This window comes from Muntiacus reevesi, chromosome 18 (assembly GCF_963930625.1).
Source record: "Muntiacus reevesi chromosome 18, mMunRee1.1, whole genome shotgun sequence".
Taxonomy (NCBI): Eukaryota; Metazoa; Chordata; class Mammalia; order Artiodactyla; family Cervidae; genus Muntiacus; species Muntiacus reevesi.
The window spans coordinates 29,953,696-30,025,241 of record NC_089266.1 but is presented as its reverse complement, the minus strand read 5'-3'; the positions used below and the strand labels follow the sequence as shown (position 1 = coordinate 30,025,241).

Here is a 71,546-nt window from a genome sequence, read left to right as displayed (position 1 = left end):
GCCTCCTAAAGGGACCTCAGTCTTCCACGCACCCCACCTCCTCCTCAAATCTCTACTGCGCGTTTAGTGCTTCATATTTCTGTTCTCGTCTTTCAAGGCTGAGCACGTGCAGTTCACAGTGTCCAACGGCATCCGCTACAGAACATGTTTACAGTGTGGAATCCTCGTCTCTCCACCCCCTGCTTCCCTTTCCTCTACACGAGCCACCAAGTCCTCCAGGCCCCTTCCTCCTGAATGAGCCATGACTTACGGCCAAACCAGCCTTGTGTATTCAGTCACTTCAGTCGTGTCCAACTCTTTGAGACCCTGTGACCGGAGCCCCCTGGGCTCTTCTGTCCACGGGATTCTCCAGGGAAGAATACTGGAGCGGGTTGCCATGCCCTCCTTCAGGGGATCTTCCCAACCCAGGGATTGAAGCTGTATATCCTGCATTGCAGGCAGATTCTTTTCCACTAGCGCCACCTGGGAAACTAACCCTTACCTCCTCCCCACGTGTATGAGATTCCTAGGGCTGCTGTAACCAATGATCACAAACGGAGGGGCTTAAAAATGACAGAAATGTGTTCTCTCACAGTTCTGAAGGTCCAAAGTCTGAAGTCACTGAGCTGAAATCGAGGTGTTGACAGGAGTAACCACCCTCCGCAGCCTCTAGGGGAGGCTCCTTCCTCACCTCCTCCAGCCTCTACCTCTCCTTATGACCATCACATTCTCTCTGCCTCCTCGGTCACATTGCCATCTCGTGTGTGTGTGTGTGTGTGTGTGTGTGTGTGTGTGTGTGTGTGTGTGTGTGTGTGTGAATCTCCCTGACCGCCAACCTCTCTCATAGAAGGACATGTACATCCTAAGCCAGAACCCACCCAGACAACGTAGGTCAGCCTCCCTGTCTCAACACCCTTACCTTAATCACACCTTTTGCTGTCTAAGATATTAGTCACAGTTTCTGGGGGTTGGGTCCTGATATCTTTAGGACACATTTTTCAGTGTCATCATCAGCCCCTAAAGCTCCAGCCATTCATTCATCTGCTCAGTTCTTGCCAGATAATCCCCGTCAACAGTCCCCTCCCACCCTCCTTGGGTCATCTCAACCCTGTATTTATGTCTTTTTTTCTCTCCCCATTCTGCCACCATCTGCATGGACAACAGCCTCCATTTTTAATGAGCCAGTGACGCCTTCGATCTCACAGCCCCCAGCCTCCACCCACTTTTCTTCCAACCTCACTTTCCACCTGGCGCTTGCACGCAGACCTGCTCCTTAGGTGTCCTGCCCCCTCCACGCAAGTCTGCAGGAGGAGCTGGGACACACGCTTGCTTACCTGCTGTCTCCTCAGCTGCCTCTTCCTTTCCCGGTCTTTGTGTGGACAGCCCCGTGGGTGTATTCATTCATATGCGGTTCCTAGAGCCACTGTCACAAATGACCACACGCGTGGTGGCTTAAACCAGTGAAATTTACTCACTCGCATCCTGGCACTCATGGCGTAGGTGACCTCACTGGTTCTGGAGCCACTGGTGGAGGACGGGTCCCTGGCTCCTCTAGCTTCTGGGGGCCGCTAGGCTCCTGGCTGCAAATTCTAGACTCAGCCTCCAGCTTCATGTGGCCTTTTCTCTGTCCTCCTCTTTCCTCTGAGGACACTTGTCATCAGATGTAGGGTTCACCCTGATCCAGAATGATCTCAACTCAGGATCCTTACCTTCATGACATCCGTAGAGACCCTTTATCCAAACAGAGCTGCATTCTTCAAGCTGTGGGTGGGCATTCCTTCTGGGAGACTGCCACGCAGACCTCTGCACCTGTCCAACTTCAAATCTGCAAAATACAGCACACAGCAGTGCTGCAGCCAATGAAGAGCCAAGTGATGCAGGCTGGAAGGCTGAGGAAGTCACTCCCAACTGATGAACCTTGACCAGTGTGGGGCAAGAGAAAGAAGAACCCCCCTCCAGTGGTAGACAAACCTCCATCCCATCCCATGAACCTCTTTCCACTCTTCTGAAGATGGCTAGTGGGAAATAAATTAAATTTAAAATGAAGAAATCAAAGGAGCCAGTCTGCCTGTCTCTTTCAGCTCTCCTCTAAGTCGCCACCCACAAAATACTGGCTCTCCTCTCCTTCCCTGGTCTCACTTCTCGTGACCACTTGTAAGAAGGACATCTGCATTTGCTATTTGGATTCTGTACATCATATAGATTTTTTTGGTCCCTCATTTCCTCCATTACTACCATCTTTACATTTAGTTGATTTTTTTGTAGTGAAATACTTCGATTTTCTTCTCACTTCCTTTTGAGTATCTTCTATATATCTTTTCCTTTTTAAAAAAGAAAACTTTTTATGCTGTACTGGGGTATAGCCTATTAACAATGATGTGATAGTTTCAGGTGAATGGCAAAAGGACTCAGTCATACATACACATGTATCCATTCTCCTCCAAACTCACCTCCCATCCAGGCTGCCATATAACATTGAGCAGTGTTCCATGTACCTATAGATCTTTTCTTGATGGTTACTATGACACATTTAAAGTCTCAAAGATATAACAATCTAATTGCAATTGCTATCAACTTAACTTCAGCAGCACATTCTCTGATCTCATACAATTCCTTATCCACCTTTTTTTTTTTTAAATATAACAAAGGTTTATTTCTTATTTTTTTTTTAAGTTTTTTTTTTTTTTTAATTTTTCAGTGGGTTTTGTCATACATTGATATGAATCAGCCATAGAGTTACACGAATTCCCCATCCCGGTCTCCCATCCCACCTCCCTCTCCACCCGATTCCTCTGGATCTTCCCAGCCCAACAGGCCCGAGCACTTGACTCATGCCTCCCACCTGGGCTGGTGGTCTGTTTCACCACAGATAATATACATACTGTTCTTTCGAAACATCCCACCCTCCCCTTCTCCCACAGAGTTCAAAAGTCTGTTCTGTACTTCTGCGTCTCTTCTTCTGCCCTGCATATAGGGCCATCGTTACCATCTTTCTAAATTCCGTATATATGTGTTAGTATACTGTAATGTTCTTTATCTTTCTGGCTCACCTCACTCTGTATAATGGGCTCCAGTTTCATCCATCTCATTAGAACTGATTCAAATGAATTCTTTTTAACGGCTGAGTAATATTCCATGGTGTATATGTACCACAGCTTCCTTATCCATTCATCTGCTGATGGGCATCTAGGTTGCTTCCATGTCCTGGCTATTATAAACAGTGCTGCGATGAACATTGGGGTGCACGTGTCTCTTTCAGATCTGGATTCCTCAGTGTGTATGCCCAGAAGTGGTATTGCTGGGTCATATGGCAGTTCTATTTCCAGTTTTTTAAGAAATCTCCACACTGTTCTCCATAGTGGCTGTACTAGTTTGCATTCCCACCAACAGTGTAAGAGGGTTCCCTTTTCTCCACACCCTCTCCAGCATTTATTGCTTGTAGACTTTTGGATAGCAGCCATCCTGACTGGCGTGTAATGGTACCTCATTGTGGTTTTGATTTGCATTTCTCTGCTTATCCACCTTTTTAATGTTGCTATTGTTACAAAAGATTACATCTGTACACTGTGTCCAGCATCATATGATATTGATTTTTATGTGTCTGTCTTTTAAAACATATAGAAAATAAAAATAATACTGGCTTTTCTATTGGCCCATGTATTTACTTTTATTGAAGATCCTTATTTATCCAACTTTAAGTGGCTCTCCAGCATCCTTTCATTTCAGCATGAGGGATTCCCTTTATCATTGCTTATTGAGCAAGCCTGAATTCACCAAAACAAACTTTCTCTGGACTTCCCCAATGGGATCTAATTGCTTGAATCATTGCTAGGTAGTATCTGTGTTTATACTCAGGAGTCCTTGAGGCCAAAGACAGATGGAAGGTCATGAAATGCTACTTTCAAAGGTCATTAATTCCTTCCTGGATGGAGCCAAGGGCTCACCAAAGCCTCTTCCAGATCTTTGCTCCTATAATGCCAGCTTGCAGTACAGAAATCATTCAGGCTTCCTCAGTTCCTTTAGGGAAGAACTGCTTGTCTCTGAGCCACCAGTTAGGAGGGCCAGGAAGCAGGGAGAGATTCCACGTCTATGGCTATCTGTTTCCAAAGCAATTCACCCTTAGTGTCCATGTTCTAAGCTAATCTGTCTTCTTAATTTGTATAATGAATAGAAATCTTTGTTATATCTATATTTAAAACTATCAAGATGGTTCTGCAGATTGTGAGTTGTGTGAAGGCATGTACTGCATTTCTATGTATTTATTTTTGGAAAAGATTTATTTATTTATCTTTGGAAAAGACCCTGCTTCTGGGAAAGACAGAAGGCAGGAGGAAGGAGAAGGGGACAACAGAGGATGAGATGGTTGGATGGCATCACCGATTCAATGGAGATGAATCTGAGCAAACTCTGGGAGATAGTGGAGAGGCTAGGTGAGCCTGCTGTGCTGCAGTCCACGGGGTCAAAAGCGTCGGACACGACTTATCAACTAAATGACAAATTTTTATTTTTGCATTTTCTTGGCCTCACGATGCAGGATCTTAGTTACTTGATCAGGGATTGAAACCATGCCCTCTGCATTGGGAGCATGGAGTCTTAACCACAAACCACCAGAGAAATCCAATGGACTGCATTTCTGTTACTAACACAGGGACTAGCCAAAGAGGTAGCTCAGGAAAATACAAATACGTGAATGAATAAATGAATGAATCAAGACTTTGAGCTAGTGGAAGATCCAGAAACTCTCTCACTCTAAAATGCAGGAGCTCTAAAGCAAACCACAGACTGACATTAAAAAGTATTTAAGTGGGCCATTAAGTAAGTTATTACTCTCATGCAATAACCCAATGTGCTTAATTACTTTAATTACTTTGAGTAACAACAATTTGTTGGCCACTGACTGTCAGTCTAGGATGGTGCTGGGCGCCAGGGCAGGGCTGGAGGAGGGTTTTCACAAAGTGGGAGAGTTGGTCTGTGGATAATGATGAAATGTACCAACAGGAGAAAGTGAACCATCGACAACAGTGAGCCGTTCACAGTGAGGGAGGCTGGACTGGGAGTCTCTTGCATGGTGGAGTGGGGGCCGTGGGGGATGAAGCTCTGTCTAGTCCCTTTTGCTGCAGCTTAGATGACCTTCACTTTGTTGGAAATCAGTGTTCACTTCTGTTAACTAGAGTCAGAAGTCTTTTTGACGCAAACATTGTCATTTCCCGCTTGGGCTCAGGAACTCTCTGGAAGAAACAGAGGTTACCAGTTGGAGTTTCTCAGTCTGATCTACTTGTGTTTGGCTTGATGACCCCCAAGGCTCTTTTAAAGCTTTATTTCAAACATATAACTTTTTAAATCCCCTCCCATATAAAATGCAGGCAATTTCACATAAAAACCCAGTTTTCTATTTTAGCTTTGCTGGAAAAATTAGAAGATCTGGCAATACGGACCTACCAGCCCAGAGTGCACCTGCTGCTTTTCTGTTTCCTCAGCCTCCCCTCTTCAGCCTTCCTCTCTCACCCGGCCAGGCGTGGTCTACACTGTCAGCCAAGTTTCAGGAGGCATTCAAGTGATGCTCGTGGGGGATCGTCCGTGGGGGTGGAGGGTGGGAGGGTGCTCCCTGGGGGGTTAGATCAGAACATCTGAGTGTGTTTTCAGTTCCAGAGGTTCTGAAGGCACCCCCACTCTACTTGCTAATCTAAGAATCATGGGCCATCATGAATTACAGAACAGAGGAGGGCATTGTGGCAAGGGATAGTGAGGTGACAGTCATTTACTTCTGATGCGGAGAGCCAGCATATCCTAGATGCCAGGATGGGGCTGGGACTGCTCTAAGCCCTGATGGCATTACCACCCATTTTACAGAAGGAAACTGAGGCACAGAGAGATTACTAACTTTCCAAAGAGTTGTGGGAAAGCAGGTGACAGAACCAGATAGTCTTGTCCAGATGAAATCCGAACTGAGAGCCACACGTGCACACAACCAAGAACCACTCTTTGAGCAGGAGAGGGACAGGCAGAAATTAGTGATGATGAGTACAGTTAATTAGGATGAGCACAGCAGAGCCTGTGGGCTAAACGCCCATTGAATTAATGATAGAAGTGATTTCCTCAGAGAGAATTTTTCTCCAGGACAGTGTGCTACTTTCAACACATGAGTAACTTCCTCAGGACACAGAATTAGGGACACCAAGTAAGAAGCTGCTGTGGGTTTTATAAACTAAGCATTCTTAGGTAGATTCACTTTTGTACTTTTGTACCTTCCAGATGGAAATGGGGTTGAAAGTCTGATGCTGGGAATTTAAGAGGTGGGCAGACCACTAAGGGGATGAAGCCCACCTTTCAGGCTCAGAACTAATTGTCATGCATGGATGATGGAAGTCAGCATCACTACTTTATATTCACACTCTTACTTCACAAAAAGTACCAGGCGTTCCTATTTCAAGTGGGTTTCCCAAAAGTTCAAAATTCATCAAGTGCTAATGGAAGTCAACCGGAAATCCATCTTCGTTGGTTGTACAGCCAGTTTTTTCCATAATACACTTAGCAAAGCCAGGGAGACGGGGCAGGGCGGGGCAGGGAATGGCGTTTATGATGATGGGCAACTCACTTATCTGTTATGTCTGTCTGTTTGGTGACTGTTGGGAATTGGAAATGAGGAATAGGTTACGAAGGTGATTTCCAGAGGGAGAAGTGGAAAGCAGAAAAGAATGGTCAGAAACGAAAGAGGACAGAGCGTCCATCGTGAAGTGGGTGTGACACTGGCATGAGACTAAAGGGAGGGTGAAGCAGAGCTGGAAACCCCTGGAATCAGCAGCCTTTTGGACACAAAAGAGAACAAGAGGTAGTGTGCGTCTGCATTTATGAAAGGCAAGCTGGAGAAACTGGTGATGATATGCAAAAACAGGGTCACAAACGCCTGGCTCTGGGGACCATTCCAGGCTAAACATGTCTCAGGATTTAGAAGGGATTGCAAGTTATATTTCAGCAGCTTTGGTCTGAGAAAAATCTGTGTGTGATACAGCAAGTCTGTGGCTGTTGGTCCACATGACACCATGTCCAGTGACTTCCTGCCACTTTAAGGGGAATCAGTGGGAAATATCTGGAACCATATACAGACCTTTGGGAGATAAGTTATAGGAAGCACTGGTGCCCAGACACCACTGAAGATTCTCAGGGTTCCTCTTCAGCCAATAAGCAAGGAGAATCTGCTCAAAGGTTTTCAGGTGGCCACCCGCTACTTGAAAAGCTCTTTAAATTCCCTGAGCCGATGACTGTAGGGCATTTACACTCCTGGGTGTGCTGCTGCTGCTGCTGTCGCTTCAGTCGTGTCCGACTCTGTGCAACCCCATAGACAGCAGCCCACCAGGCTTCCCCGTCCCTGGGGTTCTCCAGGCAAGAACACTGGAGTGGGTTGCCATTTCCTTCTCCAATGCATGAAAGTGAAAAGTGAAAGTGAAGTCGCTCAGTCGTGTCTGACTCTTTGCGACCCCATGGACTGCAGCCCACCAGGCTCCTCCGTCCATGGGATTTTCCAGGCGAGAGTACTGGAGTGGGGTGCCATTGCCTTCTCGGCTCCTGGGTGTGGTTTCTACCATTCTCTCCATGTGCTCCTCTGCGTGCAGTGAGAAGCTGTGTCTCTGAAGGTGGGTTTCAGTACAGACCAGATGGGTATCTGAAAAAGGTCCCACTGTGATGGCTGAAAAATACAAGTAGGCCAGGATTTAAAGGGCATTGGTAAGGAATCTGGATTCATGTTCTATTTTTAAAATTAAATGCTGACATGATTGAAAATTCCCCATCTGTATTACATCAGATGCCCCCATCTGTTCTATAAGTGGGGCTTATAAACTATAAAAAGTTTATCCTATGAATGTGTAAAAATACTGCAAGGTGCACTAATTATTAAAGAAATGTAAATTAAAAAACACAGTGAGGTCTCACCCATTAGGATGGCTGCTATGAGAAAAAAATAAGATAACAATTGTTGGTGAGGGAGTGGAGAAAGTGAAACCTTTGTTTTCACATTGGTGAAAGTGAAACATTCCTGCCCTATTGGTAGGAATGTAAAACAGAGCAGATGCCTGGAAAACAGTATGGCTGTTGCTCAAAAAGTGAAACAGAATTACCACAGGATCTAGCAATTCCACTCCTGGGTAGATATTCAGAATAATTGAAAGGAAGGTCTTGAAGAAATACGGCTATACTCTTGGTTATAGCAACATCATTCATAATAGCCAAAAGTGGAAGGACCTCCACTGTCCATTGATGGATAAATGGATAAACAAAATGTGGCTTATACGATGGAATGTTGTTCCATCCCTAAGTCATGTCTAACCCTTTGCAATCCCTTGGACTGCAGCATGCCAGGCTTCCTTTTCCTTCACTATGTCCCGGAGAATGCTCAAATTCATGTCCATTGAGTCCATGATGCCATCCATGGTTTAAGGATGGAATATTATCCATTCTCAAAAAGGAAGGATATTCTGACCCATGGCACAGCAGAGAGAGGGAGGCTTGCTGGCTCGTGTGCTGGGTCATGTCCTACTCTTTGCAACCCCATGGACCTGCCAGGCTCCTTCTGCCCATGGGATTCTCCAGGCAAGAATATTGGAGTGGGGATGCCATTTCCTCCTCTAGCGGATCTTCCTGACCCAGAGATTGAACCCATATCTCTAATATCTCCTGCATTGGCAGGTGGGTTCTTTACCACTTGAGCCATTGGGGAAGAGCTAAAGAGGGAGGGAAATACATCAGGTCTGGCTCCTGGACAAGTGTGCAGGTTGCCCTGGGACCAACACCTGGAGGAAGAGGAGGCGAGGCAGGCTTGGGCAGAGGGAGACTCCAGGGGCAACTCGAGCCCCACATCCTCTGCCCACCCAGCAGGAGGCTCTCAGAGATGCCTGGAGCTGGCTAGGATGACCAGGCCTTATCCTCCTGCGTGGTCATTGGATATCCCCATCCCACCCCCTAACCCCCTGCCCCTGCCTGGGAAAGGGCATGACCTCCGGCCTCTGCAGGAACCCTCTGCGATCTGGAGGGACTGACAGCTGGAGGCTGTGTGCCACCAGCACACTAACAGCTGAGACAGCTCATCCTTCACTGACCGGGACTGGGTGGCCTGTCTGTGTCCACACAGGAGGGCTGATGATTCATGGGTGAGCAGATAGGAGGTGAGAGGGCTGAGGTTCAGAGTAGGCCTGGGGCTCACTCTGTGTCAGGCTAGCTAGCCGGCAGCTTCCTCCATTGTGATGAGAGGGAGGAAGGAGGGGTCGGGAGGAGTTAGGTGGGTGCTCGTCTGGTGTTGTTAAGGTGTGGACATCTATGTTCTCAAAGAGGTTTTGAGAAATGCCAGAGGGATCATAAGAAATGCTGTCTCAGGGGCTGAGGAAGTGGGCCTCCTGGGGACACTTAGGAGAGTCGCACCTTTACATGCCCATGGAAGTTTGTGGAGGAAAAGTTAAAGCTGGACCCATCATCTCTAAGACGTGACCTCCTCCAGCTCAGGTCCGGAAGACTGAAGGCAGGACCGGCCTAGGAGGATTTCCACAGCCAGGAGACCTTGATGGAGAAAGAAGGGGCTGACGGCATCTGGAGCAGAGGCGTGCAATGACAGCCAGTGGTACCGGGGCTCAGAAGGTGACTTATTCAAAGTCACACAGCTGGTAAGGGGCTGGGAACCAGATTAGGCAAAGTAATGCAACCCTAGTGACAAACTTCCCTGGTGGCTCAGATGGAAAAGAATCTGCCTGCAGTGCAGGAGACCAGGGTTCGATTCTCATGTGGGGAAGATCCCCTGGAGGAGGGCAGGGCAATCCACTCCAGTGTTTTTACCTGGAGAATGCCATGAATAGAGGAGCCCAGTGGGCTACAGTCCATGGGGTCGCAAAGACTGAGCAACTAACACTAACAGTGACAAAGTCAGGGTCCTGGCAGGAAAGCTGTGGGACATCACCTGAGTAACGCACAGGTTGTGTAACAGAAGGACCACTTACAAAGATGCTGGAGGGGAAGGAGAACCTGGGGAAGGCATGTGTTTGGCGCTGGAAAGGGGAGGTGTCATCACCACCCTAGATCTGCAGAGGTGGGCAGACAACCATTCCAGAACCTGGAAGCAACGCAGTGTAGGAGGACACAGGGGCTGTGTCTTGCAAAAGAGGGAAGCTGCCAGCCTCTGATGACCTGGCCCAGAGGGAGCCTGTGGACAACGGAAGCCTGAGGACAAGGGAAGCTGCAAACCCAGAGCACAGGGGACACGGGGAGGGAGCTGGAATCAGCACAAGACCTTGACTCCTCGGGACATCAACTACCAGAGTTCTTTTCTGGTGTTCTTGGGCACCAGAGTTCTTTTATCCTTAGGACAGGAGTAGTCATCTCTCTTCTGTGATGTACCGAGGGTCCTCCTGGGACCTCAAACTGCCAGAGCCCTGGCGCCGGGGTGATGGATTCAACTGAGGTCGCTAGACACACTGTCCCCCAGGTGCAGCTGGAGCGCAGCCTGGGAAGCCATTTCCACTTGGCCGTTTCCCTCCGGCCACTCTTTCAAGGGGTTTCTGATGGCCGGTCTGCTAGCCTGCCTCTAGCCCTTACCTCTGATCGGCGCTTTCCGCGAGGACAGGGGACTCCGAGGCGCGCCAGGGACAGCTCCCTGGGAGTTGGGGCGCCGCGACCCCCGCCCCCACCCCGCAGCTGTCGGAGCGCCCCCCTGCGGGCGGGCATCTGGGCGCAGCGGGGCATAGGGTGGAGGGAGCTTGCAGCTGCCAACTCCGGGGTCGTCTGGCTGGGGGGCAGGGAGGAGACACGGGTTCCGGTGACAGGAACCGGCCTCCGGGCCACCAGCTCAGGCAGCCCAGGAAGTGCGACCTTTGGGCCAAGCAGCTGGGGGCCGGCCGGGGAGCCGGAGGGTGGGCGGGATGAGCGGCAGGGGCCGGAGCCCAGAACCAGAGAACCTTCAGGCGGAAATGACCACGGGGATCCTTTGGCGCAGGTCCCCTTCTTTACAGATGGGGGATTTTAGCGCCAGAGGATGAGCCGACAGGGTAGTAGGCAGCAGGAGGTGAAGAGGGACAGGGGGTGGCCTCTGGGGCGGCCCGTGCGTTTCTAAGGGGAAGGGGCTGCCTGCCAAGTTAGACCGTCCGTGGTCCTAGGTGAGCACCCCATTAGGTAAGCGCAAAAAACCAACCCAGAGAAAACAGTCCTTCCACGTGTGCTGAAATCCCATTCGCTCCTCTCTGGGTTTCCCGGGGGTGGCAAAACTTAGGCATAAATGTATCCAAGGGCGGCCTTTCTCGCATCTGGGTGGCCGCGTGGCGTGGGGACCCAGGACTGCTGAGCACTGGTGAAGGGCAGCAGCTCCAATTGGGTTCACGGTCGGGCGCGCCGACAGATCCCTGCAGGTTGACCTCGGGTTACGCATCAGCTGATTGGGACGAAGTGGGGAGATGGCTTTGACCGAGGCAGCCGTGCCCGGGGATTTCGGGGAGCTCTTTGGGGCTGACCAGCCGAGTGGGAAGAAGGGTCAAAGAGCAGGGTCGCGGGGCAGGGCTGCTCCGCCCGGCTGAACTGCCCTCCGGGCCCTGCTCAGGCCAGGATCACCGCGGACATCAGCTCAGCGCGCGGCCCTTCGCTCAGCGGTGGGGATCGAACGCGGTCGGCTGGCTTCGGCGGCGACTTGGCCCGGGGTAGCTCGGCTCCGCTGCGCTCTCCTGACAATTTCCGATGCCCAAGTCTTTGCTTCTACCCCCTCTTTCTCTCCGCCCCCGGCAAAAAAAATCCTAAATATATTCGGTGAACTTTTTTTTTTTCTTCTTTTACACTGGACTTTTACACTGGTCCCTAGGGACAGGAACCATTTTTAATTAAAATTATCGATTTAGAAAACCAAAAACAAACTATAACATTCACACCCAACCACGCCCAAAGTTAGCCATGTGGTAGCTACAATTCGTGTGAACACGCACAAATCATAAACCACTATCACCCACCCCCAAATCCACAGACGTCCACAAACTCAAAGCCGCCTAGAATATACAGTGACTTCATTTCCCAAAATAATATGAATTTGAGGAAATGCTTCGGAGACACTAAGATTTTCCCTCTCGCTTAAAAAAAGAAAAAGAAAAAGTTGGCCTAAGCTAATGCTCAGAAATACACTCTCATGTTTCAGAACTTTAAAATAAATTAGTAATAAATTAATGTAATTAAAAACTAAGGGGAGATAAGTCACTTCCGAAGGAGAGGGGAAAGGAGCGCTGGGAATAAAATTTCCTTGAGAATATAAAAGGGGGGAGGAATCTTCTTCCTAAATTACTTCCCCCGCAGCCACTCTATTAGAAAATGTCTTGGGCTCCAGAGTTACCAGGAGGTCGCCCGGAGCACAACTGGGCGTGGGGGCCGGGTGGGGGCCGCAGGGTCCGGGGTCGCCGCTCCCGCTCTCCTGCAGACTTTCCAACTTCAGAAGCTCACGACCGAGGGACGTCCTCGGTGTGTTCCCGGCGGAGGGGAACAGGACCCGCGGCGAGACTGCGGGACTCGGGGAACTTCCTCGGGAGGGGACAGCGCGGCAGGGGGACCGGGGCTCGGCGATTCCGCCGCCCGCCCGCGCGCACTGGGAAGGCAGCGGGGGCCGCGCACAGCCTGGGGCCGCGTGGAGGTCGGGATCGGAAGGAAGGTTCTGTCCCGGAACCACGAGGGGCCAAGCGTGGGAGGCCCGCTGACCCCTCTGGGGCCGAGTCTTCTCATCCAGAACTTCCTGAGTGCCGCCGGGGTGAACCGAAGCTTCCAACCGGAACGCGGCGTATCAATGCAGCAGCGAGGCCGCCGCCAGGCCGGGACGGGTCACTCTACGAAGGAAACTCTTGGAAAGAGACTTGGAGCGGACTTTAAGTGCAACTCCGGGATCGATTTGCTCCGAGTTGACTTTTGGCATAGAAAAAACACCTAATACTTGGTGTAACAGGTCAGCAAATCAAACTGACTCCTGATGCAGGCGAATGTTGACTTTGATATTTATTCATGGGAAGGGAAGAGAACGTTTTCCAACGTCCCCAACAACTCATATCCGCACAAAACTTTCACACTCACTTTTCGGCGCCGGGAAAAATTCCCACAGCCTTTAACTCCATGTTAATTTCTCCCGACCTTTCTCCAGCACTTTGGGGAAGCGAGGGAAGAATTTTTCCTAAGGACAGTTCCTCAGGAACTATTTAACGATCCACCGATCGCGTTAACCTGCTGCCCGAGAGAGATCAACTCCCAGCAAAGAGTAAGAAGACTTAAAAAAAAAAAAGAAGAAAAGAAAAAAGAAAAAAAGAAAAAAGTTCGACAGCGTTTTCCACTTAAATTTCCTAAACCATGCCAGTTCCGGAAGGGCCCCCCTCCGAGTCTCGGCGTGGGGTGGGCTGGCATCTCCCGCCAGACTCTTGCGCTTCCACCCCTTCCCTACTTCTAACGCGCGCACACACCACGATCCCGCCCGCGAACCATCTGCATGGGGACGCATGTCCGCACACAGGGGCAAATGCAGCCGAGCCCGGCTCCTCCGGAGCGAGTGCGGAAGTGCGCGCGGGCGGCGGGGTGCAGGGATCGCAGGGTCGGTGCTTTCCCTGCGTGCGCGGTCTCTCCAGCATCCTTCTCCCAGCGGCGCCTGTCACCAGCCCCTGGTTCCGCCCCTCCAGGCCCGCCCCTTGTCTCTCATCCAATAGAATCCCCCGGTTGCTCTCCACCGCCCCCAAACCCTTTCCACACCCCCATGTTCCGGGAGCTGGTTGGCTGCCGAACCCTCAGCTAAGCGGCGGGATTTGCATGGCGCCTCGGGTTTCTGGTAGGTGGAGCGACCCATCACTCCCGGTGACCGGGCCCGCCCACTCTGCCTCGGTCTCCGGTGCTCTTCCTGCGCAGTCCTCCTTCGCAGCCTCCGCGGGGGAAGCGCCGGGGCTGCGCTCAGAGCTCGGTTCACAGGACCGCGACGAGGCAGCCCCGGCGAGCGGCCGTGCGGCGCGCACAGTCGAGAGGGACCGGGACGCCGGAGGGCGGAACTCTGTCGGCCCCGAGCGCGGCGTCGCAGCCCCAGGCCGGCAGTTGCCACCACCCGACCTTCGTTCCAGTTGTGGCTCCTCCCGGCAACATGTCAAAAGCCGCCGGCCGTGCAGCTGCCGCCACCACCTGGGGCAGAGCAACAGCGGCGACCGCGAGCGCGCGGGGCCAATAAGCCGAACCGCCCGGCGTCCAGGGAACTCTCGCCGCGCTCCCTGCTCCCGCGGGCCCGGCGCCATGTGCTGAACCATGCCCCTCGCCGCGCGCGCGGGCAGCGCATGGGGCAGCGCCTGAGCGGCGGCCGGTCCTGCCTCGATGTCCCCGGCCGGCTCCTGCCGCAGCCGCCGCCGCCCCCGCCGCCGGTGAGGAGGAGGCTCGCGCTGCTGTTCGCCATGCTCTGCGTCTGGCTCTACTTGCTCGTCTACTCTTGCGCCGGCTCCTGCGCCGCCGCGCCCGGGCTGCTGCTGCTGGGCTCCCGGTCCCGCGCCGCCCACGCCCCGCCGGCCCCGGGTCCCGACGGGCCTCCCCAGAGGCTCCCGTTCCCGGCGGCGCCAGCCACCCAGTCGGCTGCGGGCGGAGAGATGGCCGAAGGCGCCGCGAGCCAGGAGGAGCAGAACCCCGAGACGCCGGACTCCCCCAGCCCCATCTCTAGCTTCTTCAGCGGATCCGGGAGTAAGCAGCTGCCGCAGGCCATCATCATCGGCGTGAAGAAGGGCGGCACGCGGGCGCTGCTGGAGTTCCTGCGCGTGCACCCCGACGTGCGCGCCGTGGGCGCAGAGCCCCACTTTTTCGACCGCAGCTACGACAAGGGCCTCGCCTGGTACCGGTGAGTGTCCCGGGAAGGGCCAGGGGCTCCAGCTGCGATCCTGACGGGGAGAGGACGCGGACGTGACATGCACCAGGGAACTGACAGGGGTACAACTTCAGACCACCCGGGCGGGAAGGGGAGCCGAGCGACGACCGCGTGGTGCTTCCCCACAGCGCCGTACGGGGTGCGCTGGGCTCCGCTCTCGCCCCAGTCTGGAGACACTTCTCCAGAATATCTGGCGGCTCAGCGGCCCACAGTGCCCAGGGATTAATCCGCTGATCTTTCCTCAGGATGGAGGCCAGTCACTGGGAAGGTGCTCAGAAAAGCGCGCAACCCTCTAACGGTGGCCGCCTCCCAAACGAATCTCGTGTTTTACTTTTCCTCTCGGATCTGGGACGGTCTCCGTCCCAGACCAACTTCTAGAGCAGCTTCTGCTGTCCGGATGGGGATGGGGTGGGAGCGAGGTCGTGCTGAGCAGGCCGCGGGGAGTCCGTTCACTTTCCTAAGGGGGTCAGACCGCTCGCGGCGCGGCAGCCTGGGCTGCGGAGGGCGAGCGGGCAGGCGCGCGGCGCGTGGAACGGTGCTGGTCCCTGTCGGGCAAAGGCGCGCACTGCAGCCGACGAGAGGCGCGCAGCTTTGAAGGCTTCCCGGCGCCGGGGGCACGGCCCACCGGTTTCCGCCTCCCCGGCCCGGGTGCTGAGAGACCCGGGGGAGGGACGCGTGTCTCCGCGGACCCTTGACGCGCCGGGGTGCAAAGAATGTTCTGGGTGCATGGATTTGAGAAATGCGGGTTGCGTGGGCTTCCGTAAACTCGGTTCTCCGGTCGGGTTATGGGTGTGGTTCCAAAGGGACATTGTCCCCACCCCCACCCCCCCTCCGGGAGTCATAATCACGACCTCTTACCAAGGTCTCCCGCAGTCTTTGCGGGTGAGCTCTTGGGTTGGTTGAGTTTCCGGTGAGGCTCGGGTGAGCAAGGGGTCCAGACTCCAGCCTCGGGAAGTCTCGTCGCCAACCAGAGGTCCGGCCCTTCTCACCGGTCACTGCCTCAGACCCCCACAAACATAACTCCCTTGACTTGCCGGCACCCCTCCAGGCCCAATCAGCCTGCAAGAGGCTGGAGATTTCGGAAAACAAAAGAGAATCGAACCAAACCCCATCCCTGCCCCCATCCTCTCTTTGGGGACCGGGAGAGCTCGAAAGATAAAAGGGGGCTGGCCGAGTGGATTAAAACCGCTCTCTCCCCAGCCTCGTCCTCCCCCTCCCTTTTGTCCTAACATTTTTATTATTGTCAGGAGTTGCCCAAATCTCGAGGTTTAGCCAGCCGTGACCGTCACCCTTCCCACCGTCCCCAGGCCCTGGACACCGGTTGTTGCGAATGGTGGCTCTGGAGCCCGGCGCCTGGATGCTCGTCCCGACCCCGGCAGCTAGCAGGGGTCCTCGGCGCCCTCACCTGCGCTGCGGGCGGCGCGCGGAGGTGCCTGGCTGGCAGATGGGGGCCGCGCCAATTGCCGGCTATTGTCATCGACTGTATTGTTGTCATTATTCCAGCCACCACCGCGCCTCCTCCTGGGGGATAACGATTCCGGGAGCCCGGACTGGCAGGCTTATTACTAGCGCCCTCCAGGTAGAACCCATCGGAGGCCGGAGGCAGTCTGGCGTTTTCGGAGATCAGACGCGCTGGGGGCCGGGCTGGGAGGAACTGGCAGGAAAAGAATTGAATCCTTAATGTCGGGCGGTTCCAGCAGCACCTGGGCAGGCAGTGGAAATCCCCACAGGAAGACTCGCGCAGGCTCCTGGGCGGCCGCCCTCCACCTGCCACGTTCCTTTTGATTGACTCAAAATGCTGAATAAAGAACGAAGTCGCCCTGGAAAGGCTGGCCGCGCGCCTGCAGCCGCTCGTATCGTGGCCCCCGGGGCGGCTGGGCTTGGGGGGCGCGGGGGCTTCGCCGGGGCTCGGGGCGGGAGGAGTAGAGGGGGCGGGCGGGAAGTGCCTTCTCCCCCCCAGTCACCTCGCTACACTGATGGGCCGAACTGTCCGGCCCGGAGGCCCAGCGCTCGCGGCGATGACCCCGCGGAGCGCGGCGCGAGGAGCGAACTCTAAACGTCGCAGCTCACCCCTAAAGCTGGGTTCCGGGGCTGTCTCGATTCGCGGGGCGTGGCCACAGGGTTAGTGGATTAAGGAATCTTTGCAATGCCATCTGCTTACTTACAACTTTTTAAATTAACTTGGAATATCCTGAATGTCTGCGCAAATGTGTGGACTTAATTATTTTGAAGGCGGCCGTTTTAAGTTGAAAAACCGACCACACCGGGAGAAGCAGCCTAACCCAGAAGGCTTTTCCTAAAATCGGTGTCCAGGGAGTAAGACCCCCTTCTTGCCCTGCCTCTCGGAGTTCTGTCCGCGGGTCCCAGTCTGCTGCTCGCTAGAGGAGCTCTGTTCGGCTCCGTCTATGCCATCAGACACTGGATTGAAGAAGAGTATAAATAATAATTAGCCAGCGTTTCAGTTCAGAAACAAGTAGTTAAAACAAATCCTCAAAGCTGGAAAATAGGAAACAGGGGAGACATTCTGAAGGCAAGGATGGATGGTTGAATCCAAGGGTCAACATCGGTCATGGGTTGGAGAAGGAGATTCTGCCTGAGTCTGAGCTAGCGGTTAGTAAGTTTCAGGGATTGGTACACAGCCCAGGGGGGGTGCCGGCCTAACCGGTAACCCAAGGCCTAGACAGATTTGCTTGAAGGCTCCTAAGTTGATTGTAGTTCCTTTCACGTGGCAAAAGGAGACACCATGAGCCCCAACGGGCGGGATCGTGGTGGGATGGAGCCCACAGTGGTGGCGATGCGGAGCTGACCTGCCATCCACCAGAGATTGGGAAGTTTGCCACGTCGTTCGTGCGGTGCATGCTTAGTCACCGCTTTCTTCACTGCTGCCCTTCAACCTAAGAGTTTGTTTTAGTCGGGGATGCAGACTCTTCTGGGTTTACTTTTCCAGTTCATCACTCAACTTACTCTTGAATCTGCCCTCCCAAATTTAGCAGGTACTTATGAGGATCCCACAGGAGGAGCTTAGCAGGACTTCTGGTGAAACTGGCCCTTACCTTCTGTTGCAGGGCGTGATAGTGTTTGAAAAACAGAGACAGGTGGTTCAAGAGAACCTCATACTTGCCAAGATGGTACATTTAGGCTTTCAACATTGATTTAAACTGTGACCAGTCGGTCAGCCCTGTCTGGCTCTTTGCAACCCCATGGACTGTAACCCTCCAGGCTCCTCTGTCCATGGGATTTCCCAGGCAAGAATACTAGAGTAGGTAGCCATTTCCTTCTCTAGGGAATCTTCCTCACCCAGAGATAGAACCCAGGTCTCCAGTATTGCAGGCAGATTCTTTATCATCTGAGCCACCAGGGAAGCCCAAAATTAAGTATATACATTCTTTAATAAGTTTTTCTTTTTGATTTGGCTTAGGCTTCGTAGATTGTCACAAATTTGAATGACCTCAGTTTGGGATTTAAGTTAGCCAAATATGGTGTAACTATTTTTTTTAATATATAGAAATATTCCTTAGACTTTCCACCTTGACTCTTCTTTCCATGTTTGCTATAAAAACTAAACTGACACTTTATTGCTGTGGCCACATTAAAACAAAAGTGCAGTGTGTGTGTCTCTGTGTGTGTGTGTGTGTGTGTGTAGTTTAGTAAGGTTGGCAGCTAACACTTACTGAATATTTTCCCTATGTGCCAGGACCTGTTTCAGGTTTTACAGGATTAGCAAATTTAATCCTCATCATGATCCTGGGAAGTTTGTACTTCTGCAGATGAGGAAACACGGGCACAGAGAGGTTAAGACACTGGCCCGAGGTCTCACAGCTAGAAAGTGGCAAAGCTGATACACCAACCCAGGCAGTCCTGCTTCAGAGGTCACTCTGTGCCATTCTCCCTTGCTTAAGTGACAAAACGTGACATTGGTCATATATGATGAATTCATAACTGAGTTGCTGAGTTTTTTTTTTTTTTTTTTTTAAGGGTTTGAGTTTTCTGTTGTACCTCCAGTGACCTCAATGAGGGTTGCTCACTTTGTCATTCAGCGTAAAAGAAGACCAGCTCCAGAACAGGATAGTAATAGTAAGGACGTCCAAAGTTGGTTTATAACCAGAGTGAGGGTAATTACATTACCGGAGCAGTTTCCTTTCTCTGCCTGCACCAGACAGTGAGAATCAATGGAGTCATTAAAATGACAAAAATATCCCCAAGCATAAAGACTGAGAAAACATGGCAAGTGTCCCCACTGAGAGTAAATTTATTCTCCTCCATTTGTCCTCTTTTAAGGCTGGGAGACGTGGGAGAACACAGGGTTAAATGAGATGTTCCAGAAACTCCTGGAATGAATTTATTAATTTTAAAAAGTACAGTGCTTCAAATCAAGACTGAAAACATGGACTTCTTAACCAGAAGACCATTACAAAACTTACATTTTGAGTAGAGTGCTTTAGTTTTAGAATCTAAAACCCAGTAACTTCAGAAATCTCTGGTAAGTTTATACCTGAAAATAGCAACTTTCCCTACATTTTAAATTTAACAAATGCTGAGAAAACTAATTTCTCCCCTCTTTATCTAGTCTGTTTTCAGAAACTTGGTGGCAAAGACTGTTTCTGTCTTCCCTAAGGGAACTTTAAGATAAGACCTGATTGGGGATAATCTTTTTTGAAGTAATTGCATTTTTTCATTCCATGAGTTTAAATCAAATATGCAGCTCACTTCAAGCTGCTGAGTGAAGATCAAAAATCTACATTTATATGCAACAATTTGAAATACAAACCATCTTGTTACAAAGCTGTCAAGATTTATTAGCAAGACAGTGTAGCATGTGTTGGACTCTGTTTTCAATTAGGCACCTAAATTAGACCATAAAATGGTTGATTAATCTTTTACAAGTTGAGGGGAAAATATAACATAAATTAACCTAATCATAAGTGTTTTCCCAGATGCTCTGGGTTAATAAAATAGTCAATATTAAATAGCAGCCTATTTGTTTTAGGTAAATAAAATGCTGAAGTTCATGAATTAAATTACACTTATTATTTTCCAAATGATATGCTATTATTGAACTCATCTCTAAAAATCAGGTTGCAACCCACATCATTAAAAATATGTATCAGAATACTGCAATTTGACTAAGCTACTAAACTTGATTTTGCTTTTTTAATGGAGCCAGATTATTGAAAATTTTCAACTTAATGTAGACTAATATTTATAAATATTTATCTTTTATAAATATAAATATCTTTTATATATAAAAGATATTTTTCCCAGCTAAAGTTATATTTATTGCTAGATATTTTTTAAAGTAACCCATCACAAGCTTCTGGTTTTTTTTTTTTTTTTCTGCTTTGCTCTTTTTATTTTTGTCTGAAGGAAAACTTTTAGATCAAACTATCAAACATTTGAAAAATCAATATGCCACAAAAACCTCACTCCAGATATATATGCCGATGTACTGTTTTGTTGAAAATGTTGTAGGACATAAGGTTTTCTGATTATATGAGATGACTCTTTGAATCACCAAAATTATTTAGAATTAAAAGCACACCAAGAATTAAAAAAAAAAAAAAAAGGCATTTATGTAAAGCTTCAGGACTGAAATACATGACCAGGGCTGCCTGACCAGGGCTTTGGATGTCAGAGTTTTTGAATACTCTATGCTCTCAATTCTGTGAACATGGAAATTAAGTTGATTGACAGAAACACAAAATGTCCAGTCTGGAGGCACAGCATAATGAGCACTTCTTTTGCTGTGAATAGATTTAGTTCCCAAATAGGGTGCTACTTCCCTCTTTTAACAGTCAGTGATTCCAGAGAGTAAGGGAAATTTCAGTGCTAAGCTGTTGGGATAGTCAGGCATCTCAGCAAAATGAATTCCCCAAGTATGTGGCATATTTTCAAGGGTAATGAATACAATATGCTGCCTACCTCAAATGAAAACATTTACCATGACCAAAAAGAAATAAGATACTGATATCTTTGAAAACTCTTTGGGAATAGAACATAAAACTTAAAAAAAAAAAAAAAATATATATATATATATATATTTAAAAGATGACCTTGTTAGAACTCTCCTATTTCTCAAACTATACCAAAATAAAATTAACACCAAATAAAACTGATATTAGTGTATGTTGCTTTTTCTTTCAGATTTTAGATTTGGGGGAAAGTTTAGGATATGAGGAGCTATTACCAGCTTACTGATATGTTAATAAATAATTTTTGTTCCAGTCAAAAGACTGTGAAAATAGGTCTAATGCTTATAAAATCCCCCATTAATTTTCTCCGTATGGAGATGAGTGACATTGGTTTCCTTTATATCTGAATTTCTTCCCTTAAATACCAGATTTGTGACTTGAAAAATATTAAAAGTAGCCTAAGTTTACTGGGGCATTAAAAAATTGTGCTTCACTGTGTCAAGTATGAAGCATTTTTAAATTGCAAAGCTGAAATGCAGTTTGTTGCGTCCCAAAGAGAGCTGCTTTTAAAAATGAGTCCAGGTCTGGAGAGAAAGAGCTGTTATAAAGAGTACTGCCAGCAAGGCATTTATATTTTCTGTTGCATTTTAAAAGTGTGTGTGTGTGTATAGACAAGAATTTGCTGTGACTTTAAGTTGATAAATTTGTTACAGAACAGATGAACTCTTGGCACAAAATATTTTTGTCCTAACTATAGCAAATGTGTTAAGACTAATTTTTGTACACTGCATTTCAATCCAAGCTAGACTATTGCCAAGGGGTCACTTCTTTTAAACTACACTTTGAGTAGATGTGAATGATGCCATACGCGGTCATCAGGCAACTTGGGGGCACATGATCCAGAATTCCTGTTGTTTTTTTCCCCAGATCTTTGCCCCACAATACTTAACAGGATTATACTTGCTTAGAAACTCTCAAAATGTGGAAAGATAGTTATGGGCAACATGAAGCTTGGGGCTACAAATGGAGAGTGGGAGAAAAAAAGGTACATATACATTGGGAAGAGAAGATTTTTCAGGCACACTCGACATAATGAATGGGGGCGGGAGGGAGGGTCTGGTGACAGAAGTGGCCAACAAGTCCCAGCAGGCCCGACAGGCCACGTGTCTACTCTCTGGCAGCCACAGGGGCGTTTGCGCGGAGACCCCAGATCTAGAGGGGGTGGGCGATGCGCAGTCAAGGGCGCGAGACGCGGCTCCTCCGCCCGCTGGCCTCGGGGACTAGACCGCACGGCCCCTGGGTCGCGTGGGACCCCCGCATCTGGTCGGAGGAAGCAGATGGCGGCGCCGCCTCGTGTCGGGGGCGGGGCCCGCGGCCCGGCTGCCCCTCGGCCCAGCGGGTCGCCGGCCGCGGCCACGTGACCAGCCGAGACGCCGCGCTCTGGCCTCACCTGTTGGGCGCAGCTGGGTCAAGCATCCCGCGCTCGCAGGGGGTGGTGCCGGCGGGCCTGGCCCCACGCTGATTGGCCCGAGCGGGAGCCGGGAGGCCAATGGTAGCCCGTCTTAGGGATGGCCCCGCCCAGAGTGGGGCGGGCGGGGGCGCGGCCGGGCCGGGCTTCCTCGCTGCTGCGCATCCTTACTGCGAGCTTCGCGGATGCTGTGAGCCGCTTTACAAACTGGGCTTTTCTGCTGATCTGTGTCTCTTTGAACGTTTGCCTCTGTTGGGTGGAGCAGTTAGGACGCCGGAGTCTGAGTCTGCCTTTCCTGCGTCCGCGATGTCGGACGTGCGTCTGAATGAACGAATTCTGTAGATCTGGGTGTGGAGGAAGCTTTGTCTTTTTAGGGCCTTATTGTGGGTGGGGAAGAGAGTGGGACCGTTTTCAACCTGCATGGTTCTTTGCTTTCTCCTCCTCACTACCACTCCTCACTTTTCTCTTTTGGGAGTGGAATGAGCTAGGGTGGGGAAGAAATATGTAATCCTCAGTTCACTGACTTCTATAAGGGATTCTTAAAATGCAGTTCAGCACGTAGAAAGCCAAAAATAGGTTTATTTCTATAATGTGACCCTGTAAGTGACAGGATGAAGAGGAAAGGTGGAGAAGACTGCAACGGACAGGAGAGGAGGGCAAGGAAAAGCCAGTAATTCTCAGCCCCCCTTGCGAATCCTGAGTCTCTGCTGCACTGAGGTCAGGGCCCTTCCTCCCCAACCCATCCCCGCGGCGCCCTTGGGGTCCCTGGAGACACGCTGTCCCGGGCGCCCTCCGTCTTTCTGACCCATGCCCGCAGCCTGCAGCTGCCTCTGCCTTTAAGGGGAAGGAATGTCTTCACTGACAGTCTGAAAGCTGCCTGCTTGCTCCTCCAGCCACACCGGCGGGCATCGGGGGAGGTGGGGTGGCACTAATAAGCTGACCCTCACTTGTTCACGCAGAATCTGAGCTCCTCTCGGGATGAACTGTACACAGTGGCACTGAGAATTCTTGCTGTGGGTTTGGATGAGGGCAGCCTTGGCTTTCCCAGGTGGCGCGCTGTTGGTAAAGAATCCGCATGCCAATGCAGGAGATGTAAGAGATACGGGTCAGGAAGGTCCCTTGGAAAAGGAAATGGCAACCCACTCCAGTGTTCTTGCGTGGAAGATTCCATGGACAGAGGAGATAGTGGGCTACACCCCATGAGGTCGCAAAGAGTCAGACAGGACTGAGCACACACAGCTTTGTCCTGAAAGTTTTTTCCAAGGTGCAGGAGATGACCTGTCCTAAAAGGGCAGGAACTCATTTAGGACATTGCTTCCTGCCACAGGAGATGCTGGAAGAACATAGGACTTGGCCCACATGTCCATTAAAGTAATCTTCCCGAGGGAGACCACACACCCAGCTGACAGAGAAAGGTAACCTACAGATCACTCCTGGTGCCTCTCCCTCATCCCCAGCTAAAAGGTCTCTCCCTACCAGTCCTCCTTCTGGCTGGAACTCTGCCCCCTGACTGGAAAGACACCCTGGCTCAGCATGCCCAGCCATTTTACTCGCATGCTGGTCCTTGCTCTGACTGTTTCATTCTCCAGGCACTTGGCATGTGCTGATTCTGCAGTTAACACAGATCCACAAAGAAACAGACATCCTTTCCCAGCAAAGAGTGTTTATAGATGCCCAGGTATGTGTGTGAGATCCGGGGTAGGAGAGCAAGGTAAGGAGCTCTCCTCACATTGTCATGACTTGAAATGCTTATTGGAAGAAGGGAAAGGTGACCATTTTAAGTATTTTTCTGTCGTCACTGAGAGCTTCCCAGGTGGCACTTGTGGTAAAGATTTTGCCTGCCAATTCAGGAGACACAAGAAATGCGGGTTCAATCCCTGGGTTGGGAAGATCCCCTGGAAGAGGAAATGGCAATCCACTCCAGATTCTTGCCTAAATAATTACATGGAGAGAGGAGCCAGGTGGGCTTACAGTCCACAGGGTCGAAAAGAGTCGGACACGACTGAGCATGCACTTCTACCACGTGCACACTACTACATAGTCAATGAATAATACATTCTTATAAATCATGTGTACCTTTTAAAAAAACTTACCCAGCAAACACTTACGAAGTGTTGTTTAGTCGCTAAGTTGTATCTGACTCTTTTTGACCCCATGGACTGTGGCCAGCTAGGCTCCTCTGCCCAAGGCTTTTCTTAGGCAAGAATCCTGGAGTGGGTTGCTATTTCCTATTCCAGATGATATTCAAGATCGAACCTGCAGCTCCAGCCCCATTTCCTACATTGGCAGGAGGATTCTTTACCACTGAGCCACGGCACTTACTTTATATATATATAGAGAGAGAGCTTGCATTTATTTATTTATTTGCCACACTGTGCAGCATGTGAGATCTTAGTTCCCTGACTAGGGATTGAACCCATGCCCCTGCTGTGCAAGTGTAGGCTTAACTGCTGGACCACCAAGGAAGTCCTGGGTGAGTACTTCCTTTTAAAAATATATACATAGTCTTTATTTTTTAGAGCAGTTATAGATTCACAGTGAAATTGAGTGAAAACACTGTATACGCCCTGCCTTTCACAAGCACCACACACTCCACCCACCATCAACCTGCAGCCCCAGAGCTGCACTTTTGTTCCTGCTGATGAACCATCATCGTCCAAAATCCGTAGTTTGCATCAGGATTCACTTCTGATGTTACACATTTTATGGTTTTTGACAAGTATATAATGACACATTTCCATCTTACACAACAGCATCAATGGACATGAGTTTGAGCAAACTCCGGGAGAAAGTGAAGGACAGGGAAGCCTGGTGTGGTGCAATCTATGGGGTTGCAAAGAGTCGGACATGACTTAGTGACTCAACAACAGCAGAACTGTATCAGTGCCCTTAAAATGCCCTGTTTGAGCACTTTTATCAAGGGCTTTCCCAGGCAGCACTTGAGGCCCCAGGGAAGATCAAGAGACGTGAGCTTGTCCTTGAGGGGCCCATGTTCGTCGGTGAAGTAAAATCTACAGGTTCAAAGAGGTTTCAGAGCAAGTTCAGGGCAAAAACCATTAGTCCTGTTGAACCACTAATACATCTAAAAACTATTGGAAGGAGACAAAGGAGTGTGTAATAAAATAGTGAAAATTAAGAAATGTGATTTTGTATTTCACTTTTCTGGGATGTCCCAGAGAAAGCTGACAAGAAGGAAGGAGAGGGGATGTCCATTACGAGGTGACGCAGTAGGGAGGAAACAGCCCCTCCTTAGCGAGCAAGGTGCGCTGCATGCCGGCCAGTGGTTGGAGCCTGTTTCATCTTAGCAGCCTGTTTCCTGTGTGATTTCCCCCAGTCTGCAGAGGAGGAAAGGAGCACTCACAGAGATGGCCATGGTCATCCACCTCTGTCTGCAGGTGGCTCAGCCCCTTGAACCCAAGGCCTCCTTGAGGGCCCTTCAAACTCCACAACTCGGAGCTTCTCTCCCGGGCTGAAATGCAACAGGACACTCCTTCTGGAGCAGATTAAGCCCTGTCCTTTGTTGTTTCTTTCTACCCACCCCACCACAAACACAGGTTTTCTATATTAAAGTGTCCCCAAGATTATATTTTTTTTCCTCTTTTTCTGCCCCAATTTATGCTCAGTCTCAGCCTTGTCTCTGTTGCAAAGACATTTGCATGGGTGCTGGTGGATTTCATGCATGTCATCCCTGCACTGACCCCAGCCTCTGGCGTCATCCCCCGTGCCCTTCCTTCCGAGATAAGGTCTGTATCTCTGTGATGCCCCTTTTCTGACCTCAGCCCCCCTCCATGTCCTCATTCACCAGCCCATCTCTTTCTCTCACCTGTTCCTGGAAGCTGCCCACCACGAGCAGGACACTCAGGTTCTTAGTTCTCAAGATGGCACTGAAACTCTCTGCGATCTCCTGCTACCGCATCATCTGACACCTAACCACCCTTGCCCCTGCTCTGCACACTCCCTGTTGTGTATCATCCCCAGTAGCTGGCAGGAGAAGGTCCTCCCCCAGAGCGGCCCTGGCCCATGGAGTTCCTACCCTCCACAAAGAACTCGGACCTTACTCTTCAGGTCATTAGCCCTGCTGTCACCACCCCTGACCCATGCCAGGACTGCCACGTGCACTGATCCTTCTGAATGACATCCTCTGCCTGCAAGCATCTGTCAACACATCTCACCCCAGGCCCAACATTGGGAGAAACTGTATAGAAATTGAAGCACCTGAAGGAATTCTGCTGTTTCAGCCACCTCTCTGCATGGCCTTGTTTCCTGTATACTTTATCTAAAACATCCCTCCATTGTTTGCAGGAAGTGTACTCTCTTTTCTATATTATTTGAAGAAAATAATATTTAAAGAAAATAAATTTTATCTGTATATCTGACCTATATGTATGTGTATATATACATATACATACTTAGGCTTGCCAGGTGGCTCTAGTAGTAAGGAACTCACCTGCCAATGCAGGAACCACAGAAGGTGTGGGTTCGATCCCTGGGTGGAGAAGATCCCCTGGAGGAGGGCATGACAACTTACTCAAGTGTTCTTGTCTGGAGGATCCATCCCCATGGACAGAGGAGGCTGGGGGGCTATAGTCTATGGGGTCTCAAAGAGTCGGACATAACTGAAGCAACTTAGCACACACATGTATACATATATATGTATTTCTTTGGTAACTTTTGTTCACATGCCTATGAAAAAGTGTACTGATCATTAAGTGTGCACCCTAATGAATTTCACAAGCCACATCCCTGTGTAATGGTGGTTCCGGAGTCCCCAGGGCCACATCCATACTCCCTTCTGAACACTGTCCCTGTCCAGGGAGGACCACTGTCCCACCTCTCACCACTACTGATTGGTTCATCTGTTGATGGACTTAAATTAAATCCTTGAATGAATATTTATCAGTTCAGTTCAGTTGCTCAGTCATGTCCAACTCTTTGTGACCCCATGGACTGCAGTACGCTGGGCTTCCCTGTCCATAACAAACTCTTGGAGCTTACTCAGGCTCATGCCTATTGAGTCGGTGATGCCATCCAACCATCTCATCCTCTGCTGTCCCCTTCTCCTCTTGTCTTCAATCTTTCACAGCATTAATGAGTCAGTTCTTCACATCAGGTGGCCAAAGTATTGGAGTTTCAGCTTCAACATCAGTCCTTCCAATGAAAATTCAGGACTGATTAGGATAGACTGGTTTGATCTCCTTGCAGTCCAAGGGACTCTCAAGAGTCTTCTCTAACACCACAGTTCAAAAGCATCCATTCTTCGGTGCTCAGCCTTCTGTATAGTCCAACTCTCACATCCATACATGACTACCAGAGAAAGCATAACTTTGAATACAGACCTTTGTCGGCAATATTTATAGTGTTTTAAAAACCTGCAAATTCATTGCTGATGTTGACAGATTTGGGGGTTGCACTACAAATGCAGATTTTCTTTTCTTTTAATTTTTACTTTATATTGGAGCATAGTTGATTAACAATGCTGTGTTAGTTTTAGGTATACATAATGATTCAGTTATACATATACATGTACCTATTCTTTTTCAAATTCTTTTCCCATTTAGGTTATTACACAGTGTTGAACAGAGTTCCCTGTGATATATACTAGGTCTTTTGTTATCTATTTTAAATATAGCAGTGGGGGACTTCCCTAGTGGTCCAGTGGTTAAGAATCCACCTGCTAAATGCAGGGAACACGGGTTCAATCCCTGGTCCAGGAAGATCCCACATGCCGCAGGGTGGCTAAGCTGCTTAGAGCTGATGCTGCACAAGAGGAGGCACTGCAGTGAGAAGCCCGCGCACCCCAACTAGAGAGCAGCCCCCGCTCGCCACAACTAGAGAAAGCCCACACACAGCAATGAAGATCCAGCACAGCCAAAACAATGCCCCCCAAAAGCCCTTCCCTTTAGAAAAATAAATATAGCAGTGTGTACATATCAATTCCAAATTCCTAGTCTATCCTCCCATCCCGTTTTCTGTTTTTGATGAAGGATCTGACAGTTCTGGGCTTGCCTTCCTCACGGCAGCAGCTGGAGAACAGCTGAGTCTGTGAACTGGGGTGGGGCAGGCATCTGTCTCTCCGTTGAACACAGTCCACACTGTTCCTTATTGTCTCACAGTTGGGTCTGGCTACCAACTTCTTTCGCCAGCTTCCATCACTGTGCCCTCAGCAGGCTAATTGCCGGTTCAGCTTTCCAAGAAGCTTATGATGTCTGTTTTCAAAGGTAAGGGCTCGTCTCTGTGCTGTTTATACAGAGCAGGATGTCTGATGATGCTGGGCAAAGGGGCGAGGCTGTTTTGCATCCTGCCTGGTCCAGGATCGCCCCCGTGGTCTCCATCTCTGTTATCATCACTCCAGGCTGACTGCTCTCCCCGCACGGAAGCCTGAGAAGTAACTGCAGGGCCAAGTGGAAACACTGGCAGCCTTGAGCCGCAAACAAAGCCAATAGCCTTTTTTCCTTAACGTGCATTTTACCCTCTTTGTGTCTGGGCCAAGGGGGGAACACTTAGAAGTGTTCTTTGGTGTCACAGCACTGGAAATGAAGGAAACTTTCAGATTGGGTGTCGCTGGTAAGGGAGATGAGTGGGACCTCTTACGGAGTGAGATGGGGATTAGTTTCCCTATTGGTACAAACCTTGAGTTACAGGAGGGTGGATCTGCACTTCCCTCCATGCGCTCTGCTTGCTCCAATGACATTGTTATCTCCTGATGCACTTAGCAAGGACCCCTCCTCATCTTGGGTGAAATCCGAGTGCCTATGTGCGTGGCCTCCTCACCCCGCCTGGAGGTGGGGGACGAGTCTGGCTAGGGCATTTCCCACGGTCTGGAGGTGAATAGTTTCACACCATAGTGGGGTCCTCAATGGTGTATTCTTGACTAGCTTTTCACTCTTATCACACTTCCTTCCCTATAAAGTTACGTATCTTTTACCAGGACACTTAATACCCACCTTTTCTTTCTATGGAGCTGTGAGCATCAGGCAGTAGCGACACAGGCTTCTTGCCAAGTCGTGACCGAAGCATCTGGGTGGCCATCCTAATGGGACTTCCCTCGTGATTTGATTGCATTCACCAGACGGTTTGGAACAACTGGGATGGGCCAAGAGGTGTGAAAGTACTTGGAAAATCAGATGTTAAACTGTTGTCAGTCACTTCAGGGAGCTCATGGTCTTATGCAGTGGGTTGTAGTGATAGATAACATAGAACAAAATGAGAAATGCCAGAGGAGCAAAGAGGGCCCAGAGGAGAGGTCACCATTGAGCTGGGCTTTGATGTATGCATAGGAGTTTGCTGGCTGATTATCCCAGAAAGCATTCAGGGTAGAGCCGCTCTGTGAAAAGGCCCAGAATAAGGCCTGGTTGAATGCTATGGACATGTCGGGGATGGGGAGAGGGTGCAGGAAGCTGGCTCAGAGGCAGAGTGTTATGTTGAAGCTGGGCCTTCAACTCACTGGGAGATTTTGGGGCGAGCAGAGCCTCCCACACTGAAGAAATTCAGATTTTATACAAATTATGCATTTGAATCGTATTAATGTATTTTTAAGGAAAATGAAACGATTTGGTCTTTCCAAGGCAGAGAAAGCAAGAAATGTATATGGATGGTTTTCTGGGGTGGACAACACGCAACCCCACTGGATGGTTTGTGCGAGGCTCTTGGAATTCCAGGACGAGGCTGTGTCTCCATGGTGCTTAGGAGGAGGGACAGAACCCAGCATTCGTCTCTGGGGACTTGGATGACTGTCCCAAAGGGCTCTGGGGGAAAGACAGCCCTTCTTCCTAAGTCCCAACTGGGCTGCAGATGTGGGGAAGGAACAGATGGCTGCAGCCCACAGGCAGAGCTGGCCCCTCCTCTGGTCCCTGGTTCTGCAGCGGGGGCAGCCCTGTCATTCCTCTGGGGTGAGGTTCTGAGCAAGCAGAGGAAGCCAAGAGAGGATGCCACGTGGCCCCTGCTCCCTGGCCCTGCCGGGCAGGGCTGACCCTGGCCATTGTCTCAGAACCTGGGCAGATCCGAGAGAAGCACTCTGGGCTCCTGGTTGCCAGTGTCCCCAAAGTGATATAGTCCTGTTCCCACCACTTACTGTGGAGGAACTCAGTTAGACTTGGGAGTGGCCCATGTTGGCTTATAAAAGTGATGGGAATTATTGATCAAGCCTGGCTTAGAATTGCATTTCCCTGATCCAGAGGCTATTTCAGTTTGGAAGAACCAGAGCCAGAGGTCATGGGGTGGATCCAGGAGAGTGTGGCCAGGGGCTCTGGGTAAGGGGGCTGCCAACGTGACCAGTGTCGGGCCCTGTGCCCCGGCCCTGTCTGTCTCCATCCATCCCCTCTGGGGGGATGTTCTGTCACTTGTGGTTATTTTTAGGGTTGTTTTCTTCCAGTCCCAGCTGGAAACAGAAGTAGGGAACAGACTAGTGGCTTTTTTTGTGTTCTGTTATAGGAGCATTTGTGCAGGAGGGGGGATGAGTGCCAATTTCCCCGAGACTCAAGCTTGCATTTGTTTTGAGGACCCTGATCAAAGCCACCTCATCCTACCCCAGATGGTGTCTTTGAGGGACTCTTCATTGGGGGATGGGAAGTGCCAGGGCTTGGCACGTAGGGGCGTGTATCCTCCATGGTTGCTCACCCCCTAGCTGCGGCACATGGGAGGCAGGTCCCAAACGCTTGAGCTGTGGATCAGGCGCTAGTGGACAGTGGAGGTCTGGGCAGCAGGGAAAGATGCTCTTGGGGGACAGCACCATTCGTTTCAGCCCCACTCATTTATAGCACGTGACCTCCTTGAAGAATTTTCCAGCTGCTGGTTGCTTGTCGATTACATTCTAATTTAGATTTGGAGCTGTTCTGTCTTGACTCTAAAATCCTTTGACTTCTCTTTCCTCAGTGAAATCTCTTGAGAGGACAACCTGGGGGTGGCAGGCATAATGGGTATCCCCACAAACCTGATGCTGAAGCTGAAGCTCCAATGCTTTGGCCACCTGATGCGAAGAATTGACTCACTGGAAAAGACCCTGATGCTGGGGAAGGTTGAGGACAGGAGGAGAAGGGGGCAACGAGGATGAGATGGTTGGATGGCATCACTGACTCGATGGACATGAGTTTGAGCAAGCTTCGGGAGATAGTGAAGGACAGGAGTCTGTAGTGCTGCAGTCCACGGGGTTGCAGAGAGTCGGACATGACTTGGCAACTGAAGAACAATATCAGCACGAATCCTGTGGATTGTGTCCTTTGAAAACCAGCTATGGGGACAGAGAATTGCAGACAAATCCAGTTGGTTTCACTTAGCTCGTGGTGTCCCTGGTTTAGAATGGCCACAGATGTCAGCTTTGTTCCTTAGAGTTGCATATTGATTTTATTAATTTGCTGAGCAGCTATTCCGTGCCAGGCTCTGTGGATGCAGCCACTTATTGATCTCACAAATATTATTGAGTGCCTATTTTGTCAGCACTGATCCTGCCTTCCTGTTGCTTACATTCTACTAGGGAGATGGGCGAGAGACTGATATGCAAGCAAACTACTAGAAATAGAAGTTCCTCTGCAGTGATAGGAGCCATGAAGAGACGTAAAACAGAGAGGCGATGGAGAGTGGTGGGGAGAGGATGATGGGAGAGAAGGGCTATTTTAGGCCTTTTTAAAGGGGTGATGTTGGGCAGAGACCTGAAGGAAGAGAAAGGATATCTGGGGTCCCTGGCGATAAGAGCAGACCCCTGTGAGCAGCCGCTGTGATCAGAGACCAAAGAAAGAGGGCAGGTTGGGGGCAGAGAGGAAGCTCTCTGTGTTCTTAGCCTTGTTCTTAGTGTGAAGCGGTGCCTGTTGGGGGCTCTCTAAATGAGGGCAGGGACAAGGCTTAGCCTACGAAGTGGATATTGGGTATAGAGTGTGCAAGCAAAGGCAGGGGGTGAGGTGGCTAAATACAGTCATGTGTAATGCAGGCAAAAAGAGAAGGATGCTCAAGGCAAAGAAATATTGCAGAAGAAGGAGTGATTAAATCTAAGTGGGGAAAGATCTTCCCTGGAAAGGCTTCAGAGAGGAGGGTTTTGATGGGGGGTTTGATGGATGAATGGAGTTCATGTGCAGACCAAGTAAGGAAGGAGGGCTTCTTGGCAGAAGGAACACATGTGAAAACACAGTGAGGTTTGTGTGAAAAAGTGTTGTGGGTGAGGGAAGGACCAGCAGAGGAGAAAGGAAGGCGAGGAAAACAGCATCAAGGGGACTGAGGTCTTTGGTGAGCGAGTCTTTAACAATCAGGGGGCAAGTAGTACAGTTTATCGTGCATCTTTCTTTTCCTCTCTGTCAAGTATTTCAGCTTGGAAGAGGTACTTACAAGGTGCCGCTCAATAGTATGAAACAGAAATTGTTTTGCTGGCGATCAGAGAAGATGCCATCCAGAAAAAAAAAAAAAGGCAAGCGTTAGGAGCCTCTCAGGATGAGCTTGAAGACCTATATCCTCTTAGCTGCGTGCTTTTTGCCTGCCTGGATGGAGCCTGTCATTAGGGTAAAGCCCAAAGCCGTGTAATTAGAAATTCTACTTCTCGGCTCACGGACCCACGGCAGGAACAGCCCTGCAGAGGCTGGTTCCTGAAATCTTAGGATCTGCGCGGACCCGGCTGCCAGCGCCCAAATGCCAAACCCGGTAATTATGAGGTGGCTTTGCAAGCACACACCTGTTGTGAAGGTGCAGGCAGGACCTGCTGCCCCCTCACTGGGCAGACGGCTGTGCATGGAGCATCCCCGAGGATGCTAGTTGTGTGTGTGTGTTTATCCTCTCCCTCCTCACCCTCCCCTGCCTCTCTAATCTTTCTTTCTTTCTAATCTGCACACTTCTTACCCTGTCTCTTTCTGAATGCTACATTCCTGACCGTGTCGTCTCATGAAGCCACATCTTTGGTTATTTCCCTAGGAGCGGTCCAGGTGAACTGTGCTTTTCTCCAAAAACCAAAACCAAGAAAGTAGTCTTGCCCCTTTGGCTGCATTGTTTTCCTCATTGTTCAGAAAAGGCACAGCACCGAGGGGCCCAGCTGGGAGGGTGGGAGTAAGCTGCTTGGGGAGTGGTGTTGGGTGGTGGAGTTTTTTTTCCCCACGATGGCTCATCAGATACTTTCCACTCGACATTCCTGGTTTATAGCCAGGCTAATTTAATTTCCAGCCGAGAGGCGACTCCCCACACGATGGTAATCTCAAATAGTTAATGAACTAGAAGAGGAGGCAGCCTATTGAGTTGATTCTTGGGGGCTCCGCTCTGTGGCTTCCAGGACTAATTTATCAGCCTGTTTTCCTTGGTTGGAGAGACTTGTTCAGCCTGGCACAGCTTTGTGTATCTCCCGGCTTCTAAAGATGGATTGAGCCATGACTTCTGGCCTCTGGACGTTTAGAACCAGCTCGCTTTGCCTTCTGCACCTGGTTTGTTTAAAGAGGAGAAGGAGAGCAGACTGGATGCAGCCTCTGTCTGTGGTACCTGAAAACACCTTGTGAGAAATCCTAGCTCTTTCCTTGTCCCCAGCAGAGTGGGGAGCAGAGCCTTCTGGGCGAGCCGTATAGAACCATTTTGGTCCTTGAGGTTGATCTTAGCGTTTGGGGCAAGTATTTTTTCTCCTGCAGAATGCTGGAATTTTGAGAGATTTCTTTCTTTCTTGGCCTCGCTGTGTGGCGTGTGAGGTCTTAGAGATTCCAGAGAGCACAGCCCTTTCCCCAAATTCTCTGCAACCCCTAAAAGTGGGAGCACTCTGCTCTGAGGGCACGACTCTGAGATTTGCATGCCTGTCTTGCAGGCAGCAAGGGTAACATTCTTTAATGATAATTAATAAGTCCCATTTCTGTCCTGAGTGAGAGGAGAACCCTCTCTCTTCAGAGGAAGAGGGGCCTCAGGAAAAGGGGTCCTTCTCTGGATAGACACTGTATTTGTCTTGTAAAGAAATCTCTCAGAATTCCACATTCATGGAGACAGCTTAAGGAGGTGTGGTATGTGTATGTGGTATATACAATGGAATATTACTCAGCCATAAAGAAGAATGAAATTCTGCCGTTTGCAACAACTTGGATGACCCTGGAGGGTGTTATGTGAGTGAAATCGGTCAATCAGAGAAAGACAAATACTGTATGATATCACTTTTATGTGGAATCTAAAAAATAAAACAAACACATGAAATTAATAAAACAGAAACAGACTCACAGAGAACAAACCAGTGGTTACCATTGGGGAGAGGGTAGGGGAGGGGCAAGATAGGAGGAGGGGATTAAAAGGTACAAACTACTATGTATAAGATAAATAATCTATAGGATATATTGAACAGCACAGGAAATCTAGCCAATTTATAATAACTTTAAATGGAGTATATGTATGAAAATATAGAATCACTGTATTGTTTAACTTACATGACATATATCAACTATGCATGCTAAGTCACGTCAGTCGTATCCGATTCTTTGTGACCCCATGGACTGTAGGCCACCAGGCTCCTCTGTCCAAACGATTCTCCAGGTAGGAATACTGGAGTGGGTTGCTATGACCTTCTCCAGGGGATCTTCCAACCCAGGGATCGAATCCCCATCTCTGTCTCCTGCATTGGCAGGTGAGTTCTTTACCACTAGCACCACCCAGGAAGCCCAATACTTCAATTTTTTAAAAAAGGGAAAAGAAAAAAGGTGGTCAAGACTCCAGTTCTTGGCATCGTTACACAGTCAATTGATTGCATACCTGGCGGTCCTGCCTGCCTCCGTGTGACAGGTTAATTGATGTGTGTTCAGCCAACCCAGGGAAACAGTGTCCTTGGGGGGAGTGGGGGTGGGGGAGGTATATTAACTTCCCAAATGTGCTAATGGGGCAGCAGAGAGGAGTGTCTTGTTCTCTTCTTTAGGAGTGTTTGCTCACGGGCTTAGTGCTGTGTGTTCCCAGCCCTGGATTTGGAAGTGGATTCATTTGGGAAAGTAGCATCTTAAAGGTCTTTATTTGGTTTTGTCAGTGAATGGAGGGCAGCGCTGAGCCTTGCAGGGAGAGGCAGTCGTTGTTCACGACCCCGGCCTCTGGCTGGCCTGCCAGGGAGCCTCGCACCCCACCCAGGCTAATCTGTCTGGACCCAAAGCTAGCTTAGAATCTGGGGTCATGTTCACCTTACCTCCATTTCTGCTTTTTACATAGACACTGAATCCTAAACCCTTTTGTGTTTGTATCATTTCTGGGCTGAGCGCCTTCATTGTGTCCTGACTTCCATCCTGAAAACTGGGTTAGAAGCCGCAGTTTCTGTGGGTGAACTCAGAACCCATAAGCGTCCCACCCTCGATCCATCTTGCTTAAAAAACTGAACGTCTTTCCTCGTCTCTGACCTGCTTTCCTTTTCCCCTTCCTTCCGTGTGTTTTCCACCCAGCTGTCCCGTCCGTTTCACCCCCCCCCACCCCCTTACCGTTCAGATCTACGGAATTGCATGTATTCTGCGTCCGCCTTCTTGAACCCGTACTTCAGGGGTGGTTTTTGAAGGATACTTAAAGGGCCACGAACACATAAAATGTGAGAGTAAGAACGGAGAATCCATAGTGGGGGCCACAAAGTGGACATGACCTTCAGCTTCACGGCAGCCTTCACAGACAGACAGGCTTCAGTTACACAAGTCATTCAAACAAGCTGTTTGCTCAGCAGAAAGCATGACTGTTGTGGGCACTAAGATGGGAAGGTGGTTGGTATCAGGAGGATGCTATGGGGTAAAAGCCACTGGTGTGGATAGCGCTCTTTTTATATTTATTTTATTGAAGTATAGTTGATTTACAGTGCTATATTAATTTCTGCTCTATAGCAAAGTGTATATATATACGTATTCTTTTTCATTTTCCTTTCCATTATGACTTACCACAGGATACTGAATATCGTTCCCTATGCTATACAGTCAGACCTTCTTTATCCATTCTATGTGTAATAGTTGCATCTGCTAACCCCAGCCTCCCACTCCATCCCTCCCTGCCGTCTTAGCAACCACAGGTCTGTTCTCTATGTTTGAGTCTATTTCTGTTTCATAGATAAGGTCATTTCTGTCATATTTCAGATTCCACATATAATTGATATCATATGGCATTTGGCTTTCTCTGTCTGAATTACTTCACTTAGTGTAATAATCTCTGGGTCCTTCCATGTTGCTGCAAATGGCATTATTTCATTCTTTTTTATGGCTGTGTAGTATTCTATTGTATGTATGTATGTACATGTATGAAACTGAAAGTGTTAGTCGCTCACTCATGTCTGACTCTTTGTAACCCCATAGACTGTAGCCTGCCAGGCTCCACTGTGCATGGAATTCTCCAGGCAAGAATACTGCAGTGGGTAGGCAAGAATACTGGAGTGGGTAGCCATTCCCTTCTCCAGGAGATCTTCCCGACACAGGGATTAAACTCTGGTCTCCTGCATTGCGGGCAGATTCTTTACCATCTGAGCCACCAGGGAAATCCGTATGTGTACACACACACACACACACACACACACACACACACACACACACACATAAATACCACATCTTCATTTGGATAGCACTCTTATGAAAAGCACATGGCTAATCCAGGCTTTTGGCAAAGGATAATTTTCTAAAGGCAAAAGGTAAAATCATGATTCATTCACTTACAATGTTAAGGATTATATTTCCTTATTGACCATGTTAAGGATTTTATTTTACTTATTATTAATGAGAAAACCTGACAGCTATTACCATTGGTCCAAAGAAGTGAAAAGAACCTAAGTTTCCTTGGAATAAAGGAACGTTGAGATGACTTAACAAGTGGGCAAAATTGACTTTTCCCATGTAGCAGGTAGTGGAGAGGGAAACCCAGAGAAGTTCCACCAGAAAGCACTTATTTGCATGCCTGTGGTCAAGAATCATATTGCCTTGCTGGGTTGTTACTTATAATTTACAGAGTTGCAAAATATCTCAAAAGCAGTAAGAAAGCTATCTCCAGATAGTGTTGTTCAGTTTTCCATTGGAGATGCCCAGTATTCTTTTCTGCTTATTCCAGTTTTCTTTACACCTTCTTGTATCAAGCTTCAGTAGCCTCACGGAGTTTATCATCAGCTAACAGCCCAGATCTGTCACCCCCACTCCTGATATACCTTCAAGTCACTCACTGCCATGTTTGATGTGGCTTCTCATTGTCTGAGATCAAATCCAAGTTCTTTCTAGCAATTGTTCGTTTATTTATGCACCCTTCATTCATCTAAGAGCCATTGATTTTGGCCACAGTGCAAATAGGGCAGAGTCCAGGCTTCAACCCCCTGGAAGTGGATAATAGCAGATAGAGAAAGGGTATGCTAACTTTGTGTGTGTGTGTGTGTGTGTGTGTGTGTGTGTGTGTGTGTGTGTGTGTGTGTACGCACGTGTGTATATTTGCAGGAAAGCTGATGGCAGGGTGGGGTCAAAAGAAGGGAGCAAGAATTGCTAACCCAGCCTAGGGTGGGAATGAGCGCTATAGGAACATATGAGAAGGAGGGGGACTCTGCTTGCCCGTGGCTGGGGTGAAGGGTAAGAATGGAGGAAGGGGACTAGCATGTCCTTGTGGAAAGGCAGGGAGATTCCCGGCCAGGAAACTTGAACATCTTGTTCAGCATCATGAGAAGCTGTCAAGTTTTGTAGTTTTGGCTTCTGGAAAAGATGTTGGGGAAGCAGTGGGGGGAGGGCTGGGCAGAGTGGAAAGGGGGCCACTCCAGTCACTTCCTAATCATTGTAGTCTTATTTCTCACCATTCCTCAAACAAACAAACTTCAGTCCAAGCCCAGTGTCTCAACCACTGCCTTATGTTCCTACACTTGGGTATCTTTTCTTCTTGACATCTTTGTTCCCCTTGGCCTTGGCACCAGCTCAAGGAAGCTGCAGACATCCCGAAGGACATGACTTTCGGATGCTTGTTTTGCACATTTCAATGCAGTATCTATTAGGGAACTTCCTGGATGTAGAATTTCTCTCCGAATACACAGTGAGCCCCCGGAGGGCAAGAAACATCCCCGTGAGTGATACCTTCACAACGTGTCACTGATTCCTTAACCATCCACGAGCCATCCCACCCACATTCCTAGTCCTTCCTGATTCCTTAACCATCTGTGAGAGATCCTGCTCACACTCCTAGTCTTTCCTCTTATGACCAGGGGAGAGACGTCTGGGGTCTCTCACCGCACCATCTCTTGGAGAATGCAGATGAATTGTAATAATTAAAGCAAAATAATAAGTAAAATGACAATGAATATAAATCAGCTCATTAGAGTCATTTTTTTCTCCTGTTAACCTATGCAACCACTTATTATTTGAAGAGAAGGCGTTTTATTATTGTTGTGGTTCAGTTGCTATGTTATGTACGATTCTTTGAGACCCCATGGCCTGTAGCACGCCATGCTCTCCCCTGTCCTTCACCATCTCCCAGAGTTTGCTCAGATTCATATCCATTGGTGGTTTATTACTGCCCCCCCCACCCCCCTCCAAAACTCTGGGGCATCCAAAGTTCAAAAGTGAGAGGAGCTCGTGGATGGCATCTGTCCCTCAGGTGAAATAAGGGACTTGTTCTTTGCTATAACTTAGCATGCAAGGTCAAGACCTTCTTTATGTGGATGGCCTCCTGATGGAATAGTGTCACTTAATGTAATGGGTGTGAAGGTACATAAATGGTGCTCTAGCATTAATTACTTTGGGCATTCAGATCCTGATATGGTCACCATTTTCAAACCTTCCCCAAATGGTAATTTATCATCCCAGGTTGCCCCCAATTCTCTTTACATATTTGCCCTGTGACCCCCAGTCATTAGCTTTAAGCACTGCAAGTTAATTTCCTTTCATTCATTCATGTGTTCATTCAGCAGATTATTTTCCAGTGGTTCCTACCCCAGGTTTTTTGCCATTTTTCTTGTATTTCTTTTGAAGATGTACCGTCTTAAAATGTACCGTCCAAAGAAATACAAAACAAAACATGGCAGGCCATAAGATTGAACCAAACATCTTGTTCTTAGAAATCATCATTAGGCTTAAAAGTAGTTACAGGGTTAGTTTTTCACTGGGGCTAATGCAGGGTAAAAGGCTAATCTCACTTGTAATTCTTAGCAGCCCTCTCACTAACCATTTGGTTATTTGATCTCCCTGGTGCTTACAGTTTTGTTCCCTTGTGGGAGTTGTGGGGTAGGGGGAGGGAATGCTTTGTGTCAAGAACAGAGAAAGGCTGGAAGTTTTAAGACTCACCATCTACCAAAAGGTTCTCACAGAATATGAACAGTCATGAGGGAATGTGCTCAAATAATCCAGACCACTTAAGCAAAACTTCAAGCCTCCAAGACTTTCCATTTCTCCTATCCTCGGACGTGAAATATACAGGCAAGTTGGACTCTGCCTAGCAATCTGTTACAGATATATTGACGTTTTATAAAAAACGGTGACTGTGACAATAAGTGGATGAGACTCTAAGGAGGTTGCACTTACCTTTCTCCTCCTGAAAACTGGCTCTTAGAAGCCTCCATCCTTTCCAAACTGACAGTCTCCATAAGCGTAGGAGAGGGTGCACTTTGATGGGTGTCTTTAGAGTTTCCATCAGCCTTGTGTGTCGCTTCCTGTTTCAAGGCACCTTCTGATCAGCTTCAAGCACTAGGTCAGACCCAGTGGAAAGAAACACGTGCTGCTGCTGCTAGGTGTGTGGGATAAGAAACTGCGGGTCTTCTTTGTCTGCAGCATCTGTCTCCAGCTTAATACACTCCCAGGGATGTTCTCTATGGGCAGAAAGCACCTCTTTTCTTCTCTAAAGTGTTCTTAGCTATTTAGAGCCTGTGATAAGGGGAGTTTATTTGTTCTCATTTCCCATCCGTTGAGCTTCCCTCAAACTTATGTCTGGGGTTTTTATTGACGTAATTTACTTTATACTGTTTTCAGCTGATAACCATAAAATGGGGTTCTGTTTGTCAAGTGGAAGGGGAGCGGGGAGCAGGATGGAGCCATTGTCTTGGACTTAAGAGTTGACTGGGGTTTCTCTCATCCCCAACTCCTGCTGGCTCCGCAGTCAGGCGGCAGGAAGGTAACGGATTATGTCAAGTCTTCACTCTGTGGATCTGGTTTCAGCAGTTGGGTTGTTTCTTTTCATCAGCCTCAGATGGCTCCTGCCCCTAAATGGACTGTTTTACCTCATGTAAACCTCATTCTCTGCCATGGAAAGAAAGAGGGAGACAGAGAGAGGTGAGGAAGGAGAGCAAGAAAGGAAGAAAGGAGAAGAGAGGGAGGGAGGGAAGGAGGAAAGAAAGAGAAAGAAGGAATGAAAGAAAGAAAGAGAGAGGGAGAGAGAAGGGAGGGAGGAAGGAAAGAGAGAGAGAAGGAAGGAAGGAAAGAAAGAAAGAAAGAACCTTCCAAGGCAGGATGTGTTCATATGAAAGACTGCCTCATTTCCTGCTCTTCTTTGGCTTGGATGATCACATCTGTTCAGTGGTGTCAACGCAAGAAGGGGGAGTTTGGTTTTTCTTGGTTGCCAAGGTCCTACCATGGGACTAAGAAAGAAGGTCCAAACATGGGATCCTTCCTGGCACAAGTGAGAATTTCAGGAAATGGAGACTCTTTCAAATACTTGTTTCACAAGAGACTTTGAATGTGAGAACCAATGTGGAATTTCTTTTTCCTTAGCAATATTTCCCTACAAATCTCCCTAGTACCTAGAGTCGTAAGTCAAAGGAGATAAGGTTGGGACATGAGTGGGGGTCATCCCACCTTACCCTTAGGTAGGGTTTTGCTGTGTTAGGAGCTTGTTCACATATGAACTACAAGTGAGTCTCATTTTTGTTTTTTTTAATAAACAGGAAAAATATCTCCATTTTACAAATGAGGAGAGACAGCTCAGAGATGTTAGACAACTTGCCTGAGGACCCACAGCCTGACCTTGAGCTCTGCTTTCCTTTCTGTCCCCTCAGGCACCAGGTTGCCTGGTTTGAGGGCGCCCTTTACAGTACCCTCCGTCTGAATTACATTCTTGGGGTTGACCTGTATCCTCAAGCGTGCCTGAAGCACCCTTTGTACCTATTCAGTTATTAAATATTTATATAGATTCTCCTGTACCGACTTGTGCCAACCTACGACTGGCTGGGGAAGGAGGTGGCATGGGGGTGTGGTGGGCGAGATGGAGATTGTAAGGGTCCCCTTATAGAATTTTAGAGCCAACCTCTCTTTTAAACCAGTCCATTTGCTTTTTAAAAGATTTTTGATGTGGAACATTTTAAGTCTTTATTGATATTTTTTTACAGCATTGCTTCTGTTTTATGTTTGGGGTTTTTGGCCACAAGGCATGTGGTGTCTTGGCTCCCTGACCAGGAATCAAACCTACACCCCCTGCACTGGAAGATGGACTCTTAACAACTGGATCACCAGGAAAATTCCTATTAATTTTTTTTTTATTAGTGTCAAAGTCAACTTTTTTTATGAGTAAACCTTTTATTTTGTATTGGAGTATAGCCAGTCAACAATGTTGAGATAGTTTCAGACAGCAATGACTCAGCCATACATATACATGTATCCATTCTTCCTCAAACTCCCCTCCCATCAGGCTTCCAGGTAACACTGAGCGGAGTTCCCCGGGCTACACAGTAGGTCCTTGTTGGTTATCCATTTTAAATACAGCAGCGTGGACATGTCCATCCCAAACTCCCCAACTGTCCGTTCTCCCTGTCCTTCCCCCTGGCCACCGGAAGTTGGTTCTCTAAGTCTGTGAGTGTGTTTCTGTTTTGTAAATAAGTTCATTTGTATCACGTCTTTTTACAATGGAATACCACTCAGCTGTCAAAAAGAATGAAATCATGCCATTTGCAGCATCATGGATGGACCTATGGGTTGTCATACTGAGTTAAGTAATAAGTCACCCATTCATTTTTCTACACTGAGCCCGAAGCTTTGAGAGTCAGGTCTTAGGCTTTTGGCAGCGGCTGCGCAGGAACCAGAGCCCAGGGCCTCAAGTGTCCAGCACCCGGTAGACTCCACTGTGTCGGGAAGCCCCCTCCCCTCATCCTGGGTGCAGGCGGTGGGGGCGGTGGGTGGTGCGCTTCCCTGGGTGGGGAAGTGATTTCCATCCACTCTGTGTTGACTGGCGGTGCTGAGTGGTTCAGTCTTGAGTGAGGGTCTGTTTACTAACATTTGTACCTGGTTGCCAAGAGCACAGAGATGGGGCGGGGGAGGGAGGAGCCTTTCTTGGGGTGAAGCCTGAGCTGGGAGAGGATTTCAGGAGCCTATGAAACATACCAGCCAGTGCAGCCATCTGAGGGCTGGCCCCTTGTCCCTGGGGAGTCACCGAGGCGGAGCCAGGCTTCCAGCACCCCAGGGAGAAGAAGCGGGTTTCAGAGGGGAAGCCCACACGGTTCAGAGGGGAGGGCGGGGCGGGTCTACACAGAGAAGAATCTGTCCAGGGAGGGACAGCCTTCCCACATCTGGCTGTGCTGCTGAGGTCTCCTCTCCCTCTGGGTCCTGAGCTCTGCCCCCACCCCCCTGCCCACGGACAGGCTGATTTTACTTTCTAAAGACTGCGCTTCCCAGAAAACTTTTTTCCCCTCTCTTTCTATTGATCAAAAACAATTTTTTTTTTTCCAGGAAACGGGGGACACAGATTACTCTGATTTCACATGGTTTGTGCCCGCACACAGTGAGGTCTAATAAACACGAGCAGTGCCCCAGAGCGCCCAGACACAAAAGGCTATTAGCTTTTAATTGAAACCCTCCCTCCGCCCCCCACCCCCCCACCCCCAGCCCCTTCCAGGAACAGGAACTCAGGCCTTTGTGAAGCAGGGTCTATAGTGGAGGATTCTGCCAAAATGAAAGGAATCTTGGGTTGACCCAGAGCTGCAAGATGCTCTTTTGAGCACCACCCCCTTATGGCACTCAAAGGCTTTTCATTTTCTGAGCAGTATTGAAATTCTCATACAATGGAGGCCAAATCCTTGTGGTGGGGGTTGGGGGGTGGGAGGGGCGAAAGGGGCGAGGGCTGGCAGAGGAGGGGGCCGGGGGAGTCCATCCTTTGTTATGTCTCTTCTTTCCTACCCCTTACCTTTAAAAAAAAAAGTAAGTAAAAAGACCCAGTAAACTTTATAATGAATAATGACATCACTTCCGGGAGCCCAACTGCTCCTGGGACCAGAGAAACAAGGAGAACCGCAGACTATTTAAAATTTCATTTTAAGTTATTTTAAACACTCCCGAAGGAGTTCTTTGATATGCAAACATCTCGCCCAAACGGAGATAATTATTTATGGAGATGTGTGGCCCTTTCAAAGGGTGCTCTCAGCATCCTTGGGCTCAGAGACTTCCTACAAAGGAAGAAGGTTCCAGATAAGAAGGGGGCGAGCTGATCCCCACCTTCCTCCCAGCCCTCTTCCCTCCTCCCTCCTCCCTCCTCCCTCCTCCCCAGGGAAGAAAACTGCTTTAAAGATGAAACTTCCCAGGGTTACCGCTTACAGCTCCAGTTACAAGCCTCAGGAGCAACCGTGTCTCCTCGTCCGCAGTTGAGGTTGCAGGAAGGGTTCCTTTCTCATCTCTTCGGCTTTCATCTTCTAGAAGGGAACAGAAGCCACAAGCCTGGGCCATCGTCTTTGTCCCCTGTCCGCCTGAAGTCCACTGTCCGCCTGAAGTCCACTGTAACTTACAAACTCACAAGGGAGAAGCACGCTGCCCTGGGGACATTTTTGGGTACTCACCCGGGACGGAGGTTCAGGGCTGGTAGACAGGCTTTCGGGAAAGAGGACCCCAGCTGCCCACACTTGTCAAAACAGAAACCCCTCTGATTAGGTTGGTAATGACCCTGGAGACTGCTCTTTTTCTTCCCCCTGGTTTTCCTTTTTAAAAATATTTTATTTTATTTTTTTACTTACTTTTGGCTCCTCTGGGTGTCCATTGCTGCGTGGACTTTCTCTAGTTGTGGCAAGTGGGGGCTACTCTCCAATTGCGGTGTGTGGGCTTCTCATTGCTGTGGCCTCTCTTGTTGTGGAGTACGGGCTCTACAGGGCTCATAGGCGTCAGTAGTTGTGGTTCACAGGCTCAGCTGCTCCGTGGCACGTGGGGTCCTAGTTCCCAGATCAGGGATTGAACCCACGTCCCCTGCACTCGCAGGCAGATTCCTAATCACTGGACAAACAAGAAAGCCCCTCTCCCTGGTTTTTCTTTTGAAAATGCTGTAACCAGAGCACCCAGTGCTGACTGAAGCCTGGGGACACGTCCCCCTGCCTCTCCCCCCAACCGGTCAGCATCTGTCACCTCCTGGACTGTCAGCAATTTGCACTCTTCCTCCAGGCAGCATGGCCTCCCCTCCACACCCCCAGCAGCCCTTTCTGCCCTTTTCAAGCTGGCCAACTCGAATGCTTCCCTGGCCTCAGTCATGGGAGGTTGAGGCACTCAGCTAACCTCAGCCTAACTCCCTCCCCTGCGGACCAGGCAGGGCAGTGGGCCTCTGAGCCCAGGAGGAAAAGCTAAAGGAGGGGCCTGGGCAGTGAGCAGTCAGATCCCAAGAACCCAAGGGCATCCTTTCCTAAAAGAAGGCTTGTTATTTTTTGTTTGTTTTCTGAGTTTATTTTTTGTCATATATTTTCAAGGCAGGAAGTTGGAGATTTAATCCCTTATCATTCTGCTTACAGGTTAAGATGTTCTACCTGTGTTCACAGGTCAAGATGTCAAGGACAAACCCCAGGAGGAAAGGGTTTTCTTTCTTCCTGAGTGGTTGGGGGTGAAGGAGGCAGCATAGAGAATGCAAAGGTGCCGTGACCCCAGCATCCCAGCAGGAGCCCTCGGCCCGGAGTCGCAGGTGGAGGCGAGGGTACAGGGAAGACTCACGTGAGCACGGAGCACCAGTGCTGGTGGCCCAGGCTGGGGACACAAGGGTGCGTGACCCCATCCTTCCCAAGGAGGAAGCCATAGGCCACAGACAGGAAGAGGACAGACAGGATCTCAACCTTCTTCTTTTTCTTCTGTTTTTAAGCAGTTTTAGGTTCATTGCAAAAATCAAGCAGAAAGGGCAGAGTTCTGGAAACCAAGCATGGGCATTCATATTGGGGTTCAAGAACATTCCCATGTGCTTCCTGCTCCCCCTCAAGCACAGCCTCCCCCACCATTAATACCCCCCATCAGAGCAGTCCACTGGTTACGACGAGCTCATACTGCCACATCAGGCGTCTTCACGCCAAGTGCACGGTTCACAGCAGGGTCCACCCTTGGTGAGCTGTGTTCTGTGGGTTTGACTGTGAGACATGGTGCCATGTGTCCGTCATGATGGTATCGTTCAGGGTGTTTTCACCCCTCTGTGCTCTGTTCAGCGTCCCACTCCCTGCATCCCTGGGATCCCAGGGCTTTTGAGTTTTGCAGCTGATACTTGTGGGTTTAACAGCTATTTTTTTAAAATGGCGCCTCATTTGTTTAACCCTTCTAAGGGGGGATATCCTTATTTCCCACACTGATTTGGGACTGTGAGAGGAGGTTTGACTATTTACTATCTGTTTGCAGGGTGGGAGGAGAGATATAACCTTCCTAGAGATGCTGATAATTCTGTTTGTAAAGGTTTCTCCTGACCGCACCATGGGCTTTTGAGCTCTCAGAGGCTGGATGTGGGCTTTGAAAGTGAAAGTGTTATTCAGTCATTTCTGATTCTTCAGTGACCCCATGGACTGTGACCCCATGGAACCCTTGCCAGGTTCCTCTGTCCATGAATTCTCCAGGCAAGAATACCCGAGTGGGTAGCCATTTCCTTCTCCAGGGGATTTTCCCCATCCAGGGATCGAACCCACGTCTCCTGCATTGCAGGCAGATTCTGTACCATCTGAGTTACCAGGATGTGGGTTTTGGGAACAGCTAAAGACGATGCGGAATCGTTGCTTCCAGGCCTGAAATCCCCACCCTGAGTTTATCCTCAGGGCAGTTTATCAGAATTCGACCTCCTCTGTGTTACTGATTTACAGACTAGGAAGCCGAGGACGCTGGGATGTGGGGGTGGGGGTGGGGAACAAGCTAGTTAGGAGCCAAAACTGGAAGACAGATAGAGACCTGGAAACAACTTGTAGCTTCTTCTTCTTCTCTTAAAGCAACAGTAAATAGATTTGTGATGTCAAAATGTCTAAGTCTGTATTGACCATTTTCTCTTCTCAATCAATATTTCCATCCCAGTGGTATCAACACAAGGATTTAGGCTGCCTAGGGCCATTTGTAAGGGGATTTGCCTTGTGCACAGAGTTCGATTTTAGATTTTGATGGAAAGGAGCAGTGCGAGAGAAAAAGTGGGGAGTGATGGAACTGAGCTGGATTATGACTGTGATGCTGGCTCTTAGACAATTCTATGCATTTGTCCAAAGTCATAGAACTGGACAGAATGGTGATTTATGTATGTAGGTTTAAAAGTAGGTTCTAAAAAGGAAGGAAAAAGATCTTTACTGGAGGTCAGGAAACATGGGAATATTTCATTTTTTTTTTTAAAAATTGGAGTATAGTTGATTTACAGCTAATTTATGTTAGTTTCAGGTAGGTGTGTAGCAAAGGGATTTAGTTACACGTATTCCTGTCTCTATCTGTTTAACTATATCTTTCTTCAGATTCTTTTCTCATATAGATCATTATAGAATATTGAATAGCATTCCCTGTGCTATCCAGCAGATACTTGTTGATCTATTTTATCTATACTAGTATATACATATAGGGTATTTCTGGAACTAAACAGAGAGATCATCCTCCCCTCTTTCTAGTTTTCCTCAGTCCCGGAGGGAGCTGGGCCCACCCTACCCCATTGTGGCTTGCAGCTTTGTCTGCTCTCTGAAGTTCAAGTTCATTCACTTCCATCATCTGTTTTGTGTCAGTGTCTCAGCATCTGTTTGGCTGTAGTGCGGTGGGTTACACCCATCTCAATAACCTTCCTCTTTTTTCTTGCGTAACTTGCCAGTTCCAACAATAAGTTCACTTGCTGGACTCTGGGAGCCGACATGCCATCCAAAGAAAGAAAAGAAGCAGAAAAAGAAAATTAGGGCAATGTTGGCTGCTGAAGAACATCAGAATTACAAGGCTTTTAGAACTTGTCTGGTTCATTCAAATTTCCTCTGCCTATTGGCTTGAAGGTTTGTTTTTAAGAGTCTGCTTTCTGAGGTAACATATAAGAGCCCCAGCGAGACATGGGCTGTTCATTGTAAACACTGGGCTTCTCCAAAGCCCATGACGGCCATGCCCCTGGGGAGGCTGAGTCCACAAGTTGGCTCTCAGCTACCTCTGAGTCTGGCGAAGGCACAGGTGCAGGTGAGCGCCCAGACCTGGGGCTGAGATTCTTTATCCTCAAACCTGACTCTGGACATCCTCCTGGTTCACCTGCCACAAGCTTGTGAAAGAGGAAATGGCCCAGTGGTCATTTTGACCTTAATTCATCTTAGTTTCATGAGCTTTTCAAAAATGAAGAGACTTTAGTTTCATTTTAAGCCATGAATTTGGCAAAAGCATAAATCAGATAATTCGGGGCTTGTACTATTCTTCACCTGTTTGTTTTTTTCTTTCTTCTGTTTATGTTGATATTATCTGACTTTTGATGATGAAAGAGTTAGATGCATCTTTTAGTCTGTCATCACACGAGTTTCTTCTAGTTCTTTCAGTTTGCCTCATTTTGTTTTACGGAGAGCCTGATTTGTGTTTGATGATTAGCTGGGTGTAGTGTGTGTGTGTGTGTGTGTGTGTGTGTGTGCGCGCGCGCGCGTGCATCTCTGTGCATCTGCATACATGCATGTCTTTGTTGTTGTTTAGTCACTCAGTCGTGTCTTGACTCTTTGTGACCCCATGGACTGTCAGGCTCCTGTCCATGGGATTTCCCAGGCAAGAATACTGGAGTGGGCTGCCATTTCCTTGTCCAGGGGATCCTCCTGACCCAGGGGTTGAACCTGTGTCTCATGCATTGGCAGGTGGGGCATCACCCTCCCTTTGGGGCCTGGTCTGCTTTGCACGGGGAGGATATGACCCCGAGTTCTCTAGACTTCATTCCAGGAATTTGGTTCAAATCCTGCCTTGGATTAGCTGAACAGCTTTTGTTCTGTTAACAATATTGTTTTCTTGACTTTTTTCCACCACGGGGGGCCTCCATCACCACCCAGCACCACGCCCCCCCCCCCCAACCCATAGGTGCACATGGCATCCGCAGAATAAGGGGCTGAAGTGCAGGGCAGCTGCCAGGCTCATGGATGCCCCAGGGTGACAATTTCCAGGACCCCACCCACAGGGGCCTGATTCTGTGGGTCTAGGGCGGGGCCCGGGCATCCAGCACCCTCGTCATCAAGGCTGAATCCCACCACCGCCAAGGGGCCCGTTGCTTTCTTTTGAGTTTCCTGAAATATATTGAAAGCCTGAAATACCTGCTGCAAATCCTCCAGTTTCTCAGGTTCCTGCTCCGTGGTCCAGGTCTTTGAGGGCCCTGGTGTTCCCAGACTGGTCATCCTCAGGCCTGAATGTCATGAGTGTGACTTGAGACCCCTGCTTAGCACCTCTTCTTCTTGTCCTGAGGATGGGTGGGTGGGAGCATGCATCTTCCTGAGACTTGCCCCAGAGAGACTTCCAGGTCCACTGGCTTCATAAGCACCGTGGGGAATATGTGCCAGGTGTGGAAGAGTGTCCCTTCCCACCCACGTGGTGGAGAAGGGAGGATGGGGTGGGGGGTGGCCTCTGGCAGGAGGAACTACTGTTCCATCCTGTCTTGATCCCTAAACCTCATCCTATGCAGTTAGCAGAAAGCGTGTGTGAGCCTAAGACATCTATTGTTTCAAAATCTGACTCATCTTTGAACAATTATGATCGTAGTCATGTGATTCTAGCCCTGGAATACCTATTATTAAGATGCTAATCTCCAAATGAGAAGAAGAAATACAGGTATCTCTTTAAAGAAAGGACAGGTGTGTAGCTCTTTGTACATTTCATCATAGTAGGAAAAACACAGAAGGCTGGGTGGAGGAGGTGTGGTGTTGGGGGTATCAGAGGGCCCTACTTCGGGTTGGATCTCAGCTCTTGGCCTGCTGGCAGCGGGTGACCCTCCCTGCCAGCCCCAGCTCCCTCCTCAGTAGGTTGGGGCTGGCAGTGCCCCCTCGAAGGCTTGTGCGTGAGGGATTAGGTGAGGCACAGTATGTGAAAGTTTCTCTGGGAGCCCCAAAGTGCTGCCTAGATTACTAGCTGTGGCTATCAGTTTGAGAAACTGGCTTTCCTAATGAGCTGCTCAATTAAACCGCAACCTGCCTGCTGGCTTGGGAGGCCCGCCTGCGGCTGGAGCCACCACTGGAGGGGTCACTGGGGTGAGCTGCAGGGCCCATGTAAGGGGGATCACCCTCGGCCATGTCTCCATCTTTTTCTTCTTGGAGCCACTGCTATGCCCGGAGAGGTTCTGAGTGTCCAGACAAGAGAGCCCGGCCAGTAAACGGTGAGGGTGGGAGGAAGCTGGGCTCCGGAAGTGAATGGAAAAGGGTTTTGCTCCAGGACCAGGGGTACTGGGGGGTGGGTGGGGGAGAGGGTGACAGAAAAGCTGACGAAGGCAAGAACAGGGTCTTGCCTATAACTGCCCAGAAGGGTCAACAGCACACTTCTTGGGCCATGCTGGGGAGGTGCCCCACTCTGTCTGAGCCCAGACCCCGGTGCCAGGGGAGGGGAGGAAAAATAATTTTCCCTCCTCCCTTCTAGGTTCTTAGCTGAGGAACCACCCCCCCCAACCCAGCTCCCTGTAATAAAAGACAGTCAGCAGAAGAAAAACAAACAAATTTAATAACATGTGTCCCTCCTGTGTACAAGGGAGATACCCAGGAAACCTGAGCAAGTCTTGGAAACAGCCCAAGCCTCCATCTTAAATGTCATCTCCAGCTGGAGACAAAAGATTTTTGGAAGGGGGAGGCCAGTTCTGGGAGGTGGTGGGGAAAAGCCCAGTAGATAAGGGCACAGCTGTTGGGCAGACTTAACTCCATGGATACGAGATTCTAGAGATATAACCAGTCTTCTCCTGGTACAGACAGGAAGACGCTCTTGTTATTCAGTTGCTCAGTTGTATCTGACTCTGTGACCCCGTGGACTGCAGCACGCCAGTCTTCCCTGTCCTTCACTATCTCTCGGAGTTTGCTCAGACTCATGTCCACTGAGTCTATGATGCCATGCAACCATCTTATCCTCTGTTACCCCCTTCTCCTCCTGCCCTCCATCTTTCCTAGCATTTCCCTTATAAATATAAATGTCTCTTAGTAAAAGTTAGCATTAACTGGTTTTCAGAGCTTTTCAACGTCCTTTGTTTCTTAAAAATAATCAGCCTAAAATAATCCTTAACCCAAAGAGACATATTTTGTGTGGCATGTTCTACTCCCCTCCCCCCACCACAGAAATGCACCTGGAAACCCATGGAGAGGACTCAGGGAGCACCTGCTGAAATGATGGAGAACCCCGTAGCATGTTCACCCATCAGCTAGCTGCTCTGTGTCCACACCACGCACACCCAGGGAAAGGTGTCTGTGGAGCCTGCAGTGGATGGGGACTGAGACTCGGTGTCTGCAGTTCCCCAGCTGTTATTTGATAAACAGAGAAAGTTTTAAGACCCTGAGTGCTTGCTGACATCCATGTGCAACCTCTGGACTGCCCCGGGGAGACGGGGTCCTTTGGAGCTCATACTGCAGCGTGCCAGGGGTCACCCAAGAATCTGACCCCGGTCCAGAGATGCACTATGGCCGAGTAGGCTGTGCCTTTGGACTGTAAGATGGTGACCATCTCCTGCTCCTTTTCTGCTCATCCTGGTATGGCCTCTCTCACTTGGCCATTTTATTCCATGATCGCCAGGCCCTTGTTTAGGGACGTTGAGGGGATGCAGGCAGCAAAGGTTCAGAGGTGGTTCTAGAGCCCAGGTGGGCAGAGAGCCACGTCCACTCTTCTGAGGCTTTGCCTGTCCCGTGGGCATCCCGATGGGTCCTCCGCAGGTGAACCAAGGCAGTGACCAGTCTCTGCGTGTGGGCCTTGCCTCCTTGCACCCATTCCCTGACACTGTCAGCAGTAGGGAACTGACAACCTTTCTTTGGCACCAGTTAGCTCCCAGGCTCGGTCCCAAGGAGAAACTCTGGGTGGTGGACATCATCCTTTTTCTCACGGACCAAATGAGAGAACGGAGGCATAGACACGTGAGGGGCACACACCTCAATCCACGGGGTGCTGAGAGGCCGACCAGGGGCTGGACTTCAAAGTCTGTACTCGGTCACTCGGAGCCTCTGCAGACCGACCCCAAAGCTGCCGCACGTGCATGGCCCTGGAGAACGTGGTGGGTGGGGTTTTCTTCAGTCATAGGGATAGCACTTGGATTCTGACTATTGAGCCCTTGTAGACTCGGTCTAGATGTAGGTAGCTGAACATGGGAAAAAAACTCGGGGAAAAAAACTCGGGTTTAATCAGACTCGACCTGCTTTTGAGGGAAAGGCAGAATAAGTTGAAAGCCTGGCCCTCTTTAATCCTCCATCGAATTAGCCTGATGACAGGGCTACCTTCATCTAAGTGGTAAATGGGCAAAGTGGGTCAATCCAGCTTTAGCTTAAGCTGGGGCTGGTTGCAGGGTTGCGGGGCCACCCCGCATCAGGGAGACGCCCGCTTCCTCTAATTTGCTGTGGAGTCTGTTGCTCTTTTCTGGCTCGTGTGATAGAGTTTATATCATCATTTCTGTAAACATCTTCGTAAAGCAATTTTGGTCTCAGTAGATTAGGGATGGCTTGAAGCTGGACGTTTAGAACATCCTGAGTGTTAGTTGCTCAGTCACGTCCGACTCTTTGCGACCCCATGAACTGCAGCCTGCCAGACTTTCCTGTCCTCCACTATCTCCTGGAGTTTGCTCAAGTTCTGCCTGTGTAGTAACATTTAAATTATGTGGCAATAAATAAATATCATACAAGTCTCTCTCTCTTTAAAAATATTTATTTGTTAATTTATTTATTTTGGTTGTACCGGGTCTTAGTTGTGGCACGTGGATCCTTCATTCCCTGACCAAGGATCAAGCCCAGGACCCCTGCATTGGCAGCGAGGAGTGAGTCTTAGCCACTGGACCATCAGGGAAGTCCCTGTCTCTTTTTTAATTACTTATTTTTAATTGGAGGGTAGTTGCTTTACAATACTGTGTTGGTTTCTGCCATGTATCAACATGAATCAGCTATAGGTATTCACATGTCCCTTCCCTCTTGAACCTCTCTCTCACCTCCCACCCCATCCACCTCTCTAGGTTGTCACAGAGCACTGAATTTGAGCTCCCTGCATCATACACCAGGGATCTATAAAAATTAGATTTCCACCAGCTGTCTATAAAAAATGGAATCTGAAGTAGTTTTGGAGGCTTCTAGAGTTGTGTCTCAGCACATTCTCTCTTTGCATCAGTTTATACTTCATCTGACTCCTCCGGACTTTTTGGCAACTACTTGCCTCGAGGCCTTCAGGGATGCTTTTCACAGTGAAGGCGTTTGGTCGGTGGTCACTGTGACGATGCTAGTACACCCTGACTGGCTCAGGGGACATTTTCATTCCCGTGTCCACTGGGCTTTTGTCCCAACATGGTAAGCACAGCAGGGCAGGATAGGGAGGACGTGGGGATGCCAAAATCTCCAGGAGCCCCAGGTGATATTATTTTGAAAGACACATACCCAGAGGTGAGAGGTCTCTGTGTTCTGAAGTCAGATATCCGGGGCCATGTAAAAGCTGGATACGCCCCCAAATAAGGGAGAGACACCCAGGAGAAGATCTCAGAGAAGGTCGAATCTTACTCCGTCTACCCTAAAGTGCCTTTCCACCTTAGGTGGAGAGCATCTGGCCTCCGACCTTCAGATAGGACATACCTGTATCTCTCAGCTCTGAAATTCGACTTGCATTTTTTTTTTTATGTTTCTACAAACTGAAATTAGATGGAGCTAGGATTAGAAGTGCTGACATTGCAGCTCCATGCTCAGTGATGACCTAAAGGGGTGGGATGAGGGGACCGGTGGGAAGGAGTCGCAAGAGGGAAGGGATATATGTATACATATGGCTGATTCATGGGTGTTGTACAGCAGAAATTAACATATTATAAAGCAGTTACCCTCCAATTAAAAAAATAAATCAGAAAAAAAAAAGCAAGAATAGCAAAAAAAAAAGTATTGCTACTGAGACGTGTGGCCAAAGAGCTGTGACCTCTGACCCGCCCTGGTCTGTTTGCTCCGCGCAGGGACCTGATGCCGAGGACCCTGGACGGCCAGATCACCATGGAGAAGACGCCCAGCTACTTCGTGACGCGCGAGGCGCCCGCGCGCATCTCGGCCATGTCCAAGGACACCAAGCTCCTGGTGGTGGTGCGGGACCCGGTGACCCGGGCCGTGTCGGACTACACGCAGACGCTCTCCAAGCGGCCCGACATCCCCAGCTTCGAGAGCCTGGCCTTCCGGAACCGCTCGGCGGGCCTGGTGGACCGCTCGTGGAGCGCCATCCAGATCGGCCTGTACGCGGAGCACCTGGAGCGCTGGCTGCGCCACTTCCCCGCCCGCCAGATGCTCTTCGTGAGCGGCGAGCGCCTGGTGCGCGACCCGGCCGGCGAGCTGGGCCGCGTGCAGGACTTCCTGGGCCTCAAGCGCATCATCTCGGACAAGCACTTCTACTTCAACCAGACCAAGGGCTTCCCCTGCCTCAAGAAGGCGGAGGGCAGCGGCCGCCCCCACTGCCTGGGCAAGACCAAGGGCAGACCCCACCCCGAGATCGACGCGCAGGTGCTGCGGCAGCTGCGGGATTTCTACCGGCCCTTCAACCGCAAGTTCTACCAGATGACGGGCCACGACTTCGGCTGGGACTGATGGCACTCCCTTGGGCTTAGGAAATATTGAGAGAGATTATATGTATGTAAAATGTACAGAAATCTATTTTATAATAATTTATTTTTAATTCATAAGCAATTAATTCACTAAGCTGCCTAGCCACACTCTTTTAGAGAGTCACGTAATCTGTTAACATTCCAAAGTGTTTTCTAATATTTTCTTCTTGTCCTCGAAATGGATGGTGCTTCCATTTTTTTTTTCCTTTGAGTTTTCTTTCTACCCATTGTATTTAAAGAAAAGAAAAGCACAACTTGAGATTTTTGTTGTTACGGGTATGCAGCCTTCGATCGCTGTCTGGATGTGTTTGCCATCTCCTTGTTCTGAAACTCCCCTCTCTCTGGCTGCCTGGCCACCCCTGGGAGCTCTGAGGTGACAGACCGCCACGTGGCAGCTTCCTCGGCCACTTTCTGACATGTCCAAGGGCGCAGACTCTAGACCACAGCGCTAGGTCCACCCCCCACCCCCCCAAGTCCACTCAGCGCCTGGGAGAATCACTACCTTGGCTGGGACATCCATGTCCTCTTAGAGTCTGCTGGTGAGGGGTGTCAAGGTCATGGACTTTAGCTTTTGATTTTGAAGGCTGCCCCCTTGCCTCCTCTTCTGCCCCATCCCCAGTTCATCAGCCGGATTGAAGTGTATGCAAATGTCAGTCCCCTCCCCCGACTTTCCCAGGTCCTGTGCTTGGCTGCTGCTTTAGAAATAAAGATGTTCCCTTCTAATTTGCATGCGAGTGCATCCTGCGTGCTCCGTTCTCAGGCAGACAGTTTCTGCCTTGACACACCAAAGAATCCCCCCGGTTAGCAGAACGACCAGCACAAACCAGGGGTGCTGGGCGTCGAGACCTGAAGGGGTCAGGTGCCTCCCCTCCTGACTCCACCAAAATGCCAGGACCAGCCCCTGTTTGGGGTCTGGAATTCATCTCCCTGGAATTTCTAGCTCATCTCAGACAACATGGTCTGTAGCCAACAGCCAGACAGAACCAGGTGTGGCTCTTATAAAGAGAGACTGGGAATGCTGGCCCCGTGTTGCCCGTGACACTCGAGCCTGGGCTGTCTCTTGTTCTAGCCAGGCCCTGGCAGGAGAGGTACCAGCCTTGTAGCTGCTGATGTGAAATGGTCTCCTCTGCTTCTCTCTGGAGGGAGCGGTGGGGTGGGAAGGCCGGGGGAGTCATTTGATGCTGACCAGCTAGTGGCTGTTGGGTAACCCTATAGCAATATGACATAATAATAGTCTCTTCACTTGATCCTCAGTTTTTTAACCCAGAATGGTTCTACCATCAAAGAATTTTTGCATTATACTTTCATCAAGGAATGTGTGGGAAGATGTTGTCAACCTGGTTGGGTTGCAGTAGTTACAAAGGACACTTTTGTCTATTCTATGGGGTAACTCGCTTGCTAGAGAAGCAAAACACTGGTCTTGAAGGGATGTCTTGTGGATAAGCTGGTTTGTCTTTGCACACGTAGCTAGCTTGTGCTTAGCAGCAAACTGTCATGTAGGTTGGGTGTAGGAGGATGGACATGGGGTGGGGGCAGGGAGCTGTGCATTCCTGAGATGCTATAATCATTCCGTAGCTTTGTTACTGCCTACACTAAGCCGAGGAGAACCTGCACTTAGGGGAATGCCCATAATCACAGGGTGGTTCTCCCTTCTTGCTGCTTGGGTGTCAAAGACATCCTCATAAGGGTGCTAATTGATCATACATTTCTCCAATCGGAAAGCTGATTAGAAATAAAACCAGGAACACCTCCTCTTTTCCGTTACAGCAGAGCATGGCTTCAGGTCAGAGTCAGTCCACAGCCACCACCTGCTCCTGCCCCATCTGCTTTCCGGCCGCTCTGGTGCCCTGCCGTGGCACGTGATGGCCAGTTGCAGAGAAGTTCAGAGAAGGGCTTGCCACAAAGCAGTGGGGGAAATGCACACAGGCTTCTCCTTCCCCTCCGGGTCCCTGCTTGTCTTTCCAAGCTGGACCATTTTTGATTAAGCTGTTTATTCTCTGCCTTAAAACTGAAACAGGAAATCCTCAGCTTGAAGGAGGGTCATTTAGTCGTGAACACTGAAGTAAGTCAAGGTTCCATTCTAGGTCAAATCCTTGAATCCAAACAGATGTCGATAATTAGCACTGAAGGACTAGAGTGAGTTTTTCCATGGAAGACAAATAAATCAGATTTCCTGTGCATCTCTTCCGAGGGGTCTGAGGGCTTGTGGTTTCTGACTGTTCCTGATGGCTCCCAAGGTTACACCCCATCGCGTGATACTTATTACAGGGCCCACATGTCTTCCTCCTGGAGAAGTCAGGCAACACATAAAATCAGGCCTTAACTTTCTTCCTGTTCCAGCCATCTGCAAGACCAGCATCTTAACCTTTTCACTGCTAGAAGGCAAACACCATATCACCTCTTGGCAAATTTTGTCCTAACGCACGTTTTGGGTTTCTTCCAGGTTACAGGAAAAGCTCTGATATTCATGGGGTACTCTTTGCTCCACTCAATGTGTTTAAAAACAAACAAAAGTGCTGAGAAAAAAACTGGAGGTTTCTGTTGTTCCTATCTAGCCCACGCTGTCTTTGAGGTGTTTGTCCAGTCGTCTGTGAACTTGGTACGTGGGACCTGGAAAGGTGTTCAGGTACACTGACTGCATCATAAGCATCTAGTTGGAAGATGAAGGAGGAGAAATTGTCTCCTTCCTCCTAGGAAGTCACTCTGAGTGACAGGTACATTATAGACATCGAAGAAACAGAGTTTCCGATCCTGCCAGGATATTTTCATAAGAAAGGAAAAATGGAAGAGCCCATTCAACTAGAAACACTCAGTGTCGAAAAGGCTGAGGTAGAAGTAGATATCTTTTTCTTTTCAGTTGATCAAGAAAGATGGTCAATAAAACTTCAAGGTGTGGTTAGATTTTTTTTTTTCACTTTTGTAACATTAATTTATGACTGAGTTTCATTCTACCCAGCAATCTGAAATACTGTGCAAATCCTAGCTGTTTCCTCTATAACCTGGATGTTAGAATAGCCCATATGTACAAAAAGGAAAAAAAAAATTAAATCAAGTATTTTGTCCTATGTATAACACAAATTAATTTTACACAGAAAAAGATGTTTCTAGGAAAATGAAATTCTGGTAATTCATACTATTTCTTTGTATGAACAAATAAAATATATTTTACCAACTCGTGGGTGCTTCTATGTTTTATTATGTGTTGTGGATGGACAGGGAGGTGGTGGTTGCTGTTCAGTCACTAAGTCGTGTCCAGATCTTTGTGACCCCATAGACTGCAGCCCATCAGGCCCCTCTGTCCTCCACTTTCTCCTGGAATTTGCTCAAATTCACATCCATTGAGTCCATGATGCTATCTAACCATCTCATCCTCTGGCACCTTCTTCTTTTTTCCTTCAGTCTTTCCCAGCATCAGGGTCCATATCATTAGCAAACAACCGGTTTTCTTTTAACAAGGCAAACCATCTCCATGGTTATATGGATTATTATTTACCACTTTAAACATTCGATTCATTCTTCTACTTGATATTTTTAAATTTTCAATTGAGATTTACTTTCTGGTTGCATTGTATTTTATTGTTATTTTCTAAAAATACTTATTTCTTTGACTGTGGTCTTATTTGGTCTTAGTTGAGGCATGTGAGATCTTTAGTTTTAGCATGTGGGATCTGGTTTCCTGACCAGGGATGAAACCTGGCCCCCTGCATTGGGAGATGGAGTCTTAGCCACTGAACTACCAGGGAAGTCTCTCTGGTTGCATTTTAAAGTAGCCAACACTAAGTTAATAAATTAAGGCTCAAGAATCCTGACCTATTTTTTTGTTTGTTTGTTTTATAAGCCACTTTATTGAGGTGAGATTGGTATACAAAAGTGTGCATGTTTAATGTATACCACTGAATGAGTTTAGTGTGAGTACACACCTGTGAAAGCAATGCCATAAACATAGCCATCACCTCCAAAAGTACCCCCCCGACCGTTTTTATTCATATTTTTGTGGTAAGAACATTTTACAAAAGACCCACACTCTTAGCAAATGCTTAAGAATTCAGTATAGTATTGTTAACTGTAGGCACTATGGTGTCTATTAGGTGTCTTGGATTTAATTCATTTTGTGGAACTGAAATTTTATTCAATTTAAAAAGGAAACATCTTAACAGTTTCAGGTGAATAGCCATTCTCTCATGCCATAAAGAAGCGATCTTAATTAAAAGCATAAATATTAATAGAACAAAAACTAATTGATGCTAACAATTTCTAGTTATGTATAACTCAAACCATGTTTGCCATAAGCTAACCTCTGCTCCTGGCAAAGGTCACTCCTGTTGAAGGCTCGTACTTAACCTGAGATGTGCATCTTGCCATGAAGGAGGGAAGAGAACTGAAGAGGGAATGATTTGCTTTTTGGGGTTGAGTCCAGCTTACCATTTTGGAAAGGCAGTGAGAAGAGCACCCTCCAAATGGGGGGATGCCTGCTGCTCAGCCAAGAAACAGGTCTCCCGTTAACACTTGGTGTTGAAAAGCCTGCATTTTATAGAGCTCGCTCCTTCACACCCAGGAGCATGCCACTGGTTGATGTATTCGTGGGTCTTGAGTGCTGACCTGACCTCACACCCCAGCCCATCAATTTCTTGCTTTTTCTACAGAAAGGTAATAAAAGGGACCTAAAATCTACTCATTAACCTGATGGCACAGTTTAGAGCAGTATTTCTCAAGCTTGGGCAAATACTCAGATGACCTAGAGAGGTCTTAAAAATTACTGACGCTCTAACACACCTCGGAACAATTACATTAGAATCTCTAGGGGACAAGGCCCCGACACTGGCACATTTAAAAAGCTCCCTGGACTTGGACCTGGAGGGCATTGTGCTTAGTGAAATAAGTCAGACAGAAAGACAAATACTGTGTCATCTCACTTATGTATGGAATCTAAAAACGGCAAACTCAGAGAAACAGAGCAGAATGTGGTTACCAGGGGCTGGGAGTGGAGGAAATGGGGAAATATTGGTCAAAGGATACAACCTTCCAGTTATAAAAGCTTGACTATTTAACATATAGCATGGTGATTATAGCTTATAATACTGTATTCTGCACCTGGAAGTTGTTAAGAAAGCAGATCTTAAAGGTTCTTTCCACAAAACAAAAAAAGAAATGGCAGTTATGGGACAGGATAGAGGAGGTCGTGAACTGTAGCCAGTCAAGCTCCTCTGTCCATGGGGTTTTCCAGGCAAGAATACTGGAGTGGGTTGCCATTTCCTCTTCCAGGGGCTCTTCCCCACCCAGGGATCTAACCCAAGTCTCTGACATGGCAGGCAGATTCTTTACTTTCTGAGCCACAAAGGAAGCCCAGCTGATACAATGATGGTCATCAAATTGCAGTTTATTTAATTAGTCTATTTATTTGGCCATGCCGCATAACCTGGCAGGTGGGATCTTAGTTCCCTGACCAGGGATCAAACCCATGCCCCTATAGTGAAAGCACAGAGTCCTAATCACTGAACCACCAGGGAATTCCCTAAGTTGCAATTTATAAACATATTCAATCAAGACATAACACTTTTAACTTATACAATGTTATGTGTCAGTTATATTTCAGCAAACCTGAAAAAAATTTTTATAATATGAAAATCTCCCCAACTGACTCTAATATGGAGCCAAAGCCAAGAGCCTTGGTTCCCTGGGTGTATTTCTTGGACCACATCAGCTTTCCCTGGGAACTTGATAATCGACACACAAATCCTCAGGCCCGGAACCAGACCTACTGAGTCAGAAGCTCTGGGTTTCACGAGTGTGCCACATGATTCTGATTCCTGCTAAAGTCTGAAAACCACCGTGTGAGAGCCTAGACTTCACTTCAGTTTAACACTGGAGAGCTTGGATTCCTCTTCGGGTACCTTTTCTTCTGCCCCGTGTTCTTTACCAAGAACAGCACTAAGCAGTCACCCCTTTGAACTCTGGGTCTTTTCTAAGGGAAAGTCCATCTGGCAGCATTTCAAACAGTGGTCATGCCTGTCTGGCATCTCTCACTCCACTGGGTCCTCTTTGATGGGGCAGCCCTCAAGCTATCATCACTAACCTGTTCCTGCTGCTGCTGACAAGCGCTCAGTTGTGTCTGACTCTTTGTGACCCCATGGACTGTAGCCCTCCAGGCTCCTCTGTCCATGGGATTCTCCAGGTAAGAATACCGGTGTGGATTGCTGTGCCCTCCTCCAGGGGATCTTCCCGACCCAGGGATGGAACCCCCGTCTCTTATGTCTCCTGCATTGGCAGGTGGCTTCTTTATCACTAGTGCCATCTGGAAAGCCTGACCTGTCCCTGAAACTGCCCAGAAGTGGGATGACAGATTTATCATCAGGGATTTTAAAAAGAGCTCAAATCCTTGAAATCCCTATTGTCACTGTCCGGTCTCGATTCAGTCTTCACCAATATATTCCTGGCACTTTGTTTGGGATCTATTGTTATTTCTCCTTACCCTTCACAACTGAATACACAGTTAACTTCCTCAGGGACAGTGATGGGCCATTCAAAGTGGAAGATTCCCCCAGGGTTCCCTTTTCAATTACAAGCAGCTCATCTGAACAGACAGTGCCCATCACTAACATCTAGTTTTATTTTTTTCATCCCCACTCATGTTTATTTTTACTGGGGGTTAAAGTTGATCAAGTGCTCATGATACCGCCCAAGACCTGCTATAGTCATATGTCTGTGGGCTCAAGCCTGCATTCTCCAGTTGGGAGCCTGGGATCGTCTGTCTTATGGGAACGAAAAGGGACTTAAGGACCTCCTCCTGCCTGCCTACATGCCTGTGCAGGTGTCAGAGGCTCTTTTTCATCTTTATAAAGATGAAGCTGTGACCATTCTCCACAGATCTTGACCTCAAAGCATCTCAATCTTGCGTGCTTTCTCTTTAGCAGAAGAAGGAGCACTGGAGGCCACCACATCTCCATCGGAAGCGTCAACAACACAAGGCTCCGGAAGTCGTCAGGAAGGGGAGTCGTCTGATGGGAGGGAAGTTCAGAGACGCCTGTTTGGGGTGCGCTGTTCCCTATGACTTGGAGCAGAAAGAGGCTGGGGGCAGAGATGAGTTTATTCATTCAGTAAATATTTACTGAGTGGTTATGGCTGCTCCGGACACGACCTAAACAAGACACACTTCCTGCCTCTAGGAATTCCTGGGGGAGGCAAAGATGTGTGACAAGTGTGACAAGGGACCATGAGGAGGTACTGTGGGAAGCCAGAACAGCGGGAGTCCAGCCAGATGTCAGGTGGGGGAAGGGAGGGCCAAACCCTCCCGACCGGTAGGATGCTGCCAGGTGATTGGCCGGACGGTGGTCAGGAGGCAGAGGGAGAGGATCAATCAATGCAAGGATGTAGATGTGCAGGAATCCAGCCAATTGGGAACTGCAGGCGGATCCACGGGGATGTGCTTGGAGTGTGGGGGGGAGGGGCAAGAGGGTTCTAGAGGGGCCAGCAGAAGATGGTATCGCAGGCAAGTTCAAGCAAGCAAGCTCACTGCAGTCCAACTACTTTTGAGCTGCAAACTCCTTCAGCCAGTTACCGCCCCCCACCCCCACCCCACAACCCTCGACATCTATTTGGACGTCTCCCTGAGCATCTCCAATAAAAGCACGCCCCCAGTTGAAATCCATTCAATAGGTTCTCCTTCCTAAATCTTCTCCCCTTGTCTCGCCTGCTTGCAGCGCTCAAACTAGAAAACTTGGAGACTTTCTTGGCATCTCTTCCCTGCACATTCCTTGCGTCCAATCCATCATGAGTCCTGTCAAGACGACTTCCAGAAGTCTCCCACATCCATCCACTCCTTCCTCTCTCCTCTGACACCTGGTACAAGTCGCCATTGCATCCGTGCACTCGTGCAGTCGCCCTGCACCTGGCCGCCCATGCCTTTCCTGCTGCTCCCTGCAAGCTCTTCTGCTCACAGAAGTTGGCAGCATCTTTTAACACAACTCAAATTGGATGGTGCACTGCTCTGGCTAAAAGCACTTAAACAGCCTCGCGTTACATTTCAGATAAACCCTGACTCCCTCGTTTGTCTTGGACATCCCTCGTTGTTCCCTCCTTTGTCCCCGTGCTCCAGCTGCAGTAGTTTTCTTTCTCTTTGTGGCTACTATTCTCCTAACTCCTTGCCATGCTAACCAGACACTCATCTGTCAGATCTCAGCCCCCATCTGCTTGAATTCCTCAGGGATGGTCTCTTCTTTCTGCCTGTGGTGGATGGTGACCCCTGTGAGCCACATCTCCTGGCATTCACATACTTGGGTATCATGCTGACATGCTGATGTGGCTGCTTTAACCAGTAGAACAAAAGGCAGGTGGAGATGGGAAGTGAAGAAGGCCGCACCCATTGCCATGGTGATGGGGGGCATCAAGAATGAGGGCCTGGTTGGAGTGGTGGCTGGGGCAGATCCTGGCTTGCTGACTAACCCCTGCCTTCCCAGTTGACCTGCTTCCCAGATATGACACTGTGGGCACCGCCAGTTCGAATGAGCTCTCTAAGTATCTGGGAGCCTGGAAGGGCAGGTTGAACTGTTGGAAGTCAGAAAAGATCTTAGCCAGAGTGGGGACTCTGGGGGAGAATGGTATTATTCCACTGAGTTTTTAAATAATAATTGTTTCTTTTTTAAAGAGTTTTGTTCTGATACTATTGATATGTCAACTGAACTCTTCTTCCTCAATGACCCATGAATGGAACCAAGTGTCCAATAATAACTTGGTCAATAGCTGTGGAACATTCTCACCTTGAATGTTTGTTCTTTAAGGCTTCTTGGCCTCTTAGGGATCCAGGCATTTGCATAGCATCAAACAATCTACTGAGGCTTCCCAGGTGGTGCTAGTAGAAAAGAATCTGCCTGCCAATGCAGGAGATGCAAGAGATGCAGATTTGATCCCTGGGTCAGGAAGATCCCCTGGAGTAGGAAATGGCAACCCACTCTAGGCTTCTTGCCTGGGAAATTCCATAGACAAGAGGAGCCTGGTGGGTTACTGTCCATGGGGTTGCAAAGAGTTGGGCACGACTCAGCACACACACACCCATACATAAACAATCTATTGTGTGAGGCATCAAGTGTTTCAAATTGCTGATTGATGACTTGGTTTAATGCAATATATCATTAAAATTTGTTGTTTATTTGCTAAGTCATGTCTGACTCTTTTGCAACCCCATGGACTGCAGCCCACCAGGGTCCTCTCTCCGTGGGATTTCCCAAGCAAGATACTGGAGTGGGTTGCCATTCTGAACTTCCCATTTGGGGCACAAGTTGGATCCCTGGTCGGTGAACTAAGATTCCACCTGCCTCTCAGTCAAAAAATACAAATAAAAAAATTAATGAAAACAAAAATCAATGGCCAAAATCGCAGAAGTTGGAGATTTTTTTTTCACTGTTGGAAGAATCCTTATCACCATATGTGTACTTAGTCACTCAATCCTGTCTGGCTCTTTGTGACCCATGGACTGTAGCCTGCCAGGCTCCTTGGACCATAGAATTCTCCAGGTAAGAATACTAGAGTGGGTTGCCATGCCTTTCTCCAGGGGATCTTCCCAACCCAGGGATCAAATCTAGGTCTGTTGCACTGCAGGCAGATTCTTTACTGTCTGAGCCACTGTGGAAGCCCCCTTATTGCCATACCAGGGATAAACTCAAGGCTATCAGAAGTGAAGCAAGTGTCTAAGCAGTTATTCACCTTTCAGGTGGTCCATCCGGGACTTACCCTCCTGTCTGACCCTGAGTCTATGTCTTTTCCAGTAGAATAATCAGCCTCAACTTTTAAAGCGAATGTGGACAGAAACAGTGCCTCCCTTGGGCTGAGAGTTGCTTCCTTCTTCACGGCCAGCTCAACAGGCCCTGTTCAGGGGTCTGCTCTTGCCCATGGCCTTGTGGGTTGACCTGCTTGGAAACTCTACTACTGATAAGAAAATCCATTTAAGCTCTTCATGGAACATTAGCATCTTTCCCTTTGGCAGGCTGTTCTGTGCACGGACTGCCCTGTTTCAGAGGCAAGAAACATAAATATGTCCCTGAAAAAATAAATTTTGACTTGAAGAGTTGGTAAAATTCAATCCTCTACCGTCTCGATCATCTTCAGCCCCTAAGCTGGTGAAATAACATTTCAGAAGTGTCATAAAGAAAAAAAAAATGTGGTCTGGAAATGCAGTGATTGATTTGGAGGGCCTGACAGTTCTAGTACTTAGCTTGGAATTTATGAAGCAAAAGCTTTAAAACTGAAGCCAAGAAAGTTTTTTTAAGTACTACTATTTCCACCTAATTAAGGACTGTCATACAAGTATGATTTATCTACAGTTATCACTCATATATAGTGTAGAATTATCCAAGTCTTTTTTTTTTTTTAATTTCTAATGACTTTTCTGCATTAACTCAATCAAGAAACTTTCTTAAAATATTATCTTTCCCCTTCTGGATAAGAAAATTAGCGCCGACTTATTATGCAAAATTTAGAAACTATAGAAAAATATAATGGGAACATAAAAATCGCTTGATTCCTACCACCTGGAATTAATCATGCTGAATACCCATAGATCAAATATTCAGTTTTTTCTGCCCACAGTTGTATATAAATTTACTCATGTATATTATATTGACTAGATAAAAATATATAATTTTGTATCCTGCTTTATTTATTTAACAAAACTTGTTCACTCATTAAACATGCTTTTAGCAATATACATTGTTAGAAAACATCATTTTTAATGACTGCAAGGTAGTCCATCTTACACATTTATCACAATTTCTTTAGCCTTTTTCCTGTTATTGGAAAATCTGCCTGTTTCCAATTTTTTTACTGTTACAAATAATGCTTGAGTGAAAATTCTAAACATAAATACTTATCCATTTTGGATTGTTTTCTTAGTCTAGATATAAGCAGAATTAGTAGACAAACACAGAATCAAAGGCTATGGCCTTTATAAAGACATCGTGGAATTGCTTTCCCCCTTTAAAAATTTTTTAAATTTAATCTTTCTAAAATATTTGTTTATTGGCCTTAATTGCAGCACTAGAATCTTTTTTTCTATTGTTGAGGCAGGAAGGCTTAGTTGCCCCATGCCATGTGACGTCTGAGTTCCCTAACCAGGAATTGAACCTCTGTCTTCTGCATTGCTAGGCACGTTCTTTAACCACTGGACCACCAGGGAAGTCCCACTTTCCCTCTTTTTAACCATAGTTATCTGGGGAAAAAATGGATTTTCTGTAGTATCAGATGAAAAAGAGTAGGATATGAAATTGTGTCTTCATTGTTATTGCAATGATTTAAAATACATTAAAATATTTGTTATGCAAGAATATTGTAGTGATTACCTCTGAGTAGTGAATTCTTTTACTCACTTTTTTAGACTTTTAAAGGTTCTGGAGGATAGTTTTTCTGCCCTGCCCCTCATGACACATTTTTATGGGCTACCATAGTAAGCTGTGTTCACCTCTAATCATTCTCTGCCTTCGTTTGCCTTAAGTTCTCTATTCACCTTTTTCTTTTCTTTTTTCAAGATGTTTGGTTTTATAAATGAAAGTTATGCACGCAGTGAATTCTTCAAGGCTTCCAACCTAAATGATGTCTCCCTGGGTCACCTGTCTCTTCCCACGCCTCAGAAGACACTCAGTTTCAACTCGTTTGGGAATTTTTTTACATTGTGTCTCCTTCAAAGCCTTCTGATGCCAGATTACTCCAAAATCACATTTTATTAGTAGACACACACTTAGTGCTGAAGCCTTAAAGTTTTCTTTCCATAATTCATGTCAAAATACAGGTTCAAGGTAAATTAAAATGAGCTTTTCTCAAGCTTGGTGCATGGCCAGGATTAGATCCATCCATGATTCAGAACCCTTTAATTTTAAAGAGAAAAGTATTAAGTTATATGTACAATTGCAATTACCTGAGTTGCATGTAATTACTAAAGAGTTTTAAAGCATACTGCTTTTTAAGAGGTCTTAGTTATTACAATACACGTATTCAGAATACATTTAATGATGACCTACGATATTCTGACAGTGGGTGTGATGCTTAACCTCATGCAGGTAAGACTCTTTTGAGAGGTAAAATGATTCTAGTACTGAATCTGGTATGTGGGTTTTCCAGCACCACCAAGGAGATGGCATCAGATCCATGGGTGAGGTCTCAGTCTGATCAGATTGTCCTGCCTCCCGCTCCAGATGCCAATCATAAGTCCAGGTTATCACCCGGCCTCCTGACCCCCTGGCTATATAGGTGGGAGGTTCTTACAAGTCGCCTTTGTGAGTTCAATTAATTTGCTGGAGTAGCTCACACAATACAGAGAATTTTAGTTACTAAATTGCCTGTTCAGACTTCTCTGATAGCTCAGTTGGTAAAGAATCCGCCTGCAAAGCGGGGAGACCCCAGTTCAATTCTTGGGTTGGGAAGATCCCCTGGGAAAGGGATAGACTACCACTCCAGTACTCTTGGGCTTCCCTTGTGGCTCAAATAGTAAAGAATCTGCCTGCAATTTGGGAGACCTGGGTTCGATTCCTGGGTTGGGAAGATTCCCTGGAGAAGGGAAAGACCACAACAACCTGTGGGAAATTCTTAAAGAGATGGGAAAACCAGACTACCTGACCTGTCTCCTGAGAAATCTGTATGCAGGTCAAGAAGCAAAGTTAGAACTGGACATGGAACAACAGGCTGGTTCCAAATACAGAAAGGAGTATGTCAAGGCTGTATATTGTCACCCTGCTTATTTAACTTATATGCAGAGTACATCACGTGAAATGCCAGGTTGGATGAAACACAAGCTGGAATCAAGATTGCTGGGACAAGTATCAATAACTTCAGATATGCAGATGACACCATCCTTATGGCAGAAACTGAAGAACTAAAGAGCCTCTTGATGAAAGTGAAAGAGGAGAGTGAAAAAGTTGGCTTAAAACTCAACATTCAGAAAACTAATATCATGGCATCCAGTCCCATCACTTCATGGCAAATAGATGGGGAAGCAATGGAAACTGAGAGGCTTTATTTTCTTGGGCTCCAAAATCACTGCAGATGGTGACTGCAGCCATGAAATTAAAAGACGCTTGCTCCTTGGAAGAAAAGCAATGACCAATCTATTAAAGACAGCATATTAAAAAGCAGACATTACTTTGCCAACAAAGGTCCATCTAGTCAAAGCTATGGTTTTTCCAGTACTCATGTATAGATGTGAGAGTTGGACTATAAAGAAAGCTGAGCGCTGAAAAATTGATGCTTTTGAACTGTGGTGTTGGAGAAGACTCTTGGACTGCAAGGAGATCCAACCAGTCAATCCTAAAGGAAATCAGTCCTGAATATTCACTGGAAGGACTGATGAAACTGAAATTCCAATACTTTGGCCACCTGATTCAAAGAACTGACTCATGGAAAAGACCCTGATGCTGGGAAGGATTGAAAGTGGGAGAAGAAGGGGACAACAGAAGACGAGATGGCTGGGTGGCATCACCGACTCGATGGTCATGAGTTTGAGCAAGCTCTGGAAGTTGGTGAGGGACAGGGAAGCCTGGCATGCAGCAGTCCATGGGGTCACAAAGAGTTGGACATAACTGAGCAACTGAACTGAACTGACTGAAATTGCCTGTTCAGGAGGTCCCCTACAAATGAACCTTCAAGTTGCGAACTTTCAAAGGTGCGAACATGTGTTCCATCCACATCAGGTATGAGTGACACTGAAGCTTGTCCTCCAAGTCGCCTACTGCTGACGATCCTTCAGATCTACCATCTTCCACCTCCTCTCCCACCTCCAGTCAGTAACTCTTCCTGCCTGTTCACAGATGCCAACCCCTGTCTGCGAGCTGTTGTACTAGACTACTGTACTCTTCAAAGTACCATATTGTAAGATTAAAAATATCTTCCTTGTTTTCTTTAATGTATTATTTGTGTAGAAAGTTTTATAAACCTATCACAGTACAGGGTTTCCCAGGTGGCTCTAGTGATAAAGAACCCACCTGTGATTTCCCTGGTAGCTCAGTTGGTAAAGAATCCACCTGAAAACAACAAAACAAAACAAACAATTAACAAACCCGCCTGTAACAGGGGAGACCCCTGTCCAATTCCTGGGTCTGGAAGTTCCCCCTGGAGAAGGGATAGACTACCCACTCCAGTATTCATGGGCTTCCCTGGTGGCTCAGACGGTAAAGCATCTGCCTGCAATGCAGTAGACCTGGGTTCGATCCCTGGGTTGGGAAGATCCCCTGGAGGAGGTCATGGCAACCCACTCCAGTATTCTTACCTGGAGAATCCCCATGGACAGAGGAGCCTGGCGGGCTACAGTCCTTGGGGTGGCAGAGTCAGACACAACTAAGTGACTAAGCACAGCACAGCCAGGGCAGGAGTTGTAAAAGACGCAGTTTCAATCCCTGGGTGGGGAAGATTCCCTGGGGAATACCCACTCCAGTATTCTTGCCTGAAGAATCTCATGGATAGAGGAGCCTGGTGGGCCACAGTCCATAGGATCACACAGAGACAGACATGACTGAAGCAACTTAGTATGCATTAGTATGCATTAGAACTATATAGCCTGTTATACTGTTTGGGTACCTAGGCTGATTTTGTTGGACTTATGAACAATTCAGACTTACAGGTGTGCTCTCAGAACTCATTCGTATCTAAAGGAGTTGCTATGTTGTAAAAGATATCACTCCCCAAAGGAACTACCAGATGGAAAGAGAGGCAAAGAGCAAAAAGTGGGAAAAGGATGCATAGATGAGATTGGTGTCATTTAAAGGAGACTGCACAGAGCTCATTGTTCCTTCCCCCAGCTAAGGCAAGAAGTCCATGACTTGGAAGAGGACCTTCTCAGGACCACGCTAGCTCCCTCATCTCAAACATCCAACCTCCAGAACTGTGAGAAATAAATGTCTATTGTTCTGAAGCAACCCAGAGAAGGCTGAATGCCAGAGAATTGATGTTTTCAAATTGTGGTGCTGGAGAAGACTCTTGAGAGTACCTTGGACTGAAAGGAGATCAAACCAGTCAATACTAAAAGAAGTCAACCCTGAATATTCATTGGAAAGACTGATGCTGAAGCTGAAGATCCAGTGTTTCGGCCATCTGATTCGAAGAGCCTACTCACTGGAAAAGACCCTGATGCTGGGAAAGATTGAAGTCAAAAGGAGAAGGGGATGACAGAGGATGAGATAGTTAGATATCATCACTGACTCAATGGACACGAATTTGAGCAAACTCCAGGATAGAGTGAAGATTAGGGAGGCCTGGCATTGTACAGTCCATGGGGTCACAAAGAGACAGACAGGACTTAGTGACTGAACAACAACTGTGATATTTTGTTAAAGCTGCCTGAATGGACAAAGACAGCCTGCCAGTTTCATTGTTTGAGCTACTTGCCTGATCCCTGGAGGCATTGAATTTCTAAGCCCTAGTGTGAAGGTGTGTGCTTAATTTTTTTTTAATTGTTAAAAGATATACATAAAAAAAAAAAGATATACATAAACTTTACCACGTTAATCATTTTAAAGTATATATTCAGGGATATTAAATTCATTCATTTTGTTGTACACCCTTCACCACTGTTCATCTCCAGAACTTTTTTCATCTTCCTAAACTGAAACTCTGAGGGAGGAGCTAAGATGGTGGAGGAATAGGATGGGGAGATCACTTTCTTCCCCACAAATTCATCGAAAGATCATTTGAACGCTGAGCAAACTCCACAAAACAAATTCTGATTGCTAGCAGAGGACATCAGGCACCCAGAAAAGCAACCCATTGTCTTCGAAAGGAGTTGGAAAAAGTTTTGAATGCACAGGAGCTTCAAAGTGAAATAAAAGGAAATAAAATCCATGATGAACATCTTTTTGTCAAGTGCTGTATGGATGGAGAAGTCTTGAGGCTACTGGAAGAATAAGACTGAAATCCAGAGGCAAGAGGCTTAAACCCAAAACCTGAGAACACCAGAGGACTCCTGACTACAGGGAACATTAATTACTAAGAGATCATCCAAAAGCCTCCGTACCTACACTGAAACCAACCACCACCCAAGAGCCAATAAGTTCCAGAGCAAGACATACCACACAAAATCTCCAGCAACGATAGCCCTGAGCATCCATATACAGGCTGCCCAATGTCACACCAAACCCATAGACCCATCTCAAAGCTCACTACTGGACACTCCATTGCACTCCAGAGAGAAGAAATCCAGCTTCACCCACCAGAACGCTGACGCAAGCTTCCCTAACCAGGAAACCTTGACAAGCCAATCGTCCAACCCCACCCACTGGGAGAAACCTCCACAATAAAAAGGAAGCACAGAGTACCAGAATACAGAAAGGCCACCCCAAACACAGCAATCTAAATAAGATGAAAAGGCAGAGAAATACCCAGTAGGTAAAGGAACATGAAAAATACCCACCAAGCCAAACAAAAGAGGAGGAGATAGGGAATCTACCAGAAAAAGAATTTAGAATAATGATAATAAAAATGATCCAAAATCTTGAAAACAAAATGGAGTTACAGATAAATAGCCTGAGGATAAATAGACAGATAAATAGACAAGGATTGAGAAGATGCAAGAAATAGCTAAACTGAAACTCTGCCTCCCTTATACACGAATCACCTGTTCCCCTTCCCCAGCCCCTAGCAACCTCCATTCTACCTTCAGTCTCTATGGATTTGACTCCTCTACGAACCTTATAAAGTGGAGTCATACATTATGTGTGACTGGCTTACTTCTCTTAGCATCTATCCTCCAAGCTTACCCATGCTTAAGGAAATGAAAACCCTCTTCTTTTATTGCCAGAATATTATTTAGTTGTGTGTATGGACCACATTTTTCTATCCATTCATCTGTTGCTGGATCCTGCAGTAGCAACCTTTTGGTTGCTATGAGTAAAATATCTGAGTCCCTGCTCTCAATTCTTTCCAGGTATTTACCTTTAAATATTCTCTTGTGTCTAGAGAAGGGCCTGGCACCCCACTCTAGTATTCTTGCCTGGAGAATCCCATGGACAGAGGAGCCTGGCAGGCTACAGTCCATGAGAGTGCAAAGACTAAAGGGACTTAGCACACATGCCACAGCACCTTCTCTGGGGTAGGTTCACATAGGAAGTGTTCCCCTCCCTGGGGTTTGCATGCGTGTTTGACTCCCAGCTTGTAGGTTCAGGCAGCCAAAGGATCTTTTCTCCTAATGAATCTCGAGGGTGCACCCTGAAACAATCTGCAGGGCAGTAATGGGAACAGGATTTCATGGCTGACCTCCACCGCCTCCCCACTAAATGGTTGTAAGAATTCGGGAGTGTGTGGGTGAGGGATTACTATTACCTTAATTATTTTTGAGTCTTGAGAAATTAATCAGTGTCCCAATGATTGTTTATGTTCGGCCATATAAGAACCAATCCCAGCTCCGTGGGCTTGTCCAGCTGGTCCCAGATGTTGAAAGCAGCCACCAAGAAAATTAGGAGACTCATGAATGGGGGAGCTGAAATATCTTCCTAGTCCTGTGTACCTAGTCAAAAGTGACCTATGTGATTTCTACCCCATGACCTTTATTTGCTTGGAAAGGAGGGAGATCAAAAATACA

At 47.9% G+C, this 71,546-nt stretch overlaps 1 protein-coding gene across 1 annotated transcript; it reads left to right on the top strand.

Annotated features, from left to right (window-relative positions):
- The first annotated feature begins 13,866 nt into the window (after nucleotides 1-13,866).
- Nucleotides 13,867-57,633, top strand: LOC136149670 (heparan sulfate glucosamine 3-O-sulfotransferase 3B1). Its single transcript, XM_065910120.1, has 2 exons — nucleotides 13,867-14,824; nucleotides 53,366-57,633. Exons 1-2 carry the CDS (start codon nucleotides 14,277-14,279, stop codon nucleotides 53,982-53,984), a joined length of 1,167 nt encoding a protein of 388 aa, XP_065766192.1. The 5' UTR covers nucleotides 13,867-14,276; the 3' UTR covers nucleotides 53,985-57,633.
- The last annotated feature ends 13,913 nt before the right edge of the window (nucleotides 57,634-71,546 follow it).

Excerpts from the sequence above, each read along its gene's own strand:
- LOC136149670 (XM_065910120.1), top strand. The coding sequence starts at position 14,277 with ATGGGGCAGCGCCTGAGCGGCGGCCGGTCCTGCCTCGATGTCCCCGGC. Across the intron at positions 14,825-53,365 it reads AAGGGCCTCGCCTGGTACCG|GGACCTGATGCCGAGGACCC; the intron begins GTGAGTGTCCCG and ends TGCTCCGCGCAG.